The 71,611-nt window shown below is 46.1% G+C and overlaps 3 protein-coding genes across 4 annotated transcripts; 1 reads left to right on the top strand and 2 right to left on the bottom strand.

Annotated features, from left to right (window-relative positions):
• Positions 1–11,558: 11,558 nt before the first annotated feature.
• LOC125527163 (uncharacterized) lies at positions 11,559–14,403 on the bottom strand. 2 transcript variants are annotated; one of them, XM_048706107.2, is made up of 7 exons: positions 14,111–14,403; positions 13,719–13,840; positions 13,407–13,496; positions 13,012–13,064; positions 12,411–12,513; positions 12,081–12,196; positions 11,559–12,002 (listed from the first exon to the last, which is right to left on the bottom strand). In XM_048706107.2, the coding sequence occupies exons 1-7, from the start codon at positions 14,334–14,336 to the stop codon at positions 11,954–11,956; spliced, it is 759 nt and encodes a 252-aa protein (XP_048562064.2). In that variant the 5' UTR covers positions 14,337–14,403; the 3' UTR covers positions 11,559–11,953. The 2 variants fall into 2 exon arrangements, with proteins under 2 accessions (XP_048562064.2, XP_087402520.1); XM_087546394.1 differs by lacking the exon at positions 11,559–12,002 and having other exon boundaries at positions 12,116–12,238.
• Positions 14,404–14,535: 132 nt separating this feature from the next.
• Positions 14,536–18,555, top strand: RH20 (DEA(D/H)-box RNA helicase family protein). Its single transcript, XM_048706105.2, has 10 exons — positions 14,536–14,844; positions 14,939–15,186; positions 16,055–16,234; positions 16,330–16,491; positions 16,658–16,812; positions 17,089–17,181; positions 17,288–17,373; positions 17,460–17,686; positions 17,773–18,006; positions 18,150–18,555. Exons 1-10 carry the CDS (start codon positions 14,789–14,791, stop codon positions 18,197–18,199), a joined length of 1,491 nt encoding a protein of 496 aa, XP_048562062.2. The 5' UTR covers positions 14,536–14,788; the 3' UTR covers positions 18,200–18,555.
• A 2,350-nt stretch (positions 18,556–20,905) lies between these two features.
• On the bottom strand, positions 20,906–27,863 carry LOC125527162 (cytochrome P450 90D2-like). Its single transcript, XM_048691724.2, has 8 exons — positions 27,461–27,863; positions 26,954–27,290; positions 25,658–25,807; positions 25,193–25,441; positions 23,937–24,026; positions 23,649–23,834; positions 23,260–23,381; positions 20,906–21,387 (listed from the first exon to the last, which is right to left on the bottom strand). Exons 1-8 carry the CDS (start codon positions 27,700–27,702, stop codon positions 21,300–21,302), a joined length of 1,464 nt encoding a protein of 487 aa, XP_048547681.1. The 5' UTR covers positions 27,703–27,863; the 3' UTR covers positions 20,906–21,299.
• Positions 27,864–71,611: the final 43,748 nt, after the last annotated feature.

Here is a 71,611-nt window from a genome sequence, read left to right on the forward strand (position 1 = left end):
TCATGCGCTTTACACCGATATGACCTAAACGGCAGTGCCACAAATAAGTTGCACTATCATTATCAACCCTGCATCTTTTGGCTTCAACATTATGAATATGTGTGTTACTACTATCAAGATTCAATAAGAATAGACCACTCTTCAAGGGTGCATGACCATTAAAGATATTACTCATATAAATAGAACAACCATTATTCTCTGATTTAAATGAATAACCGTCTCGCATCAAACAAGATCCAGATATAATGTTCATGCTCAACGCTGGCACCAAATAACAATTATTTAGGTCTAATATTAATCCTGAAGGTAGATGTAGAGGTAGCGTGCCGACCGCAATCACATCGACTTTGGAACCGTTTCCCACGCGCATCGTCACCTCGTCCTTAGCCAATCTTCGCTTAATCCGTAGTCCCTGTTTCGAGTTGCAAATATTAGCAACAGAACCAGTATCAAATACCCAGGTGCTACTGCGAGCATTAGTAAGGTACACATCAATAACATGTATATCACATATACCTTTGTTCACCTTGCCATCCTTCTTATCCGCCAAATACTTGGGGCAGTTCCGCTTCCAGTGACCAGTCTGCTTGCAGTAGAAGCACTCAGTTTCAGGCTTAGGTCCAAACTTGGGTTTCTTCTCTTGAGCAGAAACTTGCTTGCTGTTCTTCTTGAAGTTCCCCTTCTTCTTCCCTTTGCCCTTTTTTCTTGAAACTAGTGGTCTTGTTGACCATCAACACTTGATGCTCCTTCTTGATTTCTACCTCCGCAGCTTTCAGCATTGCGAAGAGCTCGGGAATAGTCTTATTCATCCCTTGCATATTATAGTTCATCACGAAGCTCTTGTAGCTTGGTGGCAGTGATTGGAGAATTCTGTCAATGACGCAATCATCTGGAAGATTAACTCCCATCTGAATCAAGTGATTATTATACCCAGACATTTTGAGTATATGCTCACTGACAGAACTGTTCTCCTCCATCTTGCAACTATAGAACTTATTGGAGACTTCATATCTCTCAATCCGGGCATTTGCTTGAAATATTAACTTCAACTCCTGGAACATCTCATATGCTCCATGACGTTCAAAACGTCGTTGAAGTCCCGGTTCTAAGCCGTAAAGCATGGCACATTGAACTATCGAGTAGTCATCAGCTTTGCTCTGCCAGACGTTCACAACATCTGGTGTTGCTCCAGCAGCAGGCCTGGCACCCAGCGGTGCTTCCAGGACGTAATTCTTCTGTGCAGCAATGAGGATAATCCTCAAGTTACGGACCCAGTCTGTGTAATTGCTACCATCATCTTTCAACTTTGCTTTCTCAAGGAACGCATTAAAATTCAACGGAACAACAGCACGGGCCATTTATCTACAAACATACATAAACAAGCAAGATACTATCAGGTACTAAGTTCATGATAAATTTAGGTTTAATTAATCATATTACTTAAAGAACTCCCACTTAGATAGACATCCCTCTAATCCTCTAAGTGTTTACGTGATCCAAATCAACTAAACCATGTCCGATCATCACGTGAGATGGAGTAGTTTCATTGGTGAACATCACTATGTTGATCATATCTACTATATGATTCACGCTCGACCTTTCGGTCTCCGTGTTCCGAGGCCATATCTGTATATGCTTGGCTCGTCAAGTATAACCTGAGTATTCCGCGTGTGCAACTGTTTTGCACCCGTTGTATTTGAATGTAGAGCCTATCACACCCGATCATCACGTGGTGTCTCAGCACGAAGAACTTTCGCAACGGTGCATACTCAGGGAGAACACTTCTTGATAATTTAGTGAGAGATCATCTTATAATGCTACCGTCAATCAAAGCAAGATAAGATGCATAAAAGATAAACATCACATGCAATCAAAATAAGTGATATGATATGGCCATCATCATCTTGTGCTTGTGATCTCCATCTCCGAAGCACCGTCATGATCACCATCGTCACCGGCGCGACACCTTGATCTCCATTGTAGCATCGTTGTCGTCTCGCCAATCTTATGCTTCCATGACCATCGCTACCGCTTAGAGATAAAGTAAAGCATTACAGTGCGATTGCATTGCATACAATAAAGCGACAACCATATGGCTCCTGCCAGTTGCCGATAACTCAGTTACAAAACATGATCATATCATACAATAAAATTCAACATCATGTTGACCATATCACATCACAACATGCCCTGCAAAAACAAGTTAGACGTCCTCTACTTTGTTGTTGCAAGTTTTACGTGGCTGCTACGGGCTTAAGCAAGAACCAATCTTACCTACGCATCAAAACCACGACGATAGTTTGTCAAGTTGGTGCTGTTTTAACCTTCGCAAGGACCGGGCGTAGCCACACTTGGTTCAACTAAAGTTGGAGAAACTGTCACCCGCAAGCCACCTATGTGCAAAGCACGTCGGGAGAACCGGTCTCGCGTAAGCGTACGCGTAATGTCGGTCCGGGCCGCTTCGTCCAACAATACCGCCGAACCAAAGTATGACATGCTGGTAAGCAGTATGACTTATATCGCCCACAACTCACTTGTGTTCTACTCGTGCATATAACATCAACATATAAAACCTAGGCTCGGATGCCACTGTTGGGGAACGTAGTAATTTCAAAAAAATTCCTACGCACACGCAAGATCATGGTGATGTATAGCAACGAGGGGAGAGTGTGATCTACGTACCTTGTAGATCGACAACGGAAGCGTTTGGTTGATGTAGTCGTACGTCTCCACGGCCCGACCGATCAAGCACCGAAACTACGGCACCTCCAAGTTCTAGCACATGTTCAGCTTGATGACGATCCCCGGACTCCGATCCATCAAAGTGTCGGGGAAGAGTTCCGTCAGCACGACGGTGTGGTGACGATCTTGATGTACTACCGTCGCAGGGCTTCGCCTAAGCACCGCTACAATATTATCGAGGACTATGGTGGCTGGGGGCGCCGCACACGGCTAAGAATAAGATCACGTGGATCAACTTGTGTGTTTCTGGGGTGCCCCTGCCTCCGTATATAAAGGACTAAAGGGGGGGTGCGGCCGGCCTAGGAGAGGCGCGCCAGGAGAGTCCTACTCCCTCTGGGAGTAGGATTCCCCCCCCCCCCAAATCCTAGTTGGAATAGGATTCGCGGAGGGGGGAAGAGAGAGAGGGTGGCCAGCCCCCTCTCCTTGTCCTATTCGGACCAAGGGAGGGGAGGGGCGTGCGGCCCATCTTGGGCTGCCTCTTCTCTTTTCCACTAAGGCCCACTATGGCCCATATAGCTCCCGGGGGGTTCCGGTAACCTCCCGGTACTCCGGTAAAATCCCGATTTCACCCAGAACCCTTCCGATATCCAAACATAGGCTTCCAATATATCAATCTTTATGTCTCGACCATTTCGAGACTCCTTGTCATGTCCGTGATCACATCCGGGACTCCGAACAACCTTCGGTACATCAAAATGCATAAACTCATAATATAACTGTCATCGTAACCTTAAGCGTGCGGACCCTACGGGTTCGAGAACAATGTAGACATGAACGAGACACGTCTCCGGTCAATAACCAATAGTGGGACCTGGATGCCCATATTGGCTCCTACATATTCTACGAATATCTTTATCGGTCAGACCGCATAACAACATACATTGTTCCCTTTGTCATCGGTATGTTACTTGCCCGAGATTCGATCGTCGGTATCCTATACCTAGTTCAATCTCGTTACCGGCAAGTCTCTTTACTCGTTCTGTAATACATCATCCCGCAACTAACTCATTAGTCGCAATGCTTGCAAGGCTTATGTTATGTGTATTACCGAGAGGGCCCAAAGATACCTCTCCGACAATCAGAGTGACAAATCCTAATCTCGAAATACGCCAACCCAACGTGTACCTTTGGAGACACCTGTAGAGCTCCTTTATAATCACCCAGTTACATTGTGACGTTTGGTAGCACACAAAGTGTTCCTCTGGCAAACGGGAGTTGCATAATCTCATAGTCATAGGAACATGTATAAGTCATGAAGAAAGCAATAGCAACATACTAAACGATCGGGTGCTAAGCTAATGGAATGGGTCATGTCAATCAGATCATTCAACTAATGATGTGATCTCGTTAATCAAATAACAACTCTTTGTCCATGGTTAGGAAACATAACCATCTTTGATTAACGAGCTAGTCAAGTAGAGGCATACTAGTGACACTCTGTTTGTCTATGTATTCACACATGTATTATGTTTCCGGTTAATAAAATTCTAGCATGAATAATAAACTTTTATCATGATATAAGGAAATAAATAATAACTTTATTATTGACTCTAGGGCATATTTCCTTCAACTCCTCCAACAAACGCTAAAACACCTACCCCATTGTGGGCGCCAACTGTCGTGGTTCCAAGTCTGACAGTAGTGTAGGGGGGTAAGTATGGAGAGGCAAGATCTTAGCTATGGAGAGGTTGTAAGAACGCAAGGTTTATGAGTTCAGGCCCTTCTCGGAGGAAGTAATAGCCCTACGTTTCGGAGCCCGGAGGCGGTCGACTGGATTATGAGAGTATGAATTACAGGGATGCGAACCCTTTACACTGAGGAGGGGGGTGGCTTATATAGAGTCCGCCAGACCCCTCCGGCCCTCAGTTATGCAGGGTTTTAAGTACATTAAGGTCGGGCGTTACTAGTAATGCCCCTAATAAAGTGCTATGATGACCATAAAAGCTACTTAATGACCGACCGTTAGCGTGCGGAGTGACTTTAGGTCTCCTGGCCGTCGGGTGGTTGGATCTTGGTCGAGTGGTTGCTTCTTGGTCGAGTGTCTTCGAGTCCGTCGAGTGAAACACCGCCAAGTCGATTGAAATGTGATTTCTTCTGGAGGTGTCCTTGGGTAGGTCAGTTTGGACAGGTCCACGACCCTACCCTAGGTACATAGCTTCATCAAGGGGCACCATCACGGCACGCCCAAAACACGGCTTAAACCGTACCAGGGGCTGCCGATTTTTTAATTTTCTCTTACTTTCAGGACTCCATCCTTCGGAAGGCCCGTTCGGCAGCTCAATTGCCGCACAAACGATGCAAGAACCAGGGAAGCAGACAAGCCACGCCGCAGTACGGAACTCCCAGGTGGTCTCTATCACGAGCAGTATACCTATTCCGCATATTATTCCGCAGCTTGCCCCTGGAACGGACATGTTAACTAGTCCAACCTTCCACTTATCGCATTATTTGTATCGTTCTGCTTTGATCGCAGCCTATTTTTAATAAACAACGCATAGCTTTTGTCTATTTTTGCATTATCCTTTTATAAATATATGTTCCTTAACGACATGTTGCACCCGTACAATTTGGTACGGCCAAAATACGCCAGGGGCTTCAGTACCCCTCAATATGGTGTGAGAAGTCCGAACACTTCCACAAGTGCGGCACCCCGAACTTATAGCATTATATGCATCGGCTCCGAATCATGTCTTGGGTCAATAGTTGGGTTTGCCCGGCTCCTATGTTTTGGTGCCTTACGTTCCGCTATATCGGCTAAGGTAGCACTAGGAGAACCACTGCGATTGTGCCCCAGTTGAGCTGGGCCGAGCACCTCAGTGGAGAAAGCTAAAACTGACTGTCATGATGAAGCGAGAGTTGGTCGCTGTTCGAGAGGTTTTTTCGAGTCCCTAAAGACTTATGCCGCTTAGGGCGAGGAGTCGGCTCTGTCCGGCCAAGGCGTGGATAGCGCCCCGAACTCGGTCTTCCGAATACTAGGGGCTTCGCCGAAATTTAAAATTATAGAATTCTATGGCTAAGTGAGAGTGTTCACGCGTTATAGTCCGATTGCCTTGTTCGTTGGGCTGAGCGCCTCCCTCGAAGGACCCAAACACGGGAAAAAGAGCGCTCAGGTTTATCCCTGAACACCCCAGCACTAGCGGCAAGGGGGCAGAAGCCGACGACTTGCCATCTCTCAGAATTGATAAACAGCCGCACAGAAGGTAATATTTTAAATTCCAACAGCATTGCTCAGCGCATATGAACAAGTTTTCAGCGCACAGGACAAAAACGAGCGAGTTTTACTCAAAAATTACATCCCTAGAACATTCATCTGCCACAAGGCGGGCACCCTTCAGAACATCCTTATAATAATTTTCGGGCTTGCGATGCTCTTTCCCCGGCGGTGGCCCGTCCTTCACAAGCTTCTCAGCATCCAGCTTGCCCCAGTGCACCTTAGCACGGGCAAGGGCCCTACGGGCACCTTCAATGCAGACGGAGCGTTTGATGACTTCAAGCCTTGGACAGGCCTCCACCAACCGCCACACCAGCCCAAAATAGCTCCCAGGCAGGGCCCCTCCAGGCCATAGCCGAACAATGAGGCCCTTCATGGCCTGTTCGTCCGTCTTGTGGAGTTCGACCAGTTGCTTCAGCTGGTCGCTCAGGGGCACGGGGTGTCCGGCCTCAGCGTACTGAGACCAGAACACCTTCTCCGTCGAGCTGCCCTCCTCGGCTCGATAGAATGCGGCAGCATCAGACACACTCCGGGGAAGATCTGCGAACGCTCCTGGAGAGCTCCGGATTCGGGTAAGTAACAAGTAACTCACGTTTATGTATTTGCTTTGCATAAAGAATGCCTTACCCGCCGCTATCTTCTTCACCTCATCCAACTCCTGGAGGGTCTTCTGGGATTCGGCCTTGGCAGATTTGGCACTTTCAATAGCCACCGCAAGCTCGGACGCTTGCATCTCAGAGTCAAGCTCCAAACTCTCATGTTTTTCCATGAGAGCCTGGAGCTCTTGCCGCACCTTGCCAACCTCGGCCTCATACTTCTCCCGCACGGTGCGCTCCGAGGCCGCACTCTTCTCGGCCTCGACCAGCGCTTGCTTAAGGGTCGCCACCTCAGACGTGGCCCCTACAATAGCCACGATAATCCTGTCATTTTTTGCAATTGCACCCTTTTTATATATATTTAAAAACAAGGTATTTCTTACCTTCATTATCCTCGAGCTGCTTCTTGGCATGCTCGAGCTCTTGCTCGGACCGCTCGAGGTTCTGCTTTAGCGTGTCCACTTCCGTAGTCAGTGCGGCGAACGCAAGCAGGAAAGCCTGCATATGCATATTGACTCATTCGTTAGACTCCTGCGAATTCTATTTGATCCTCTATTCGGCTTTTCTTCCCGAACGCCAAACAGAGCATCAGGGGCTATTGTCTATGCGGTACTACTATTTACACATTCTTTACTTACCTCAAAGCCTGTCAAAAGGCTAGTACAAGCTTCAGTCAGTCCGCTCTTGGTGGACTGAACCTTCTGGACCACCGCACTCATAATAGCACGGTGCTCCTCGTCGATGGAGGCGCCTTGGAGCGCCTCCAACATATTGTCCGGCACCTCCGGTTGGACGGGGGCCACCGGCACGGCGGACTTACTCCTCTTGGAAAGAGGTCCCCCGCCGGACTCTGGAACCTCTGAAGGTTCCGGAGCGGTGTCCGGCCTAGAGCCAGACTTGGAGCCCTGGGGGGTTTCATCCCCTTTGCTCCTGGAGTCCGGGAGGTCGCCTTGCGGCGCCTCCAGGACCACCTCCTCCCGGCTTGGAGCCTGTTGGGACAACACTTCGGTGTCGTCCCTAGGACGGGGGGAGGAAGCCGTCGGAAGCGAGTTCACATCCGACGAGTCCAGTGAGCCGCTCGACGACGCGTCGAGCCGGTCTTTGGGTGGGCTGCATAAACATATTCGACATGAGGGAAAAGTTGTGCAATAAACGAATACTACGAATTACTCTAGTATCCGGATACTTACGATTTGGCCAGGGGCTTGGCCCTAGGCGCCCACTCCTCTCCGCCGCCGTCGGCGTCGGTGGAGCAGTTCGGAGGAAGGGTTTTCCCCTTCTTGGACCCTTCGGCCTCCCTAGTCGGGGCGGCCTTCCTCTTCTTCCCTTCCCCGCTGGAGGGGGAGGGGTCTCTTCTTCCTCCTCCTCGTCTTCGCGGGAGGAGTGCGTCTTGGATTCGTCGGATGATGAATTCGACACCTCCGGGCGTCGGGCACTCTTTCGAGTCCCCGTGGCCTTCTCCTTGACCTTCTTCTCCGGCACCACATAGGGTGCCGGAACCAGCAGCTTTGCCAAGCGAGCATCCGCTGGGCCTTCGGGCAAAGGAGCCGGACAGTTGATCTGTCCGGATGTCACCTGCCAATCCTGTCAAAGGTAAAGGGAGTTTAGATCCCGCATGGAGTCAAACTATGAAAAATGGATACCTTGTAAAAGGAAAGAACAGCTTACCGCGAGAGCATGGCACTGCGCGCTGAATCCGCGATCCTCGGTAGCGGATGCGGGAGCCTCGGCGCCCTTGAAAAGCACCTTCCAGGCATCTTCGTACGTCGTGGCGAAGAGCCTGCTCAGGGTTTGGTGCCGCGCCGGGTCGAACTCCCACAGGTTGAAAGCCCGTTGTTGACACGGGAGGATCAGGCGGATGAGCATAACCTGGACGACGTTGACAAGCTTGAGCTTCTTGTCCGCCAGGGTTTGGATGCATGTTTGGAGTCCGGTCAGCTCTCCTTTTTTACCCCACGACAGGCCCATCTCTTTCCAGGACGTGAGCCGCGTTGGGGGTCCGGACCGGAACTCAGGGGGTGCGACCCATTCGGCGTCGCGCGGCTCGATGATGTAAAACCACCCCGATTGCCACCCCTTCAGGGTCTCCACAAAGGAGCCCTCGAGCCAGAGGACGTTGGCCATCTTGCCCACCATGGCGCCTCCGCACTCCACCTGGCTGCCGCGCACCACCTTCGGCTTGACGTTGAAAGTCTTGAGCCAGAGCCCGAAATGGGGGCGGATGCGGAGGAAGGCCTCGCACACGACGATAAATGCCGAGATGTTGAGGACGAAGTTCGGGGCCAGATCGTGGAAATCCAGGCCGTAGTAGAACATGAGCCCCCGGACAAATGGGTGGAGGGGGAAGCCCAGTCCGCGGAGGAAATGGGGGAGGAACACCACCCTCTCATGGGGCCTAGGGGTGGGGATGAGCTGCCCCTTTTCGGGGAGCCGGTACGCGATGTCGTTAGACAGGTATCCGGCCTTCCTCAGCTTTTTGATATGTCCCTCCGTGACGGAGGAGACCATCCACTTGCCTCCCGCTCCGAACATGGCTGGAGAAGGTTGAGGTTGGGAGTGCGGACTTGGGCGCTGGAGCTCGAGTGCGCAAGAATGGATAGGCGAAGGAGGAAGAAGGCGTAGGTGAAAAGGTGGATCCTTATCCCCTTATATGGGCGGACGCAACTACATGTCCCCACCAGCCTGGTAAAACTCGCTTATCTCTAAGCGCCATAATCAATGGCGCGGTTGGGTTACCCACGCCCGTATTGATGAGAATCCCAGAATAAGGGGACACGATCTCTGCTTTAACAAGACGTGCCAAGGAACCGCCTCACATAACGCGTTGAGATGGGACAGTAAAACGGTTCGAATAAAAACTTGGCCGTGGTGTGATGTCACACTACGGAATACGTCAGCAGATTAGATTTGTGTAAATATTATTCTCTCTATGGCAATATGTGGAAACCTATTTTTCAGAGTCGGACACTATCTTTGTGTTCAAAATCTTCTATGAAGTACTTGGAGGAGGAACCCGCCTTGCAATGCCGAAGACAATCTGCGCTCCGGACTCGTCGTCATTGAAGCCTAGTTCAGGAGCTACTGAGGGAGTCCTGGATTAGGGGGTGTTCGGATGGCCGGACTATACCTTCAGCCGGACTCCTGGACTATGAAGATACAAGATTGAAGACTTCGTCCCGTGTCCGGGAGGGACTTTCCTTGGCGTGGAAGGCAAGCTTGGCGATACGGATATGCAGATCTCCTACCATTGTAACCGACTCTATGTAACCCTAACCCTACCCGGTGTCTATATAAACCGGAGGGTTTTAGTCCGTAGGACAACATACACATCAACAATCATACCATAGGCTAGCTTCTAGGGTTTAGCCTCCTCGATCTCGTGGTAGATCAACTCTTGTACTACCCATATCATCAATCTTAATCAAGCAGGACGTAGGGTTTTACCTCCATCGAGAGGGCCCGAACCTGGGTAAAACTTCGTGTCCCTTGTCTCCTGTTACCATCCGGTCTAGACGCACAGTTCGGGACCCCCTACCCGAGATCCGCCGGTTTTGACACCGACACTCCCCTTTATTAGAGCATCTCCAACAGCCGCGCTAAACAAGCGCCGCGCCATAAATTTCGTTATTTTAGCGCGCGCGCAACCGGTAGAGTGGCTCCAGCGGGCACGCAATAACCGCGCGCGCGCGGCATACGGAGTTGGGCGCGATGTCCGAATCGCCAACTCGTGCTGTGTATTTGAGGCGCCTGCTTCCGCGCGCGCAACCGATAGAGTGGCTCCAGCGGGCATGCAATAACCGCGCGCGCGGCATACGGAGTTGGGCGCGCGGTCCGAATCGCCAACTCGTGTTGTGTATTTGAGGCGCCCGCTTCCACGCGTGACACACACGAGCGCTCGCGCCGCACTCTTTCCTCCCCGCCACCTTCGCCCCGCACGCGCCGGTGTCGGCGAACTTGACCCGATGGACGCACGCGCCGGCACCGCGCTCACCCCATCCTACAGCCGCGACCCCTCCACCGCCGCCGCAAACCCTAGCGCGGGGAGCGTTGGACTCGCCTCCGCTGGAGCTCCTCCGAGCATCGGCCTCGCGCGCGGCTGCTTCATGCCGTCGCGGTTGACCTCGACGGCGGGTGGCGTCGCGCCGGCGCCGCCCCGTGCCGCCCCCCCCCCCTCGAAGCTCCCCAATGCGGCGCGACCGAAGAAGGGCAAGACATCCGCGAAGAAGAACAAGGCGGCGGACGGCTCCGGCAACTCGAAGGCGAGGATGAAGAAGCTTGCAGGGTGTGTGACGGGCGCGGCGGCTACCGAAGTGCCGGCGAGCTCACTCGTTGAGTCGACGGCCGACGATGCAATATATGGCAATGCCCCGGCGAGTCACGCGTGCTGCATTTTTTGCGCGCTGCTGAAGCGGCACATGCGCTGCATTTTAGCGTGACTGTTGGAGCCAGCGCTGCCGGCCGCACAAAACCAGGCGAAGGGCGCACGGGAAAGTGTTTTTTAGCATGCGGCGTGTTGGGCGGCTGAGATGCTCTTAAGAAGAATGGGAAATATACCCATCAGGTGCTTGTGGTGTAGTGGCTCGGGACAACCGGGGTGATTTCATTGCTGCAGCAAGTTGGTTTGTTCCAAACATCAATGGAGTTGACTTAGCTGAGCTAACTGCCATTAGAAACGGGATATGCTTGGCAACTCACATTGGATGCAACAATATAGAAATTGAATCAGATTGTTTCTTCGCAATGGACTCTATGGACCAAGTTGATGATTATTTAGGCCCGAAGGTAGCTATCATCACAGAGTGTAAACAGCTTATGATGGACTTTGCTTCCATATCCTTCAAACATTGCTATAGAGAGGCCAATTAGGTGGCAGATGAATTAGCAAAAAACTCTTCTACTACTAGATCCTCTAGTTCTTGGGATGATTAGATCCCTGATTTTATTTCTCATCTGCTTGTAAATGACATGTCTATTATTTGAGAAATAAAGTCTATTTGCGGTCAAAAAAAGAATGGGAAATATACCCTAGAATAAACTGAGATTATATCAGCATTCAACATCAATTCATTCCATAGATCTCACATCTTACACGGAATCCACACAAAGCTTGGGTCTCAATTGTGCTCATGACCTTAATGTGCCACAATCTTCAGATCAGAATCATCATGACCTCGATGTGCCACAATCTTCTGATCATAACCATCAGCCTCTTGCACGGCCTCCAGTATGCACGATCATATATGTTCCTCAACTAACTCGATCTTGCCTACACGCAAACAACATTCACTCATTTTTCTTTTAAGTCTTAACTTTTGGAACACGTGTGCTGCAAGTGACGCGTGCTTGTATCAGTCGCTGCGTCATCAAAGAAACTCCGGTTCAGTTCATTACATACTGAAACTGCTCATCGCTTTGCAGGTTGCTGAGATTGTACAGAAGTTGATGTTGTTTTCCTGGCAGAAACATTCATTAGTAAGCACAGACGCAGATTAAAAACCGGAACCAGAGGAGCACAAATAAAGGATGTTTACTGGAAGCTTGAGCGCAGCTCATCTGCAATATTCTGTGACGAAGCACCACTTGTGAATCCTAACTGGAACATCATTTGCTCCAAGCGCTTGAAATTCGTGAGGTAAAGATATCCGATCTAATAGCAGTAACATCACCAACAATGTGAGAATTTAGTCCTCTAAGAAACAATGTGAGGATTAGTCTTTACAATTGAGGACACCACACTGCAACTTATAGTTAGTAAAGAAACATTGCAACTTATAACAGAAGAGAGAGATCCACAATTCTTTAGTTGTGAGGGAAAAAAGTCAGGATATTTGGTGAACATGACTGTTAGTTGTAGAACAAACCAGTGTTTCAAGTGAAGATGCTCGATTGTACACTGCAATTCCTGCCCGTTTTCTTGTACGAGTTTTGCTGCTAACGATGTTCCTTCCCCAACGAAGTATGTCCCTACAGAACATGATTATCTAAGTAACTCACAGGTCACAGGTACTAGACAGATGAGAAAGCATCAAACAATACTACATTTGTTCATATTCTATATAATGCAGAGAAAAGAAACGTGGTGCAGTACAAAGGCAACTCTAGGAAGATGAATTCATACGTCCTAAATACTGATGCACTAACACCGCATGGAAGTTCAAGCATGTTTATAGAGGCTAGTGCATAGTGTTTCCTACTCCCTCCGTTCCGAATTACTTGTCTTGGATTTGTCTAGATACGGAGGTATCTAGCACTAAAATGAGTCTAGATACATCCGTATCTAGACAAATCCAAGACAAGTAATTCGGAACGGAGGGAGTAGTAGGCAGTAAAATGCTAGAAACATAGCTTTACTTTTTTTCTTCGAGAATATGCAAGAAAGCTGCATGTATCATATTATGAAACAAGTAGGTACAAGACACATATCGAAGACGGAAGAAGAAAGGTAGATTAACATAGATTTACCTTTCTTCTTCAGTTAGAAAATCCTCTCCCAGGAGTTTGTTCAGCAGCAGATCCTGAAGGAAGGAAACAAATGACAATTGATGTGAAAATATGCCTGACATTGTGATGCTTCAAAGCACTCTCTTATATGCAGCAAACAGAAGGGAGAAAAGGCAAACAAAACGAGTGCTCTTCAGAAATTGAACTACAGCCATTAAAATAGCAGTAATTGAAACAACATTAGGAGACAAAACCTATTGATATGTGCGGAAAATGTTAATATGAAGGCTATGATACAATAGATAAACATAGATGATAAAGATAAATTCTACATCACAATCAACGAACATACCATACTGAAGCATTTAGTCTATGTAAGCTGTTTGATCAGAGGATAAAGAAGAGCCATATCAGACCTGTGATTCACATTTCACAACATCCATCACACGCTTATTGTATTCATTGATGCTCAGTGGAGGAAAGAAGAAGTGTCTCCGAGCATAGAGCTGTATCACAAAGAGCAAGAGTCAGATCTCTCTCACAACAAACAAGCTTGGAGTTGAAAACTAGTACACATTGTCTCAGCACCGTCAGGAACATCATATAGTAAACCCAGAGCAAATGAAGGTCAAAAGGGACAGCTATGTTGAGCTACATGTAATATAGTAACTACATAACAGTAACTGTAAAATGCATGAAGACCAAAGAACAAAATGACCAATTCTCACTTCATATATGCAGTCCCCCAAGTATGCCAGCGATGCCGCGTTGTAGAGTGAACGGGGCTTCTTCACCTCTGGCGCGGGCGGCAACCACCACTTCTCAAACCCCATGTATGTGCTCTTCTTTGCTAATACGAAGCAACCAACAATCAATTGACAGAATTACAAACTTCTCTGGCTAAATAGTGTAGTAGTAACTACACGGCCCTAAAACTAGAGCAGGCACAGCGATATGGAACTAGTTTTCGTCAAGTTCTCGATGACCAGTTCTGTATGTAATTGCCTGATACCAACTGCCTCCAGTTGTTCACTGACAGCATATGCTGCCAGAGCTTCAGGGGATTAGAACGTGGAGCAAATGGCCGGGATGGCAGAGCTGAGGGAGGACAGACAGATACCTTGGCCCTCGCTGCTGCGCGCGAAGAGTTCGGCGTGCGTGGGAGGGGGCGCGCGCGCCGGGGTGGTCGCCGTCGCCGGCGACTGCCCCAGGGCGGGCTTGGGCTTGGCCTTTGAAGGCTTCGGCACGGCGACGGTGGCGGCGCCCGGGTTCATGTCCCAGGCGGCGCGCACGCGGAACTGGCGGTGGCGCGTCGGCGCCGCCATGGTCGCCGCGACGGTGGCCATCGTCGCCGCAGGCAAAAACTCTCGCGCCGTCGAGGATGCAAATGGATAAACAGTCTCCCGCCGTGGATATTTCCCCTCTTCCTCCGTTCGCGGCCCGAAGGGCCCCACCTGGCAGTGCAGCCATTTCCTGTTTACGCTTTCGTTAGACATGGAAAGACGTTTCATAACTCGGGTTGTGCATTTCTGAGAGATACGCCTACGAGGGCAGAAGCTCGAGCACTCTACCCGAATGCCGCACGCACGCGGAGCTCGCCTGTTGAACTTCGCCGCCTCCGCTTCACTTCCAATTCGAATCGCCTCCGCCGCGCCGCCGCCGCCATCAGCTTTGCTTGCTTCTTCTAGAATTCCTCGGCCTGCCGAATCGAGCCCTCCACCGCCTCGGCGCACCCTCACCGGAGCCGAGCCCCCCACCGCCGGCCGCTAAACCCTAGCTGCCGCCGGCGACCGCCGCCATGAGCCGCTTCGACGGCCGTGCGGCGGACCCCAGCTCCTACCGCGACCGCCGCAGGTAACCCGCTCCGCTCCAAACCCTAAGCCTAACAGCAGCCCTAGTAATCCTGATTCTAGGTCCGGTTGGTTACCAATTCTGCCCGTGTTGGCAGTGAGGGGGCGTTCGGTGGCGGGACGAGGGCGTTCGCGCCGTCGGGAAAGCCGGATGCTGCCGCCGCGGCGGCCGCGGCGGAGCTGGACGGGCTGCCGCGGTTCGAGAAGAACTTCTACGTGGAGGTTCCCGCGGTGGCCGGCATGACGGCGCAGGAGGTCGAGGCCTACCGCCGCCGCCGGGAGATCACCGTCGAGGGCAACGACGTGCCCAAGCCGGTGCGCGACTTCCGCGACGTCGGCTTCCCAGGTTAGGCCATGGCGTTCTTCGTAGCTCCTTCTCTCCCCGTGCGCTACTGTTGTGTTTCAGGCTTTCAGGCGCACAAATTTGATAGAATCAGCAGGGAGTAGGATAAGTTCTCGTTAGCATCTGTGTTGAATTGCTTAAAATCGAATAACAGGAACGTCTTCATTTGGCCATGTGCCTCCTTGTATCACATGATGCTCTGTTTCTATCATACCACACTCAAAAAGCATAATATTGATGCACCTATATGTAATTCTAGCAAATACCCTCATGTCACTGGGCTGAGTTGGTCCTGTTAGCTGATTGGGAAAAGGCCTGCCCTGTGAAGCAGTGATTCTCATTGAATCACAAATTTTAGCTAGTTAGCTCTCCCATTTTTCCTACATATGTGAGTAATCAACAATAGGATATTAGGGCATAATAGCACTGGTTATCCTGCTCTTGCGTGTGCCAGTCACTGCACTTATTGCCAGAAGTTTAGATTTTTATTTTCATGCTTTGAAGATACTTGATGCATAGTATGTGTTCTATGAACTGAAAACAAAGTGGTAAAAGTATATTTATTACTGTACTTTTTTACCAACTAGGAGTTTCCTAGTCCTCACATTGCATCACATTATAATCAGAAAGCTCATGCATCTGGAGAAATTGTAGCACCATATTATGATACCCTTTGGCGTCTGCCTTTGTTTTCCTCCACCTTTGTTCTTAAATTTATATTCTTTATGTATAAAACTGTGCTGTTTGTTTAAGAAAAATGTTGCTATTCGTAGATACATGATTATTATTTTGTTTATGCTTCCTTAGCTTTATCATCTCACAGCCTCTGTTTCCACTTGCTTGCCTAAGGTCCTTCATTTCTTTTTTGCAGACTACGTGTTGCAAGAAATCACAAAAGCTGGCTTTACAGAACCTACCCCTATCCAGTCACAAGGTTGGCCAATGGCACTGAAGGGGCGTGATCTTATTGGCATTGCTGAAACAGGATCTGGAAAAACACTTGCTTACCTTTTACCTGCCATTGTTCATGTTAATGCTCAGCCTATTCTAGGTGCGAATATGGTGCTTATATTTCTTGATTTACTTTCCTGGAATCATTCTGGATAATAATAATCTGAAAGGCTGATACATTCTTTGTTATTCAAGCTCCTGGTGATGGTCCGATTGTTCTTGTGTTAGCCCCTACACGTGAACTTGCTGTCCAGATACAGCAGGAGACAACAAAATTTGGTGCATCATCAAAGATAAAAAGCACATGCATATATGGTGGTGTCCCAAAAGGTCCTCAAGTTCGTGATCTTCAAAAAGGTTCTCCCCCCTCCCCCCTCACTCACTCATGTGTGCATGACTGCATGTGCCTGTTTGAAAGGATTTTCTGTTTGTCTATACTCAACTGATTTAGTTACTTGCTATTTGTGTTGGTTTTTATTGGTTCTTTACATGGCTGGTGATAGTCCGATTGTTCTTGTGTTAGGTGTTGAAATTATTATAGCCACGCCAGGAAGACTAATTGATATGATCGAATCACATCACACAAATTTGCGGAGGGTCACATACCTTGTTTTAGACGAGGCAGATCGAATGCTAGACATGGGTTTTGAACCTCAGATTAAGAAAATTGTGTCTCAGGTAAGCCTCTTCCTTTTCCTACCACACGATTTATTGCATTTAAGGGTAAAAATCCTGAATGTACGTGCAAATCAATGTTCTGATCTTCTCCATTTGATGTGTGCCTTTTTGACTTGCACATTGTCATTTTCGCTATAAATTGAGTTATTATGATGAGGTTGTCAAATCATTTATCCACCATATAGTTATTATCCATTACCCATCAATATTAGTATTGGCTTCACTGAAACTTGGCAAGTCTAAAAAATGATGTCAAAAGATTATATCCTGCTTCAGATTCGTCCAGATCGACAAACTCTTTACTGGAGTGCTACCTGGCCAAAGGAAGTTGAGCTGCTAGCAAGGACTTTCCTTTTTGATCCATACAAGGTGAACATTGTACCCACAGTTCGTTGTGCTAGCGGATTTCTTACATACTACTAGTATTCGACTTTATGTGTTGCATTTCAGCAAATTTTAATTTGGCGTGATGCAGGTTATAATTGGTTCTGAAGAACTGAAAGCTAATCATGCTATTTCTCAGCATGTAGAGATATTATCTGAGAGTCAGAAGTATAACAAGTAGGATTCTGTTTCATTTTCAATTACATAATATGTACTCAAAATGCTAATTCAGCGCCTTAATACTGAACCATTGTGACATAAAGGTTGGTCAATCTACTGGAGGATATAATGGATGGCAGCCGAATTTTAATATTCATGGACACCAAGAAAGGATGCGATCAGATCACCAGACAGCTTCGAATGGATGGTTGGCCTGCTCTGTCTATCCATGGTGACAAGAGCCAAGCTGAAAGAGATTGGGTTCTTTCTGAATTCAAGTCGGGGAAAAGCCCTATTATGACAGCTACTGACGTTGCTGCTCGAGGCTTAGGTATACAGAAATTCCCTCGGAAACAATAAGTTATAAATTATGTAACACAGGGAGATTAACATGTGTTCTGTATATCTTGAAAACAGATGTTAAGGATGTCAAGTATGTCATTAACTATGACTTTCCGGGGTCTCTGGAGGATTATGTCCATCGCATTGGTCGAACTGGCAGAGCTGGAGCAACAGGGACAGCCTACAGCTTTTTCACGGCTGCTAACGCCAGATTTGCCAAGGATCTTATTAGCATTTTAGTTGAAGCTGGGCAAAAGGTCAGCCCTGAATTAGCTAATATGGGCCGTGGTGCACCACCTCCTTCTTTGGGTAAGTTTTCTGTTGGATTGCTTTTTTTTTCAAGATATACAGATCCGCTGATTCTTTGTTCTGCACCCATTATTTTGTTTACCCCAAGAGATTGTTGAAAGCCATTTTGTTGAGTTGGGTCTGATTATTATTGCATTTCGCAGGTCATCGTGATAGATACAGGGGGCATGGAGGTGGTCGTTCATGGAGCTGACATTAAAATATCAGTTGTTGCAAAGAGCGGTATTTGAGCTTTCTTTGTGGATGATCATGTATTTCTGGCTCACTAGATCTTTTGGCTAGTGTCCGGTAAAAGTGGATTTATTTACTTTGGATACCATGTTGTGTTGACTGAAACCTGTTCACCCATTCTGTCTAATAGCTAGAAATGTGTCACAATCATGCAGTTTCAGTAGAAAATAGTTCAGTTGTCAGTTTTGCTGAGTGACAGCAAAACTCATATTTTGGTCCCATCAATGTCAATACATGGCGTAATTTATTTCCATAATACCGCACTCACCTACGTTGGGTCCGTAATACTGAATATCAATGCATCATTAGTTTTGTGCAGTTCCTCTTCTGTTTCTTTTCCTCTTGTGGTACTAGCATCACTAATGAGAAATAGCTGTTATGGTTGTCAGCTGGAACCTAGAATGGGGTTTCTTCCGATCGGTACAGTGGGATTTTTTCCCCCTCTCACCATGTCACGATAAATGTAGATCGTATGGTCACAGCTTTCCTTCATAAGGTTGTGGTCATAAGCATTGTTCGAACTAGATGGGAATGATAGGTGTACTGATTTGCTGTTTGCCCGACATAGGATACTTTTGACACCATAACTGAGTTAAAAGTTCTGCACACGATGTAAGAAACATCTATGTCAGAATGTTGTCCCATAGTGTTCTTTTGCTTAGATTTTGCATGGAGTGCCATGACAAGTCAATGCCCCTACATGAAAATTGCAGTGTGAAGTTAATGACCCTGCTGGGCAGTGCTTCCCTCTAGTGGTTGCCGCTGATATATCCACATCTTTGTGAGTACCATCCTCAGCTTCCCACCAGCTTTTGCTGTACTGGTCCAAGATCTTATGGTAAATATAAGATCTGCCAGAACAAATTGATTTGTGGTCCTTGCTGCTGTTGCATGTCTAATATACTACATCTGTCATTTGGAGTTATATATCATGATGCCTGAAAACCGGATTTTGTTTCTACGAAGAGACTCTCTTTGTTGCAGTCGGGTCCACTGTTACTTTGCAGTTTGTACCAGTGCCTTGATGAGTGTATCTTATCGCCATTTCTACATTGAAAATCTGTTGTTCCTGCTATACATGTTCTTAGTACATCTGCACAGTCTGTCTATTAGTCCTCGGGCCTCAAAGTTTGTTGGGTGCTATCTGCATTACAAGTTCTCTTCGGTGACTTGTATTTCATTATCAGTATTTACATTAAGTCGCCACTGTTTGAAAACAGAACATGACAAGTTCCGGTCATGATTGAAGTTGGAGTTTCAGTATGAAGTTTCTGGTCAAATACTGAATGTGGAGTCCATGGTACCAGCTAGAACCATGGAAACCTTACTGGCCTTATTATCTAAAATAATCGCCGCGAGCTCCCACAATGTTTTTTTAGTTCAGTTTGTGTTATCCCAGTTGATTGATTCCTGATTAGTAATAGCATGTGGATTCCCACTTATTTCAGCTCATGGTCTTAGATCAGTGTCTCTGAACCTTTGTAGTCTGCCATTTCACTTTGCGTTAGCATTATGGCGTCCATGTGGCATGTCTTGTGTGTGACTGCATATCTATGTCGCGGAATGGTCGTCGCGGACGAGTATGCAACTTGCGGGGCATGTGTTTGTTCATTCAGCAGGCCTCTGCTTGTTCTTGTTGTGGTCCGTGCTACAGCTTTTGTGTTGCTAAATAACGCTTCAAGTTACCTCAGGTCGGCAAGTTTATCTAAGTACAGTATATACTCCTAGATCATCATCATTGTGCCCGACAGAGACAGCTTGTGCCCATGCACATGCTCTGCCTCTCGTGCTCCCCAAAGCCCGTCTCATTAGTCGCTGCCGGGCACACCGGTCAGGAAGCTGCAGCAGAGGCCAGCCGAGCTAGAAGATAGTGGTGTTAGATCGGCGTAGCTGCTGGTGATCCGACCACGCTCGGGACACCTTGGCCTAGAGGGAGGACCCCTCTTAGGACGCTGGGTGGAGCTTCTTCGCGATCGCGAGAAATGGCTCGCGTTGCAAACAAACCCTCGGTTACTCTCTAGCATGCTTCATAGAAACCTACTCCTAGCTTACATAATGGAAACACGAGAGGACAAGTACTGAAAGGAAGAAACCTCTGATCTTGGGATGCTACTGTCTACTATTCCCTCTATAAAGAAATATAAGAGCATTTAGATCACTGCTTTATACTGATCTAAACGCTCTTGTATTTCTTTACCGAAAGAGTACTATAATACTTCTACAGCAGTGTTTATGCTTGGCATCCCCCAAAAGGATGCAGCTCCTTTGCCCTTTCTTGCAGCGGATGTGACAGCGTCTCTTTGCAGCTGCAGCTGAAAATTTGCAGGATCGCAACAAAGCTGAGCTCACACTATCTATCCATCCATCCATCCATCCATCGTCCCCATGTTGGACTTCTCTCTCTAGGCCGTATGTACTCCCCTCTCCCCCTCTTCGCCGCCCCAAAGCAAAGCAGGCGCAGCCCCAGCTTTGCAGCAGCCGAAGTCCCATCAGCCCGGTTCATTGCGTTGCCATCGCATTCACTCACACCACCTAGCATTTCAGTTGATGAAGCAGACCAGACGGTCTACTCTCTCCTCGTTCGGAATTACTTGTCACAAAAACATCCATTTTTATTCATTTTTAAGACAAGTAATTTGGAATGGATGGAGTAGTACGTACAGAGATCTATTCCGAACTTTGCTTTAAGTTGCTATATATATATATTGCTTATACTACTATAACAGCGTCATCGATCGGAGATTCAGGAGTCCTCCTCGGCTATATATTGCTTCACCCTGTTACAGCGACCAGGTTGCATCCACCCCACGGCTACTTCTCGGCTAATTAACCCTCCCCTACAACACTCATACATACTTTGCCCGTACGGCCATACCTATGTGCTCAGATCAGATGTTGCCTGCCTGCCTGCCTAGCTAGCTTCCTGAAGGACCCTTCAACCTTGCGATGGAAGATACCACACCATGCGTGTGGAGTTGTGGTAGCATTCAACCCATATGTATACGTGCACGTTTAACTTGACTGCTGAGCTGAGTTGCTTGAAGGATCCGGCTGACAGGCGGCTAGTCCTTGGCGGTGACCCTGATGGGCATGCCTCCCTTGAGGCGCACGGTGGGGAAGTTGACGATGTGGTCCTCCTCGGCCACCCACCTGCATCCATCCATTCCAATCCAACGTCATTGTCATTGTCATTGTCAGGCAACAAACGATACATCATACGGACATATATGTGGTGGATCTCATCTCGCCGTCAGCCACACGATCTCGATGCGCATCCATGCATCTCAACATTTTATTGATAATAACTAGCGTGCGGTGCAGTGCCCACTCGCATATACTAGTACCATGCAATAGGTTATAGGGGTGTAAAAAATATGTGCAAATCTTGATGGGCACTACGTACTGGGCAAGGTGAAAAACGTAATGAAAGGGCTATTGTTGTGGTCGTGGTGCTACAGATGCAAAGAAACAAAAACAGCCATGCTGCCATGCAGCGGCGCCATGCCCTGGCGCGCCGGTCAAAGCGCGAGGCGCATGCGCGCGCATATTTTATTGGGTTTCATGCAGGCATGCAGCCGAGCTCAATCACGACCCGGACCGGAGCAGACACGAAGCATGCCATCCGTCTGATCCACCCGGTCGAGCCCATTTTTTTGACCATCACATTACATGCATGTCGCCCAACTTTTCCACTACGTACTACAGTATACGTACGTAGGAGTGCTCCACAGGCCGATAGACATAGACCGATGGCGTGCCCGTACACCAGGTGCGCTTGGACCGACTTTGGATCATACCGCCGCCCCACTGGAGCACCACCACTATCGGCCTACTACCTACTACGCCGACCGGCCGAAGCGTGCGTGCGGGCACTGTGCGGCGGCGGCCGCCGACGAGTGGCACGTGTGGATGCCGGCGCCGCAGCGGCAGGCACAAGGGTGGGTGCCCCCCCTCGCACGTGCTGGTGGGGGTCGTGCCGACGCCGCACGCACGCGTACACAGCTACCAGCACGCACCGGCCATGAACGAATGATGCTGCTCATACGACGACGACGACGACGACGACTATATGCTCGTGTACACACGTGCGGCCGGCGTGCCGTTCTGCTCGGTCTCACGCCTAGCCTAGCCTAGCCTAGCCCTATAGCATTTTTTCTTTGAGGGGGCCTAGCCCTAAAGCATAGCGTGATAGCGAGTACGTACTGCACTACGCGTGGTAGGAGTCGGCGGCGAGTACTTGTTGGTGGCCGGCCGCGTCGCACGTGTGGCCCCACGCGCCAACGGAACGGACCCCCCCTCGACGCAAAGCCCAACCCATATAGGCAGGGTCCGTCGGTGTAGGGTAGTGTAGGGGTCCGTTCTCTCGGCCTGGTCCTCCCTAGCTAGGGATTCATCTGCCTGTACCGGCATAGATTGAAGATCCGAACCTCCCTCCCTTCCCAAATTATTGGCGACCCCGGTGGTCGATCCATCCCACGTCAATGCACGTAGTACTACATACAGTATTTTCGACGAAGAATGCGCGGCGTAATTTCAATCTTTGAAAGGGGGGAATGTAGTGTTTTTGATAAATGGACGCATTACACCCGGCCCCTGCATAACTGAGATGCACACACAGCCAGACATAGTGTTACCCGACATTCGGTTTCGAGCAAAAGAATGGCTTGGCCAAGTCGCCAGGGTGGTGAGGTTGTAGATTCATGACACTAGTTGTGCAGGTAAAATATCTCTTCGTACCACTACTTCTATTACTAGGGCATTGTATACATGTGTCCTACATATATTCACACATGTGCATTAGAGTGGCAAAGAAAGCAAAGCTACGTGCTAGGCTCAAGTGATGTGATGGGGAGATGAGAGACATGCAAGTCTGTCTGAGTGAGTCTGGAGATCATTCGTGCAACGAACGATGAAGGACCGGAGAGTCGCTGGCAGGCAGGCCAGGTGGTGTGATGTTTGCATGCACGGGTGAGAACGAGAACGGGAGCGATGAGAGTGATCCATGCATGCATAGTTACATACCTGAAGCTGGTGACCAAGTGGTGGAGAAAGATGGAAGCTTCCAGCCTGGCCAGATCCAGGCCCGGGCACAGCCTCAACCCACCACCAAAAGGGGTGAAGCTGCTAGTGCTCATGTCCTTCTCCTGTTGATCCACACACATTGTATTTTTTCAGACCGATAAACACATTCTTAGGTTTCCCAAAAAAATCAAATGGCAATCATATAAAGCTCCACAAGTATAGTAATACCCCACCATTTTTCATCATTTTCTGATATATAGACATGAGAAAAAACCCACATGCCAGGAGTCCCACAAGACCCACTCATCGAACCCCTCTATCATGTTGGTGCTGCCTAAAGGAGTAGCAATTGGATCAACATCTCTACCGAATGTGGGGCTCGTCCTCACCTTCCACCTCCATGGATTGAACTTGCAGGGGTCCTCGTAGAGCATGTCGTCGAGGTGGACCGACCGGAAGTACATGAACACGCGCCATCCTTTGGGGATGAGATGCCCCTTCACCTCGACGTCGCGGACCGCCTTGCGCATGATCCCGCTGATGATGTTCCCAACTCGCAGCGTCTCCGTTATCACCTACACATGCACCCCCAAAATGTTATGTAAATCCAGTTGTTGGTAGGATAGAAACCAAGATATTACGTAAATCAAGGTGCTGATCTTGATAGTATTTCTTACATGCTGCGTGAATGACAAGGACATGTAGTCAGTCCATTGCAAGGTTTCACCCAGGTCGGTTTTCCTCATCTTGAGCTCCATGTTCTCCTCCTGGAATCGCCAAAATGTGTCACCAATCATTGTCGCATAAAATGGTTACCGAAATCAAAAGTTCAGTTCCTTTTTCTACCGCAGGAAAATCGAGATAGCTGCCGCTACCTAGCTAGGCATGTTCCCTAACAGTACCTGGCCCGCCGAGGCTTGAATGAGTTCATTGCTCACATGGCATCAAAGACAGAAACAGAGTCGACACACGAGTAATTTCTACGCACTGTAGCGCTGTAAATGGAAACTAGTGAATGGCATGATGCTGCTGCTGCTTCTGCTGCTTGCGCAATAGGATGTACTACATCCTAGCTAGGGAATGTTCACAGCCCTTCTATTTCACCAACTGATGAAACTGTATCTCAGAAACATACATGTACTACTTCAGAAACAACAATAGTGATTGGTTTGATTTACCAATAATGTTGTTCTGTGCAACATAGTTTTTCATAGGGTGGAAGTTACTTAACAGTGGCACATGAGTAGATATTTTGGTTGCACTAGCTGGACAAATTAGCACTTGCCATCATGCCATCAGGTGTCAAAAGCTATGTGACAAGGATTAGGTGGCATGACAGTGTCCAAACTCTAAAGCAAAGCGACGGCATAGAGTAAGTAACAATGTGACTGATGAATCGACCGAGTTAGATGCCACATCTCATGATGCTAAGCACTTGAGTTGAAGGTGGTGGCCAATTTCGATGGGATGTGTGTGTAGCTGACATTATCCATTAACAATGTGAGTGTGTGTGCATGTCTTGTTGCATGCTAGCCCACACACACTCACTCACATTGTTAATGGATAGTGCACTTTTTTAGGCACATAGGTAGTGTAAACAACAATAGTTAATCCTCACGTCACTTAGATGCCAACAAGAAAGGCATGGACCAAGGTTGGCACGATCCTTTATGTCATGATAACGATCTAAAAAATTCTTCTGTGGTATGCAGGCTCTCATAATTATAAACAGGTTTTGGTCGAGACACAGATGAGTTGAACATGTCTGGCTTGAATTGGCAGGTTGCAATGTTCATACACATTCAGATGTTATAACTGTTGCTTTTAATTTGTGCAGATTAATCAGTCGGGCTCTGGCTCCGGCTGACCAGAATGCTGATAGAAACTAAGTAGGAGTATGGGAAGTGAGATGGAGTTTTAGTAGGGTAGGTACCTCGAGCTGTTGCAGGGCGAGGGGGCACTCGCTGAGGAACTTGACGGCGAGCGTGATGAGCACCGGCACGGAGTCCTCGGCGGGGATCATGAAGTCGATCATGTTGTCGGATATGAGCTCGTCGGTGAGCTCCTCGCTGCCGGCGCCCATGAGCACGTCGATGGCGTCCCTCGGCGGCCCGTCGAGGGCCCTCCTCCTCCTCTTCTCCTGTATGATCCTCTGAATCACCCTGGCCATCCTCTTCTTGGCCTGCACGCACGGGCGCACCAGAGAGAGAGAGAGAGAGAGAGGTGAGCAGAAGGAACAACGATGGTGGCCTTGTGACATTGATGCCTTTGGTTTCGCTGCCATATTGGCAGATGAGATGCATGGGGCGGGGGAGACAGTTGCAGCGTGTGGGTGTTGCATGCATGGATGAGGATGGATGGTGATGGAGTGAAATAAAAGAGCGTAGGACGTACGTACCTGGAGGGATCTGTAGAGCCTAGTCCCTGGCAGCTTAATGGGAAGGGACATGAGTCCGACAATAAATTCCTGGAATTGCTGCTTGAGCTGCTGCATCTCTGGGCCTGCCTCCAGCCCGATCAGACCCCGCACCAGGATCTGGAACACAATCTGCAACACGCACACACCACATTCATCATTCATTCATTCATTCATTCATGTCCCTCCGGTAGTACTCCTAAATCGTTTTCATGTAAAATTTCAAGGTGCCTCCTCGTCATGATTTTGCTTGAAATCATCTAAAAAAAGATTTTGCTTGAAATGCAGTGAATTCGGCGCAAAATTTCGACATGGAGCTCAAATTCACCACATGCAAGTTGCAAGTTTCTTTTCCCCCTCGCAGGGTGACTAGGGAAAGTCTTACTCCCCTTGATCTCCGCCGGTGAGTCTGTGGATTCGCCTCCCTTACGTCTGCCGTTCCGGTGGCTGGTGGCGGGTGGGTAGGGTAAATCCTGGTGCCTCGACTCCAGCTAATAGATAAGTTAGGGTTTTAAGATGTTTTTACTCCCTATCTATAGTGATCTAAACGATCTTATATTCTTTTACAGAAAAAGTACCATGAACCTCTATAACAGGTGTGTTTTTTTATTTAAAAAAATCACCCCACGGTATAACAAGTACTCCTTCACACCAGTACGTATCCCTAGTACATCTCTTGCGAGGAGAGATGATTTCTTTTACTGTTTTCTTTTGCCCGCTGGTAATAGTGATAATCAAATCCTGCGTGTGGGCCCCACACGAGGGTAGGGAGGGGGGGGGGGGCGGAATTGAATGGGGAGGAGAAACACAGGGCAGGGCAGGCACCAGCAGCGGACTCCCCACAATCTCATTAAGATACCGCACCCGCACAGTCACAGTCTCCCAACCCCCCCTCCCCTCCCCTCCTCTCTCTCTCTATCTCTAGCACACGCACACGCACGGCACAGGCATGGCGAGGAGAGGAAAGAGAGAGACCCCACCCCCTTTCGGGCCGGGCTTCCCCTTCCATGTGGTGACACGGCGCCCGCACGTGTGCACGCCGGTGCGCGCGCCATACGACCGCTACTTGTAGTAATCCAATCCAATCCATCCCGATTCTTTCTTTCCTTCCTCTCTGACGCACGTACGCACACGTCGTCCTACCTAGAGCCTAGACTCGCTCGCCCTCGCCGTCGTGCTACAAATCGAGCTATCAATCGACCGATCGGGAGGCGGTGGTACGATGAGATGAGAAAATGGATGGATGGAGGGACATGGTGTGTAGGCAGGGGGACGTACCGTCTTGGCGTGGTCCTGGATGCGGAGGCGGGCGCCGGGGCCCTGGTGGCGCCAGGAGGCGAGCGCCGGGGCGAGGAGGCGCTGCATGTCGGCGGTGACCTGCGCCTTGAGCTGCGGCGACTTGAAGAAGGCGCCGACGAGGCCGTGGACGCGCCGCTGCAGGCCGCCGTTGATGACGAGGATGGAGGACTTGCCCATGAGCTCCGTCAGCGACCGCGGGTACCACGGCACGAACGACCGCGCGTCGCTCTGCAGCACGAACCGGTTCACCTCCGCGTCCGCCGTCACCACCGTCGCCGACCCGAACAGGTGCGACCGGAACACCGCGCTGCCGTACCTGCATGCACGCGCCCACGGTCCGCGTCAGTACAGTACCACGCACGTGCATGCGCGCGCGCTGCCATGCCATGCCATGCCATGGCATCGATGGGTGGACGGATGGTGCCACGCGCACGCGTGCCGCCACTGTGCTGCGCCAGGGAAAAGAGACGGCTTAATTTCACTCACCGGAGGCGGCGCTTGTCGACGAACGCCTCGGGGCGCGGGGAGTAGGAGCAGGAGACGAAGTCCAGCGTCTCGCCGACGACCGGCCACCCGAAGCTGCCGGGAGGGAGCTGCGCCCCCGTCTTCATCGCCCGCCTCCTCGGCCTCGCCACGGCCGGGAGCAGCCTGAAGCACAGCAGCCACGCGGCGGCCAGCAGGGCCCCGGCGGCCGCGCACGTCGACGGCGCCGGCCAGGAAACGGACATCGCCGGAGGCAATTGCTGTCACACCGTGTCTGTGTGCGCGCGTGTCTGCGACTATCCTTGCACCGCCCGGCCGGCCGCTTACTTCTGATGGTGCGGTGCGGTGCGGTGGAGTGGAGGTGGAGATACGCGACTACGAGAGGACGAGGGGTTCCGAGGGGAGGAGCACCTATATGTAGGCGGCGAGTGGGGAGGAATGGAAAGAATTGGCAGCAGCCGAGCGCAAAAGGTACGGGCGGGGGCGAGGGGAGAGATTTTACTAAATCAAATCTTACATTTAAGATTTTCTGAATATGTTTTCTCTTTTTGCGTAGCCCCCAACATCTATCAAATCATTGTGTATCGTGGCACAGTCCTGGTACTACTACGGACGGAGGACTGGCTAGATATATCTTCCTTCGCTATTTTTGTGTGTTTCCTTCTCTGTGTCCGGGGTCCGGAAGATTGTGAGCCCAGAGCGGAACCAACCGATGCTGGTGATGACTGATGCCTGATGCGGGGCCCAACAAGGATATCTCTACTATTAAATCACTACTATCCCCTCCGTTCCTAAACATTTGTCTTTCTAGACATTTTAAAAAGTGACTATATACGAAGCAAAATGAGTGAATCTACATTAAAAATATGTCTACATACATCCATATGTTGTAACCATTTGAAATGTTTAGAAAGACAAATATTTAGAAAACGAAGGGAGTATTAATTAGTATTATTAATTAATTAGTTACTAATTTTAAAAGATATATACAATTAATTAATAATTAATAACCACTAACCTAAAAAAGATCTCTACTATTAAATCACTACTATTATTTCCCCGCAAAATGTTTTCTTTGCATCTTTTATTTCGCATTTACTCGAGATCTACTTATCCAATCTATCACAATTTTATCCCGTCAACTTGCCAATTTCCTACGTCGTTACCCGGAAGAGGGATTGACAACCCCTCATAAGCGTCGGGTTGCAAGTATTTGTTCTTTGTGTGCAGGTACCGTTTACATAGTGTTGCTTGGTTCTCCTACTAGATTGATACCTTGGTTTCATAACTGAGGGAAATACCTATCACAGTTGTGCTGCATCATCCCTTCCTCTTTGAGGAAATACCGACATAGTTCAAGCGACATGAGTACATACCCTCAGCCCCGAGGGTGAACTACTCCCTCCTCATCATGGAGACCGCCGGGATGATGAAGATGGCCTCCGGTGATGATTTTCCCCTTCGGCAAGGTGCTGGAACGGGGTCCCGATTGGTTTTTTGTGGCTTCGAAGGCTTGCGACGGCGAAACTTCTCATCTAGGGTTCTTTTCGGGAGTTTTGGTATTTATAGAATTTTTTTGGTGTCGGTATCATGTCAAGGGGGTGCCCGAGGGGCCCAGAAGCCGGGGGGCACGCCCCTAGGCTTGTGGCCTCCTTAGTCACTTCCTGGCCTAGCTTCGCTGCTTCAGGGGTCTCTTTTGGTCCATAAAAAATCACCATAAATTTTCAGTCCATTCCGATAACTTTTATTTCTGCATAAAAAACGACACACAATACTTCTACTGAAAACACGTCAGTCCGGTTTAGTTCTAATCAAATCATACCAAAACCATCTAAAATTGTTGTAAACATGGCATGAATACTTCATAAATTATAGATACGTTGGAGACATATCAATGGAGTCTTCTCTTAACTCTTTTATGCATGATTATTGTAGCTTTGTATTTCTCTTCGATCTATTGATTTGGTTTGGCCAACTAGATTGATTTTTCTTGCAATGGGAGAGGTGCTTTATGATGGGTTCAATCTTGCAGTGATCTATATCCCGATGACAGAAAGGGACAAGACACATATTTGTATTGTTGCCATTAAGGATAAAAGGATGGGGTTTATTTATGCGTGAGTTTACTTTGTCTACATGATGTCATCTTGCTTAAGGCGTTACTCCATTCTTTATGAACTTAATATTATAGATGCATGGTGGATAGCGATCGATGTGTGGATTAATAGTAGTAGATGCAAGCAAGAGTCCGTCTACTTGTTTCGGACGTAATGCCTATATACATGATTAGTGCCTTGGATATCGTCATGATTATTCGCTTTTCTAACAATTGCCCAATAGTAGTTTGTTTACCCATCGTATGCTATTTCCAAGAGAGAAGCCTCTAGTGAAAACTATGGCCTCCGGTATACTTTTATCATATATTAAAATACAAAAATACCTTGCTGCAATTTTTCTTTACTTTATTTCATTTTGCGTTTTATTTATCTATCTACCATTATAAGATTTCATCTTTGCAAATAACCACTGAGATTGACAACCCTTTGTTCGTGTTGGGTGCAAGTATTTGTTATTTTGTGTGCAGGTACTGCTAATGAGGTGTTGCTTGGTTCTCCTACTTGATTGGTAATCTTGGTTCTTAACTAAGGGAAATACTTATCTCTACGGTACTGCATCATCCTCTCCTCTTCGGGGAAATCCCAACGCAGCTGACAAGTAGCAGGAAGAATTTCTGGCGCCGTTGCCGGGGAGATATCATCAACATCTATCAAGTACCTACACATAAACTTTCATCTCCTTGCGTTTACATTATTTGTCATTTGCCTCTCATTTTCATCTCCCCCACTTCTAAAACATTTTTACAAAAATACAAAAATATTTTCTGTTTGCCTTTGTCGTGTTTGCCTTTTTGTTTGCTTGTTATCTTGTTTGCCTTGTTGCGATGTCTCAAGAAAATACAAAATTGTGTGATTTTTTAAATACTAATAATAATGATTTTGTTAGTACCCCAATTGCTCCTTCCGCCGCTAGTGCAGAGTCTTGTGATATAAATATCGCTTTGCTAAATCTTGTTATGAAAGAACAATTTTCTGCTAGTCCTAATGAGGATGTCGCATCGCATCTTAACACTTCCATTGAATTGTGTGTTATGTCAAAGAAAAAAAAGATGTGGATAATGATATTGTCAAATTAAAATTATTCCCGTTCTCATTGTGAGATCGCGCTAAAACTTGGTTTTCATTCTTGCCATGAAATAATATTGATTCTTAGGATAGGTGTAAAGATGCTTTTATTGCCAAGTATTTTCCTCCCATGAAAATTATCTCGCTCAGAAATCAAATTATGAATTTTAAACAACTTGAGCTGAACATGTGGCCCAATCTTGGGAGAGGACGAAATTAATTTTAAGAAATTGCCATACTCATGATTTAAGTTTTTGGATGATCATACAATTTTTTTATGCGGGATTGAACTCTGTTTCTAGAAAACTTTGAGATTCTGCCGTGGGTGATACTTTTATGGAAATTACATTGGGAGAAGCTATCTAATTTCTTGATAATATTATGGAAAATTATTCACAATGGCATACTGAAAGAACTCCTACTAGTAAAAAAGTGAATTCTTTTGAAGAAATTAGTACTTTGAGTGATAAAGTAGATGCGCTTATGAAAATGGTTGCTAGTAAAAGCGCTCATATTGATCCCAGTGATGTGCCATTGTCTACTTTGATTGAGCAAAATAATGATCCCGTAGATGTGAATTTTGTCTCGAGAAACAATTTCAATAGTAATGCTTATAGAGGTAATTTTAATCCTAGGCCGTTTCCTAGAAATTTCTCTAATAATTATGGAAAATCCTATGGTAATCCTTATAATAATAGTAGGATGCCCTCTGATCTTGAAAGTAATATCAAATAATTTATTAATTCTCAAAAAGTTTTCAACACTACGATAGAAGAAAAATTGAGTAAACTTGATGATATGTCCAAGAGCATGGACATAATCGTTCATGATGTGGAAGATCTTAAAACTAAACTTTTGACACCCAAGCTTGATATTAATGAATAAATTAAAGCTCTTTACGTCTCCATGGATGAATGTAAAGAAAGAACCGCTAGGTTGGGGGCCAAGCGAGAATTCTTAGAAAAAGCGATTCCGCCCGGTTTTTATCGTAGTAATGCTGAAGATATTAAAATGATTGGTGTTACACCCATTGAATCTTTGTTTAGTAATATTAAACTTGATAAAAGGGGACTAAATAAGACTCAACTTTACCTAGAGGGGGTCCCCATTATTCGGAGGGTGAAAATCTTAACGAAAAAATTGATAAAAGTGGGTTTGGAAAGGTAAAAACTTTAAATAGCGATGTGCCCACTCTTTTGGATTTCAAGGATTTTAAGTATGATAGTTGTTCTTTAATTGAGTGTATTTCCTTGTTGTAATCCATGTTAAATTCACCCAATACTTATGAAAAAAATAAGGTTTTCACTAAACACATCGTAGAAGCGATGATGAAAGCTTTAGAAGAAAAGCTAGCATTGGAGGTTTCAATACCTAGGAAATTATATGATGACTGGGAACCCACCATTAAAGTTAAAGTTAAAAATTATGAGTGCAATGATTTATGTGATTTGGGTGCTAGCGTTTCCACAATACCAAAATCTCTATGTGATGTGATAGGTTTTACCAATATGGATGAATGTTCTCTTAATTTGCACTTAGCGGGTTCCACTATTAAGAAACCTTTGGTAGAATAAATGACATTCTTATTCTTACTAATAGGAATTATGTACCCATTGATATCATTGTGCTTGATATTGATTGCAATCTGTCTTGTCCCATAATACTTGGTAGGCCTTTCCTACGAACCACAGGTGTTGTTATTGATATGAAAGAAGGGAATATAAAATTCCAATTTCCGTTAAAAAAGGTATGGAACATTTCCCTAGAAAGGAAATTAGTCCACCATATGAATCTATTATGATGGTCACCTATGGAATTAATTTGAAGGATGACAACACTTGAACCTATGCATTACACCTAGCTAGGGGCGTAAAACAATAGCGCTAGTTGGTAGGCAACCCTATAGTTATCTCAATTTTCTTGTTTTTTCTGTTTTTTTGTGTCCGCACAATTATGCTATTGTTATGGTTGTGTTTTTGTGTTTTAATTAGTGTTTGTGCCAAGTAAAACCTTTGGGATAATTTGGATGATAGTTGCTTTGATTCTGTGCAAAAACAGAAACTTTTGCATCCAGTAGAAGAATTGTTAAAATTCGCTGGAGTGTGATAAAGTTTTGAATTTTTTACACCTAATTGATATAAAAATTGCCCATGTTTTCCTAATGTTTCACAATTTTTTGGAGTTACAGAAGTATGGCCATTGTTTGAATTACTACAAACTGTTCTATTTTTGAAAGCTTATGTTTTCGTTGCGTTGTTCGCTTGTTTTATGAATCTATGGATTATATCAGGGTATAAGCCATGGTGAAGTTAGAATACAGTAGGTATAATGCAATAATAAAATATGAATGGGTTTACAACAATACCTAAAATACTGATTCCCTTTATTATACTAACGGAGCTCACGAAGGTCTTATTGAGTTTTGTGTGTTGAAGTTTTCAAGTTTTGAGTGAGATCACGATGGATGATGGAATAAGGAGTGGCAAGAGCCTAAGCTTGGGGATGCCCGAGGCACCCCAAGGTAATATTCAAGGACTCCCAAGCAAGTAAGCTTGGGGATGCCCTGGAAGGCACCCCCTCTTTCTTCTACCGACCATCGGTAATATTATTTGGAGCTATATTTTTATTCATCATATGATATGAGTTTTGCTTGGAGCGTCGTGTATTATATAAGTCTTTGTTTTCTTTTTAGTTTGTCACAATCATCCTTGTTGGACACACCCATTTGAGAGGGACACACAGTTTTCGTGATTTATTAGAATACTCTATGTGCTTCACTTATATCTTTTGAGCTAGGCAGTTGCTCTAGTGCTTCACTTATATATTTAGAGCATGACCGTGATTATATTTTGAAGAAATAGATGAAATCTCATACTTCACTTATATTATTTTGAGAGTTGACAATAGTAATGGTAATATGCACAAGTTATGAATTTTGGTCCTAATGTGATGAATATTCAAAATGGATATAATAAAAACTTTCATGTAGATCACCGGATACGATAAGTTTGATTCCTTGCAATAGTTTTGTGATATGGAGATGACAATATGTGAGTTATGCTAGTGAGTAATTGTGATTTAGTAAGAATATTGGTGTCAAGGTTTGTGATTCCCTATGCATGCACGTAAAGTCAATAGTTATGTAGCAAAGTTATATCCTACTTATGGTGCATTATTCAGTGTTAATTATTCTCAATGGATGTTTATGGCTGTTTTTGTTTTCTAGTTGGTTGCTTCTCAATCTATTTGCTAGCCTCCATTTGTACTAAGCAGGAATGCTACTTGTGCATCCAATTCCTTAAACCCAAAGTTGTGCCAAATGAGTCCACTATACCTACCTATATGTGGTATTTACATGCCGTTCCAAGTAAATTTGCATGTGCCAACTCTAATAATTTAAAAAACTATCCGTTTTGTGTGCCCATACCGCTCATGAAACAATATGGGGTTGTCAATATCTTTCATGCTAGATGGATTATTGTCAAGATGAGTGTTTATTCACTTGTCATTGCACAAGAAAGTGTTAGGTAATAGGGATGCCAAGTCATGAAATGAATTAAAATGAAAATAAAATAAAATAATAAACCCCCCCTTGGAAAGTTGAAAGTTTGGACGGCACCCGTGGATACAACTAACCATGGATTGTGAAAGAATGGTGGAGGGGGAGTAAACTTTATTTTCTGTTTGGGAATCACCTATAATGTGTCTAGGATGAGAGATATTGGAAACTTTCGATCGTGGCGTTGACAGGAAAAGAATGCCTCTCAAAAATAATTTTATCTCTGCTTTAAACTTTGAGCTCTGGCACCTTTGCAAATCTCTGCTTCCCTCTGGCCTCTACGAAGGGCCTATTTATTTTACTTTTATGCATTTTTATTTTTATTTTGAGTCTCCATCTTCTCTTATAAAGCACCAACTGGAGAGCACTATTGTCATACTTGTGCATTGGGCGTAGTTAATGTTCAGTGTGTTTCATGAATGGATCAATGACTGAGCATAATGGGCTAGGGATAACTTTCTCTAGCATTGATATTTTGAAAGACATGGTTGCATTGGTAGTTTGTTAGTATGCTTGAGTATTTATATCTTCATGTCAAACTATAGATTATTGCTTTGAATCACTCGAATCCAAATATTCATGCCACAAAAGAAAATATTATATGATGAATATGATAGGTAGCATTCCACATCAAAAATTCTGTTTTTATCATTTACCTACTCCAGGACGAGCATGAATTAAGTTTGGGGATGCTTGATACGTCTCCAACCTATCGATAATTTTTTATTGTTCCATGCTATCATAGTATCAATCTTGGATGTTTTATATGCAACTACAAGCAATTATACATCATTTTTTAGGACTAACCTATTAACTTAGTGCCCAGTGCGAGTTACAGTTTTTTTGCCTGTTTTTGGTTTTTCAGAATATCAGTACCAAACGAAGTCTAAATGCCACGAATCTTTTTTGGAGATTTTTCTAGACAAAAGAGACCCTGGAAGCTTCGGAGAGGGCCAAAAGATGAAGGAGGGGCCCATGAGGCACTAGTGCGCACCCAGGGGGTAGGCGCACCCTAGTGGCTTGTGGGGTCCATGTTCACCGTTTTGACCTAATTTCGCCTCTATAAGTTCTGTAAAATCAGAAAACCAACAGAGAGCCAACTGATACGTCTCCAACATATCTATAATTTTTGATTGTTCTATGCTACTATATTATCTATATTGGATGTTTTATATGTTATATGCTATTTTATATGATTTTTGGGACCAACCTATTAACCTAGAGCCCAGTGCTAGTTTCTGTTTTTCCTTGTTTTTGAGTTTCGCGGGAAAGGAATATCAAACGGAGTCCAATTGACCTGAAACTTTACAACGATTGTTTTTGGACCAAAAGAAGCCCACGGAGTACCGGAGATGCACCAAAGGAGTCCCGAGGCCTCCACAAGGGTGGAGGGTGCCCACACCCCCTAGGGCACGCCCTCTGACCTTGTGGGCCCCTTGTGGACTCCCCTGACTTGTTCTCGATGCCAACACCTCTTATATGTCCCCAAACCTCCAGAACAGAACCTAGATCGGGAGTTCCATCGCCGCAAGCCTCTATAGCCTCGAAAAACCAATCGGGACCCCGTTCTGGCACCCTGCCGGAGGGGGAAACCATCACCGGTGGCAATCTTCATCATCCCGACGCTCTGCATGATGAGGAGGGAGTAGTTCACCCTCGGGCTGAGGGTATGTATCATTAGCTATGTGTTTGATCTCTCTCTTTCGTGTTCTTGATTTGGCATGATCTTGATGTACCGCGAGCTTTGCTATTATAGTTTGATCTTATGATGTTTCTCCCCCTCTACCTTCTTGTAATGGATTGAGTTTTCCCTTTGAAGTTATCTTATCAGATTGAGTCTTTAAGGATTTGAGAACACTTGATGTATGTCTTGCATGTGCTTATCTGTGGTGACAATGGGATATTCACGTGATCTACTTGATGTATGTTTTGGTGATCAACTTGTGGGTTCTGTGAATGTGTGAACTTATGCATAGGGGTTGGCACACGTTTTCGTCTTGACTCTCCGGTAGAAACTTCAGGGCACTCTTTGAAGTTCTTTGTGTTGGTTTGAATAGATGAATCTAAGATTGTGTGATGCATATTGATAGGTCTCTATCGTATCTACTTTTCCAAACACTTTTGCCCTTATTTTGGACTCTAACTTGCATGATTTGAATGGAACTAACTCGGACTGACGCGGTTTTCAGCAGAGTTGCCACGGTGTTATTTTTGTGCAGAAATAAAAGTTCTCGGAATGACATGAAAATCAACGGAGAATATTTCTGGAATATATAAAAAATATTGGCGAAAGAATCAAGGCTAGGGGGCCCACACCCTGTCCACGAGGGTGGGGGGCGCGCCTACCCCCTGGGCGCGCCCCTTGCCTCGTGGGCCCCCTGATGCTCCACCGACCTCAACTCCAACTCTATATATTCACGTTCGGGGTGAAAAAATCAGAGAGAAGGATTCATCACGTTTTACGATATGGAGCCGCCTGTCGGATTTTGGGTTCCGGCAAAACCCTTGAGGTTCGAACACTGGGTTGCGCACGGAGATCTCTCCCCCCTCTCTAGCTCGCACACATCATGATCTCACAGCCTAGCTCGACGAACCCAAAGAACAAGAGATACAAGAGTTATACTGGTTCGGTCCACCGATGTGGTGTAATACCCTACTCCACTGTGGTGTGGTGGATTGCCTCTCGGGCTGAGGATGAACAGTTACAAGGGAAGAACAGCCTCCTGAGAAGAGGTGTTCTTGTGCTTGGTGAACTTGCGTGAGGCTATGGATGGAATGGCTCCAATCCAATCTGAGCTGCCTCCTACGGTGGTGGCTAGTCCTATTTATAGAGGCCCCGGTCCTCTTCCCAAATATTGAGCGGGAAGGGATCCCACAACGGCCAAATTTGAAGGAAGACAACTAGTATAAGTTATCTTGACAAAAGTAGTCTTCGCCTGCCAAAGGCTCTGGTGGTGACGCCGTCTTGGGTACCACGGTGACCTCCGTCCTGCCGGCCTGCTGGTCTTGGTCTCGTTGCACCAATATGGAAACCTTTGCCTGATGCCTCAGGACTCCTCGCCCGCGCTTGCCTCTTTAGAACCAAAGAGGAAAGAGGACACTGCGCGCGCTGGCGCCCGCCTGGCTCCAGTCGTCATGGCTTGCGTCACAGAAACCTCGCGTGGTGTCCCTTGCCTTGATCTCTCCGCCTCTCGCGAGCCGACCTGGTGAGGCCACCCCTGAGGAGGTCTTGTGTCGTCTGCCTCATGAGGCTTGGCCCCTTGCGAGGGTCTTGAGTGTTTGCTGGTGAAGATGGGCTGTACAGGGCCGCTGGTGGATCCACGCTGTGGGCCGCACGCAGGCATGTCTGGGGACCCCTGTTCCCAGGACGCCGACAATAGCCCCCGGGCCCAAGGCGCACTCGGACTTGGCTTCGAGGCAAAGCCAAAGGGCAAGTGCAGAGTGCCGCGGGCCCCAACAGCCTGCGGCCCCGTTTGACGCGTGGCGATTGATTGGACGTCGGCGTCTCCGCTTCCTCATGCTACCTCGGCAACTGCCCGACTTGATGAGTCCTTGCTGCATGCAGAAAAATATCATTATTACCTTAGATCATGGAGGCCGGTGGTTGGCCTCCCCTTGGCTGTAAATGGGAAGAGGGGCGGAGCCCCTATCACCCATCTCCTCCTTCGCTTCTCCCGCTCCTTCTTCTTCCTCGCTTGCTGCATCGACCATGGCACCGATACGAAGGTTCTCGACCGCGGAGAAGGGAAAGACTCCCCTTGACGAGCTCGAGCTGCTTCCGCCGAAGAGGAGGCTGTCCTATCATCGCGACATAGTCGTGAGGCCGGAAGTGTCGCGGCCATGGTACGAGCGGCCTCCTATCGGGTACCCGCTGCCTTTGTACGCCCAAGCTAAGGGCTCTGGAGGGAGGGGCGACGAGCGCCGCCGCCCGTGCCAGGGCCGTGGTCGCCACGCCGTGGTGACGCACGCCGTCGCCCCAGGAGTCCACGCCGTGGACTCCTCGCACGAACTCGTGATGTGGGCGGCGATGCCTCCGCGCACTTGGATCCGCTTCCCGCAGTTCTTCGCCGCCGAGGGGCCCCCTCGAGATTTTTTTGCAGCACGCCAACTGTGACGCCCCGGTGACTGGGGCGGAGGTTGAAGCCATCTCCTCAGGGAGGATCTTCATGACTCGTGGTGATAACCCAAATTTATTGATTCGACACAAGGGGAGCCAAAGAATATTCTCAAGTATTAGCAGCCGAGTTGTCAATTCAACCACACTTGGAAACTTAGTATCTGCAGCAAAGTGTTTAGTAGCAAAGTAATATGATAGTGATGGTAACGGTAACGAAAGAGTGATGAAAGCAAAGTAATGTTTTTGGTATTTTGTAGTGATTGTAACAATAGCAACGGGAAAGTAAATAAGCGTAAACCAGTATATGGAAAGCTCGTAGGCATTGGATCAATGATGGATAATTATGCCGGATGCGGTTCATCATGTAACAGTCATAACATAGGGTGACACATAACTAGCTCCAATTCGTCAATGTAATGTAGGCATGTATTCCGAATATAGTCATACGTGCTTATGGAAAAGAACTTGCATGACATCTTTTGTCCTACCCTCCCGTGGCAGCGGGGTCCTAATGGAAACTAAGGGATATTAAGGCCTCCTTTTAATAGAGAACCAGAACAAAGCATTAGCACATAGTGAATACATGAACTCCTCAAACTACAGTCATCACCGGTAAGTAATCCGATTATTCTCACTTCGGGGTTAACGGATCATAACACATAATAGGTGACTATAGACTTGCAAGATAGGATCTAGAACTCTCATATATTGATGAAAACATAATAGGTTCAGATCTGAAATCATGGCACTCGGGCCCTAGTGACAAGCATTAAGCATAGCAAAGTCATAGCAACATCAATCTCAGAACATAGTGGATACTAGGGATCAAACCCTAACAAAACTAACTCTATTACATGGTGAATCTCATCCAACCCATCACCGTCCAGGAAGCCTACGATGGAATTACTCACGCACGGCGGTGAGCATCATGAAATTGGTGATGGAAGATGGTTGATGATGACGATGGCGACGAATCCCCCTCTCCGGAGCCCCGAACGGATTCCAGATCAGCCCTCCCAAGAGGATTTAGGGCTTGGCGGCGGCTCCACATCTTAAAACGCGATGATTTCTTCTCTACTATTTTTCTCTCCCCGAAAGCAGTTATATAGAGTTGGAGTTGGAGTCGGGGGGTTTCCAGGGGGCCCATGAGGTAGGGGGGCGCGCCCTAGGGGGGGCGCCCCCACCCTCGTGAGAAGGGTGTGGGCCCCCTGGTCTTCATCTTTGGCGAGGATTTTTTATTATTTATTGTAAGATATCCCGTGGAGTTTCAGGTCATTCTGAGGACTTTTGTTTTTTGCACATAAAACAACATCATGGCAATTCTGCTGAAAACAGCGTCAGTCCGGGTTAGTTCCATTCAAATCATACAAGTTAGAGTCCAAAACAAGGGCAAAAGTGTTTGGAAAAGTAGATACGTTGGAGACGTATCACGTGGCCGGGGAGAGGTCGCTCGAGTCTACCATGCAGAAGGCGCCCTCGCCATCCACTTTGAGTATGACGGCGTCTCCATGATGTTTCTCAAGGTCTTCGACGAGGAAGGCCGCCTCTTGGAGTGCTGCCCTAAAGGAGGGCGTCAGGACGGCGCAGCGGCCTACGCCGAGCCTGCCGCTGGGCTCGCCAGCAGCTCCTCCAGCGACAGTGGTGACTCCTGGTGGTCCAGCGACTCTCCCGAGCTCGTCGCGACTCCGGAGACAAGTGACGATAGCTACATGCCCCCGAGCTCTCGCCGGGCCTAGAGCAAGGCCGTAGCGCCCGGCCGCCGCCGTCGCTGATCTGGATGGGGTTGGCTCCGGCCCCTGGAGGCCCATTGTTGATGATGGCACCGGCGACGTTCGGCGGGTGTAGATAGGGCCCCTAGAAACTTCCTTCTCTTGTTCCCTGCGAGGAATCAAGACGGACCCTGTGGGGGCGTGTAAAGGGTTTGTAATGTCTTTTGTTGATATTATCCCTATGATGAAAATTTTGCGGACACATGTCCTGCTAAGGCTCGGTCTCCCCTTTCCAACCCCGCGGTAGCTTGGTGCTCTACGCAGACACGTCCCGGTCCCCAGGCAGGCTGCAGCCGTCGCTGGTATGCCAGGTCGCGATGCCGTGGTCAAGGCCAGGAGGTGAGCGGCCCGAGGTCCAGTAAGAGCTCCTGAGGCGCGATGCTCAAGAGGTCCCCTTTAGCACGCAAGAAGCTACCTAAGGATGGGAAAGGGAGGCGACGTTGCTGCAGCAGGGCAGCGAAAGGCGAGGATCTTATGCCGTAGCGCTGGGTCGATCCAGGCGCAAGACTTATCTTGGCATTCCGGAGCTGGTTCCTCCTGTTGCGCCAGACTTATGCATCGACCACTGTTGCGTAGCTAGGTTAGGCCCGTGCGAGCCTCCCCCTCTTCTGCACGCTCTTCTATGTGATATACATCCTCAGGTCTCGGTCCTCGAGCGAGCTTAGCTGCCGCTGGTATGCCAGGTCGCGGTGCCGTGGTCAAGGCCAGGGGGTGAGGGCTGGAGAGCCAGTAAGAGCTCCTGAGTCGTGATGCTCAGGAGCCCCCCTTTTAATGCGCAAGCGAATTGCATGGGAGAAGAGGGAGCCCGTGGTACCGCCCGCTGTAGGCCTCAGGAGGTTCCTGCAAGTTAGCGCGAGGAAGGGCACAAATTGCCATAGTGATTGCTGGTCCGCCACTGGTTGCTTCGCAAGGAGGTGAAGGCATTGAGGGTCTGGTGAGGTGACGTGCGCGGGCGTGCCGCGAGCCAGAGCTCAACCGCTCAGATTTGTCAGCGTTGGTCGGACCTGAGCAGCCTTGGGATGATGCAGCCCGAGGGGCGCCCCCAGCAGGGTGAACTAAAGACGTAAAGCGATACATGCCGCAGGGATAGACCCACGCGACCTGGGAAGATGCAGCCCAGGGGGCGCTACCAAATAAATAAACTTGGAAAATGTCACCTGGTTTGGTTGTTGAAGGAGTGTTGGGGTAGCTGAAGATGCGTGGCAAAGAAGTCGCTCCTCACGAGCCGTTGAGACCCAGAGCCTCGGGAGGATCTGGAGGCTCAGGTGGCCTCCTGAGGGCCTTCTCCGTCTCCGCCAGGACTGCGTGATGCCTGGCCTCCTGACCTGCCAGGATGCTCCGCAGGTTGCGCTGGAAGGCGGCTGGCATGCTCGGCAGGCCGAATGGCATGCGAACATAGCTGTGAGGTGGACCCTCACACCGTCCAGCACACGAAGGCCAGAAGCACTCCTGAGATGCGACCCTGTTGAGCCCTGGGATGTCGAAGCAGACGCGTAGCTCACCACCCTCGCCTGGATGGGGAGTAGTGCCACGTGGGCAGCGGTCGCGGCGCATGGCTCTTGCATCCTGCAGCTCCTGAGTGGCCTTGGTGATGAACTCCTGAGCGTCGGGCGCTCCTCGCCTGGTCTCCTCCTGAGGGAAACGTCCGACGAAGCATACCTCCATGTGGTGCCCGAGCGCCTCCCTCGTGATGCTGGCTAGGTCTAAGGCCCTCCAAAAGAGAGCCCCCGAGCCCTGCCCGAGGAGAGCGCCAGGCGCGCCTCCCTATGCGAGGGAGGGAGGCACCGCAGGCACGGGCGCCGATCCTGGGGTGGTGCCGCTGGAGGTGCCGCTCCCCTGAGGCCCAGTGTGGAGTAGCTGCTTCTTCTTCTTGGGGTTGGCCTCAGGAGGGTACTGTACACCTGTGCTGTCAGGGTTTTTGATTGCTGCAGCTTGGAAGGCGCGCTCGAGGGAGCACACCACATCTCTTTCTTCGCACGGGATTGTGATGATTTTGCCACTTCCCGACATCTTAAGGACGTTGTAGCCATGGTGGGTGACTGCCATGAATTTGGCTAGCGCTGGGTACCCGAGGATGGCATTATACGACAGGCGGATGTGGGCGACGTCGAAGTCAACGAGCTCGGTGTGGTAGTTGTCGCGCTGACCGAAGGTGACAGGGAGACGAACTTACCCTATCGGGGTGGTGGAGCTGTCAGTCACTCCTGAGAAAGGCTTGGTGGGCTGGAGCCGATCGTATGGCACTTGAAGACTGTCGAACTTCTCGATGGACATGACACTGAGCCCTGTGCCACCGTCGATGAGGGTCTTGGTGACTTGGACATTGCTGATGATAGGTGAACAGAGCATCGGGAGGACGCCGGCGCTTGGCGCACATTTGAGCTGGTCCGCCGAGCTAAAGGTGATGGCATACTTGGACCATCTGAGCAGGCGCGTGGCCTCGAGCTTGGGGAGGGCAGCATTCACCTCACAAGAGAACTGCTTGAAGATGCATTGGGAAGCTGGGGCCTGAGCGCCACCCAAGATGTAGGCGATGGCGCGCAGCTTCGGGAAGCTCCCAACCCCTTCGTCCTGTTGGTGGTCGTTGTTCCTCCTTGGTGGCGGTGGCAGCAGAGGGAGACCAGGGTTGCCCTGAGGACGGTCCTCGCAAGGCTGGTCCCTCCAGGCGCCCTCACGAGGCTGGTCCTGCCAGCGGTCCTCATGAGGCTGGTCGCACCACTCCTGGCGGGGCCCGCGGTTATCCCAACGTCCTCCACCTCGTCCACCTCCTCGGTCGTAGCCCCGGTCATTGCGCTAGGGCGTCGACCAAAGCGTCCATCTCGAATGGCCCTCAGCTCTTGACATTCGTTGGTGTTGTGGCTGCGCACGTTGTGGAAGGCGTAGAACGTACGGCTGCCCTTGGAGGACTCGGGAAGGTCTCGGCCGCGCTTTGTGTCCGGCTCTACCGCGAGTACAACCACCCCTTTGTGCTTCACGTCCTTGACCTTGGCCTTCTTCTCCTCTGGATCCGCAGCGGGGAGCTCGAGGAGGGAGAGACGCCCCTCCTCAGCTCTTGCACACTTGGTTGCTATGTTGAACAGCTTCAAAGTCGTGCATAGCTCCTCATGGATGGTGACCTCCTCCTTCATCTTGATGTCGCGGACGCCATCGAAAAACGCTGAGATGATGGCCTCGTCCGTCACCTTGGGGATCTTGAGACGCACGTTGTTGAAGCGCTGGATGTACTTCTGCAGGGTCTCTCTCGGCTGTTGCTTGATGCGGCGCAGGTCACCCGCGGCCAGGGGGTGGTCGCGAGTGCCCTGGAAGTTGGCGACGAAGTGGTCGCGCATCTCATCCCAGGAGGAGATCGAGCCCGGGGACAGGTTCAGGAGCCACGAGCGGGCACCGTCTTTGAGAGCCATGGGGAACCAGTTCACCATGACCTTTTCGTCGCCGTTGGCTGCCTCGATGCTCAGCTCGTAGAGCTGCAAGAACTCCGCAGGGTCGGGGGTGCCATCGTAGCGAGGAGGCAGGTCCGACTTGAGCTTGCCCGGCCAGACGATGCTACGCAGCTCAGGAGTGAAGGCGTGGCAGCCCGCTGTGGCCACCGGGGCCCGTCGTGGAGGCGGAGCTTGATCTTGGTGTCCCTGCACCGCCACGGCAAGTGGCGCATGGCCCTGCCGCGACAAGCGATCATGACGTGGCGGTGCTGGGAGCGGTGGAGCATTTTCTTGCAGACGGGGAACCTCTTGGCAGCTTCTTTCTTCGTGCGCGAGCACACGGCGCGGTGGATCATGCCGCGAAACTGCACATCTTGGAGCGAGGATGCCGTCTTGATGCGGAGGGGCGGAGGAGCTCCATGAGCCGCGCGTCTCGGTGCTAGGGCACCGTCTTGATGCGGAGGGGGCAGAGGCGTTCCATGAGCCGCATGTCTCGACATGAGGGCGCTGTCTTGATGCGGAGGGGGCGGAGGCGCTCCGTGAGCCACATCGCCCGCAGCCGGGGGCGGGCGAGGCAGCGAGAGGGATGGTGCAGGAGCATGGTAGTCAGAATCCCGATTCGACTACTAGAATCCTACGACTTCACGACCCTATAGAAGCATGTCGATCCAAATCCCACTATGAATCCGGATCAGGTAGAATCCATGTTGAGTCGCGATCTAAATCATAGAATCCTGTACAAAACTGTACAATCCCGACTATGCTATGGACTACATGCGACTCTACTAACTTATCTAAGTCGTTTGTTTAGTTGTAGAAAAATAATATGCCATCATCCAAACCCCTTTTCATATATCTCATGGACCCTCATTCCCCTCCCAAGTCCAAACGCTCAGCCGCAGACACCTTTGATCCAGCTCTCAGAAACCCTAGATCGAAATTGAGGATCAGGCTTGTCGACATATGAAATTGGCGTGAAAAGGAGGATGCTTCAAGATTGATCAGAGAAGGAGAGCAAGACCCTTCAAGGTTTAGCATTGTAGGTCAGATAGGCAAGTGATCGACTATTCACGCACTCTAAAAAGAATATTAGTAAATTTCATGCATTGAAGGTTTAAATGTTCTATATATTTCCCTCTCATATATGTTCCAGACATGCAAGCTACATGGTAGGTTAGCCATAAAAAGAAGTGGAATACAACTAGCATTGATGTGTATGTTCTTTGCTCCATATTTAGTGTCAAAACACTATAAAACCCATATAAATTTCTTGTGTGCATACAAAATATCTTATTCGAGTAAATCTAGTAGAATCCTCGATTCCATGACTCGATCTTATGACTCGACTCTGTCTAAGGAAAACCGATCCGACTCCGAATCTGACTACCTTGTCCAGGAGAGCCCCCCGCAGCGATGAAGAGCTCGGCGATACAGTCCAACCAGTCCTCGTAGAGGTCGTTGACCGGGCGGTAACGCAGGAGCTCACGTGCCATGAGCAGCGCGGCCTGCGTGTCCATGGGTGCGCGGCGAGCGTGAGACGATGAGCCGACCGGAGTCAGCGACGGGGTGGCGGTGCGGCCATCTTGCCGCATGGAGGGGTGCACTGAGGAGGCTTGCTGCTCATTTGCCGCTGGGCCGGTAGCGGCGTTGGCGGCGGGTGATGGAGAACGACGGGGAGGCCCACCGATAGGAGCTGCCGGAGCGATACGGGTGGCGAGAGCGGCCCGACGCTCAGCGCGGGCCCGGCGAGCGTCGGCCATGAACTTGGTGGAGTGGCGAAGCACAGATTGACGAGAGGAAAGCTTTGATGCACCCCTACCTGGCGCGCCAAATATCGGATTTCGGGTTCCGGCAAAACCCTTGAGGTTCGAACACTGGGGTGCGCACGAAGTTCTCTCCCCCCTCTCTAGCTCGCACACATCATGATCTCACGGCCTCTCTCGACGAACCCAAAGAACAAGAGACACAAGAGTTATACTGGTTCGGGCCACCGATGTGGTGTAATACCCTACTCCAGTGTGGTGTGGTGGATTGCCTCTCGGGCTAAGGATGAACAGTTACAAGGGAAGAACGGCCTCCTGAGGAGAGGTGTTCTTGTGCTTGGTGAACTTGCGTGAGGCTATGGATGGATGGCTCCAGTCCAATCTGATCTGCCTCCTACGGTGGTGGCTAGTCCTATTTATAGAGGCCCTGGTCCTCTTCCCAAATATTGAGCGAGAAGGGATCCCATGCTACCTCTTGAGCTTGCGTTGGTTTTCCCTGAAGAGGAAGGAATGATGCAGCAACGTAGCGTAAGTATTTCCCTCAGTTTTTGAGAACCAAGGTATCAATCCAGTAGGAGGCCACGCTCAAGTCCCTCGTACCTGCACAAAACGATAGCTACTCGCAACCAACGCGATTAGGGGTTGTCAATCCCTTCACAGTCACTTACGAGACTGAGATCTGATAGATATAATATTTTTGGTATTTTTGGTTTAAAGATGCAAAGTAAAAAGTAAAGGCAAAGTAAAAAAGCAAAACAAGATTAAAGTGATGGAGATTGATATGATGAGAATAGACCCCGGGGCCATAGGTTTCACTAGTGGCTTCTCTCAAGAGCATAAGTATTCTACGGTGGGTGAACAAATTACTGTTGAGCAATTGACAGAATTGAGCATAGTTATGAGAATATCTAGCCATGATCATGTATATAGGCATCACGTCCGTGACAAGTAGACCGAAACGATTCTGCATCTACTACTATTACTCCACTCATCGACCGCTATCTAGCATGCACCTAGAGTATTAAGTTAAAAACAGAGTAACGCCTTAAGCAAGATGACATGATGTAGAGAGATAAATTCATGCAATATGAAATAAACCCCATCTTGTTATCCTCGATGGCAACGATGCAATACGTGCCTTGCTGCCCCTTCTGTCACTGGGAAAGGACACCGCAAGATCGAACCCAAAGCTAAGCACTTCTCCCATGGCAAGAACTACCAATCTAGTTGGCCAAACCAAACGGATAATTCGAAGAGACTTGCAAAGATAACCAATCATACATAAAAGAATTCAGAGAAGATTCAAATATTTTTCATAGATAGACTTGATCATAACCCCACAATTCATCGGTCTCAACAAACTCACCGCAAAAAAGAAGATTACATCGAATAGATCTCCACAAGAGAGGGGGAGAACTTTGTATTGAGATCCAAAAAGAGAGAAGAAGCCATCTGGCTACTAATTATGGACTCGAAGGTCTGAGTTAAACTACCCACACTTCATCAGAGAGGCTATGATGATGTAGAAGCCCTCCGTGATGACGGCCCTCTCCGGCGGAGCTTCGGAATAGGCCCCAAGACGGGATCTCGTGGATACGGAAAGTTGCGGCGGTGGAATTAGGTTTTTGGCTCTGTCTCTGTTCGTTTGGGGGTACGTAGGTATATATAGGGGGAAGAAGTACGTCGGTGGAGCATCGAGGGGCCCACGAGGCAGGGGGCGCACCCTTGGGGGGCCCACCCTCGTGACCGCCTCTCTGATGCATTGGCGTAGGGTCCAAGTCTCCTGGATCACGTTCGGTGAGAAAATCACGTTCCCGAAGGTTTCATTCCGTTTGGACTCCGTTTGATATTCCGTTTCTTCGAAACACTGAAATAGGCAAAAAACAGCAATTCTGGGTTGGGCCTTCGGTTAATAGGTTAGTCCCAAAAATAATATAAAAGTGGAAAATAAAGCCCAATATAGTCCAAAACAGTAGATAATATAGCATGGAGCAATCAAAAATTATAGATACGTTGGAGACGTATCAGGCATCCCCAAGCTTAATTCTGCTCGTCCTCGAGTAGGTAAATGATAAAAAGAGACTTTTTGATGCGGAGTGCTACTTGGTATAATTTCAATGCAAATCTTCTTGATTGTGATATGAATATTCAGATTCAAAAGATTCAAGACAAAAGTTAATATTGACATAAAAATAATAATACTTCAAGCATACTAATAAAGCAATTATGTCTTCTCAAAATAACATGGCCAAAGAAAGTTATCCCTACTAAATCATATAGTCTGGCTATGCTCTATCTTCACCACACAAAGTATTTAAATCATGCACAACCCCGATGACAAGCCAAGCAATTGTTTCATACTCTAACTTTTTCAAAACTTTTTCAATCTTCACGCAATACATGAGCGTGAGCCATGGATATAGCACTATAGGTGGAATAGAATGGTGGTTGTGGAGAAGACAAAAAGGAGAATATAGTCTCACATCAACTAGGCATATCAACGGGCTATGGAGATGCCCATCAATAGATATCAATGTGAGTGAGTAGGGATTGCCATGCAACGGATGCACTAGAGCTATAAGTATATGAAAGCTCAAAAAGAAACTAAGTGGGTGTGCATCCAACTTGCTTGCTCATGAAGACCTAGGGCAATTTGAGGAAGCCCATCATGGGAATATACAAGCCAAGTTCTATAATGTAAAATTCCAACTAGTATATGAAAGTGATAACATGAGAGACTCTCTACTATGAAGATCATGGTGCTACTTTGAAGCACAAGTGTGGTAAAAGGATAGTAGCATTGCCCCTTTTTATTTATTTTCTCTTATTTTTGGGCCTTCTTTTTTTCTTTGGCCTTTCTCTCTTTTTTTGGGACAATGCTCTATTAAATGATGATCATCACACTTTTATTTTTCTTACAACTCAACAATCACAACTCGATACTTAGAACAAAATATGACTCTATATGGATGCCTCCAGCAGTGTACCAGGATATGCAATGAATCAAGAGTGACAAGTATGAAAAAATATGAATGGTGGCTTTGCCACAAATACTATGTCAACTACATGATCATGCTAAGCAATATGACAACGATGAATGTGTCATGATGAACTAGATGGTGGAAAGTTGCATGGCAATATATCTCGGAATGGCTATGGAAATGCCATAATAGGTAGGTATGGTGGCTGTTTTGAGGAAGGTATATGGTAGGTGTATGATACCGGCGAAAGGTGCGCGGTATTAGAGAGGCTAGCAAAGGTGGAAGGGTGAGAGTGCGTATAATCCATGGACTCAACATTAGTCATAAAGAACTCATATACTTATTGCAAAAATCTAGAAGTTATCAAAGCAAAGTATTACGCGCATGCTCCTAGGGGGATAGATTGGTAGGAAAAGACCATCGCTCGTCCCCGACCGCCACTCATAAGGAAGACAATCAATAAATAAATCATGCTCCGACTTCATCACATAACGGTTCACCATACGTGCATGCTACGGGAATCACAAACTTTAACACAAGTATTCTTTAAATTCACAACTACTCAGCTAGCATGACTTTAATATTATCACCTCCATATCTCAAAACAATTATCATGCTTCAATCTTTTCTTAGTATTCAACACACTCAAAAGAAAGTTTCACAAATCTTGAATACCAAGCATATTATTATTAAGAAAATTACCATGCTATTAATAGACTCTCAAAATAATTTAAGTGAAGCATGAGAGATCAATAGTTTCTTTAAAACAAATCCACCACCGTGCTCTAAAAGATCTAAGTGAAGCACATAGAGCAAAATTATAACGCTCAAAAGATATAAGTGAAGCACATAGAGCAATACTACTTAGCTCAAAAAGATATAAGTGAAGCACATAGAGCAAAACTACATAGCTCAAAAGATATAAGTGAAGCACGTAGAGCGAAACTACATAGCTCAAAAAGATATAAGTGAAGCACATAGAGCAAAACTACTTAGCTCAAAAAGATATAAGTGAAGTACATAGAGCAAAATTATAACGCTCAAAAGATATAAGTGAAGCACATAGAGTATTCTATCAAATTCTAATTCATGTATGGCTCTCTCAAAAGGTGTGTACAGCAAGGATGATTGTGGCATACTAAAACAAAAATACACAAATAATACAAGACGCTCCAAGCAGAACACATATCATGTTGGTGAATAAAAATATAGCTCCAAGTAAATTACCGATGGAAGGGACGAAAGAGGGGATGCCTTCCGGGGCATCCCCAAGCTTTGACTTTTTGGTGTACTTGGATTATATTGGGGGTGCCATGGGCATCCCCAAGCTTAGGCTCTTGCCACTCCTTGTTCCATAATCCATCAAAATAATTCACCCAAAACTTGAAAACTTCACAACACAAAACTTAAAGTAGAAAACTCGCGAGCTCCGTTAGCGAAAGAAAACAAAGTACCACTTCAAGGTACTGTAATGAACTCTTTCTTTATTTATACGGGTGTTAAACCTACTGTATTCCAACTTCTCTATGGATTATAAACTATTTTACTAGCCATAGATTCATCAAAATAAGCAAACAACACACGAAAAACAGAATCTGTCAAAAACAGAACAGTCTGTAGTAATCTGTAGCTAGAGCAAGATCTGGAACCCCAAAAATTATAAAATAAATTTCTGGACGTGAGGAATTTATCTATTAATCATCTTCAAAAAGAATTAACTAAATAGCACTCTTTAAATAAAAATGACAGCAGTTCTCGTGAGCGCTAAAGTTTCTGTTTTTTACAGCAAGTTCAACAAGACTTTCCCCAAGTCTTCCCAACGGTTCTACTTGGCACAAACACTAATGAAACACAAAAAAACACAACCAAAACAGAGGCTAGGTAATTTATTTATTACTAAATAGGAGCAAAAAGCAAGGAATAAAAATAAAATTGGGTTGCCTCCCAACAAGCGCTATCGTTTAACGCCCCTAGCTAGGCATAAAAGCGAGGATAGATCTAGGTATTGCCATCTTTAGTAGGCAATTCTTCGATGAGGCATCTATTTCCCTTAGGAATTTCTTTCTTTCTAGTGATTATCAAACTTTTAGGCACAAGATCGAAAAATTCATTTGTAGCAATCGGTTCCTTAATGATAGCAAAAAGATTGGGATGAATACTTATAGATTTAAGATCCGCAGTTTCCTTACTAGATGATTCACCCTTATTTTTAGGAACATACATAAGCTTGGCAATTTTAGTAGGAGGACTTGGAGTATTCTTTACGGAAGAAAAAGCGGTTCCCAAGTTTGTAATGATACCCTCAAGTTTATCAATTCTAGCAGAATCTAAGTTTATCTTCTCATTAACTATGGGTTCCTTTTCCTTAATATTTTTCAGAGTCATTCCTACCTTAGATCCATATTGAGTAATTTGATTGTGGGTCTTTTTATCTATATTTTCAATTAATTCAATAGTAGCAACTTTATTTTCAATAATTTCAAGTCTTTGCATAACATGCTCCAAAGTTAACATGGTTCCATTAACCAAAAGAGGTGGTGAGCCAAATAAATTTAACATAGCATTATAAGAATCGAAAGTATGGCTACCCAAGAAGTTCCCTCCGGTAATGGTATCGAGGATATGTCTATACCAAGGATTAACACCTACATAAAAATTACGGAGAAGAACTAAGGTAGATTGCTTCCTGGTAGATCTATTTTGAGCATTGGAAATTCTATACCAAGCATCTTTTAGATTTTCTCCCTCCCTTTGTTTAAAATTTAGAACTTCACTCTCGGGAGACAACGGAGAAGATATGAGACTAGCCATGACAACAAGCAAACAAACTAGCACACAAGCAAACGAAAAGGCAAGCGGAAAGGAGAGGGAGGATAGCGAGAGAGAGGGCAAATAAAACGGCAAGGGTGTAGTGGGGGAGAGGAAAACGAGAGGCAAATGGAAAATAATGTAATGCGAGAGATAGGGATTGTGATGGGTACTTGGTATGTTGACTTTTTGCGTAGACTCCCCGGCAACGGCGCCAGAAATCCTTCTTGCTACCTCTTGAGCTTGCGTTGGTTTTCCCCGGAGAGGAAGGGATGATGCAACAAAGTAGCGTAAGTATTTCCCTCAGTTTTTGAGAACCAAGGTATCAATCCAGTAGGAGGCCACACTCAAGTCCCTCGTACCTGCACAAAACGATAGCTACTCGCAACCAACGCGATTAGGGGTTGTCAATCCCTTCACAGTCACTTACGAGACTGAGATCTGATAGATATAATATTTTTGGTATTTTTGGTTTAAAGATGCAAAGTAAAAAGTAAAAGCAAAGTAAAAAAGCAAAGCCAGATTAAAGTGATGGAGATTGATATGATGAGAATAGACCCCGGGGCCATAGGTTTCACTAGTGGCTTCTCTCAATAGCATAAGTATTCTACGGTGGATGAACAAATTACTATTGAGCAATTGACAGAATTGAGCATAGTTATGAGAATATCTAGGCATGATCATGTATATAGGCATCATGTCCGTGACAAGTAGACCTGAAATGATTCTGCATCTACTACTATTACTCCACTCATCGACCGCTATCTAGCATGCATCTAGAGTATTAAGTTAAAAACAGAGTAACGCCTTAAGCAAGATGACATGATGTAGAGAGATAAATTCATGCAATATGAAATAAACCCCATCTTGTTATCCTCAATGGCAATGATGCAATACGTGCCTTGCTGCCCCTTCTGTCACTGGGAAAGGACACCGCAAGATCGAACCCAAAGCTAAGCACTTCTCCCATGGCAAGAACTACCAATCTAGTTGGCCAAACTAAACGGATAATTCGAAGAGACTTGCAAAGATAACCAATCATACATAAAAGAATTCAGAGAAGATTCAAATATTATTCATAGATAGACTTGATCATAAACCCACAATTCATCGGTCTCAACAAACACACCGCAAAAAAGAAGATTACATCGAATAGATCTCCACAAGAGAGGGAGAGAACTTTGTATTGAGATCCTAAAAGAGAGAAGAAGCCATCTAGCTACTAACTATGGACCCGAAGGTCTGAGGTAAACTACTCACACTTCATCGGAGAGGCTATGATGATGTAGAAGCCCTCCGTGATGACGGCCCTCTCCGGCGGAGCTCCGGAATAGGCCCCAAGATGGGATCTCGTGGATACAGAAAGTTGCGGCGGTGGAATTAGGTTTTTGGCTCTGTCTCTGTTCGTTTGGGGGTACGTAGGTATATATAGGGGGAAGAAGTACGTCGGTGGAGCATCGAGGGGCCCATGAGGCAGGGGGCGCACCCTAGGGGGGGGGCCCACCCTCGTGACCGCCTCTCGGATGCCTTGGCGTAGGGTCCAAGTCTCCTGGATCACGTTCGGTGAGAAAACACATTCCCGGAGGTTTCATTCCGTTTGGACTCCGTTTGATATTCCGTTTCTTCGAAACACTGAAATAGGCAAAAAACAGCAATTCTGGGCTGGGCCTCCAGTTAATAGGTTAGTCCCAAAAATAATATAAAAGTGGAAAATAAAGCCCAATATTGTCCAAAATAGTAGATAATATAGCATGGAGCAATCAAAAATTATAGATACGTTGGAGACGTATCATCCCACAATGGCCAAATTCGAAGGGAGACAACTAGTACAAGTTATCCTGACAAAAGTAGTCTTCGCTTGCCAAAGGCTCTGGTGGTGACGCCATCTTGGGCTCCACGGCAAACTCCGTCCTGCTGGTCTTGGTCTCGTTGCACCGATATGGAAACCTTTGCCTGATGCCTCGGGACTCCTCGCCTGCGCTTGCCTATTTAGCACCAAAGAGGAAACGAGGACATTGCGCACTGGCGCCCGCCTGGCTCCAATCGTCATGGTTTGCGTCACAAAAACCTTACGAGGTGTGCCTTGCCTTGATCTCTCCACCCCTCGCGAGCCGGCCTGGTGAGGCCGCCCCTGAGGAGGTCTTGCGTCGTCCTCCTCGCAAGGCTTGGCCCCTCGCGAGGGTCTTGAGTGTTTGCTGGTGAACATGGGCTGTACAGGGCCACTGGTGGAGCCACGCTGTGGGCCGCAGGCAGGAAAGTCTAGGGACCCCGTTCCCAGGACGCCGACACCGCCGCCAAGCCCTAATCTCTCTCGGGAGGGCTGATGTGGAGTCCGTTCGGGGCTCCGGAGAGGGGAATCCGTCGCCATCATCATCATCAACCTTCCTCCATCACCAATTTCATGATGCTCACCACCGTGCGTGAGTAATTCCATCGTAGGCTTGCTGGACGGTGATGGGTTGGATGGGATCTATCATGTAATCGAGTTCTTGATCCTATCTTGCAAGTCTATGGTCACCTGTTATGTGTTATGATCCGTTTACCCCGAAGTGACAATAATTAGGATACTTACCGGTGACGACCGTAGTTTGAGGAGTTCATGTATTCACTAAGTGTTTATGCTTTGGTTCGGTACTCTATTAAAAAGAGGCCTTAATATCCCTTAGTTTCCAACAGGACCACGCTTCCACGGGAGGGTAGGACAAAAGATGTCATGCAAGTTCTTTTCCATAAGCACGTATGACTATATTCGGAATACATGCCTACATTACATTGATGAACTGGAGCTAGTTCTGTGTCACCCTATGTTATAACTGTTGCATGAGGAATCACATCCGACATAATTATCCATCACTGATCCATTGCCTACGAGCTTTTCACATATATATCTCTGCTTAGTTACTTTTCCGTTGCCACTGTTACAATTACTACAAAACTGCTACTGTTACTTTTGCTACCGTTACCGCTACTATCATATTACTTTGCTACTACATACTTTGCTGCAGATATTAAGTCTTTCACGTGTGGTTGAATTGACAACTCAACTGTTAATACTTGAGAATATTCTTTGGCTCTCCTTGTGTTGAATCAATAAATTTGGGTTGAATACTCTACCCTTGAAAACTGTTGCGATCCCCTATACTTGTGGGTTACCAAGACTATTTTCTGGCACCGTTGCCGGGGAGCATAGCTGTATTCTTTGAGTCACTTGGGATTTATATCTGCTGATCACTATGAAGAACTTGAAAGATAAAAGAACCAAGATTTTTCCGTCAACTACGAGGGGAGGTAAGGAACTGCCATCTAGCTCTGCACTTGATTCACCTTCTGTTTTGAGTAAACTTGCAACACTTACTCCTGCTATTCATTCTGATATGTCGCATGTTATTTATGATGCCACTTCTGCTTTGCATGATACTTATTATGAAACTACTTCTATGCTTGATAATATTGTGCCATTAGGTGAATTTCTTGATGAACAACTTGCTAGGGTTAGAGAGAATGAAATTATTGAAACTGATAATATTGATGAAAGTGATGATGAAGATTCTCCCCTTAGATATGAATTGCTTGTTGTGCCTGAGGGTTATGTTATGGATGAAGAAACTTCTAGAGATTTTTTAGCTTGCAATGATAGATATGATCTTAAGAAATTATTAGCTAAGATTAAAGAAAAATCTTTGAATGCTAGAATGAAATATGACCCTGTTTTGCTACTTCACCTATCTGTATTTCTGATAAGGATTATGATTTCTCTATAGATCCTGAGGTAATTACTTTGGTTGAATCTGATCCTTTCTATGGCTATGAATCTGAAACTGTTGTGGCACATCTTACTAAATTAAATGATATAGCCACCCTATTCACTAATGATGAGAAAACTCGCTACTATTATATCCTTAAGTTATTTCCATTCTCATTAAAGGGTGATGCTAAAACATGGTTTAATTCTCTTGATCCTGGTTGTGTGCGTAGTCCCCAGGATATGACTTATTACTTCTCTGCTAAATATTTCCCCGCTCATAAGAAACAAACTGCATTAAGGGAAATATATAATTTTGTGCAAATTGAAGAAGAGAGTCTCCCACAAGCTTGGGGGAGGCTTCTCCAATTACTTAATGCTTTTCCTGATCATCCTCTCAAGAAAAATGAAATACGTGATATCTTTTATAATGGACTAACTGATGCTTCCATAGACCACCTGGATAGTTGTGCTGGTTGTGTTTTTAGGGAAAGAACTGTTGATCAAGCTAAATTGTTATTGAATAATATGTTGAGTAATGAAAATGATTGGACACTTCCTGAACCAACTCCTAAGCCAACTCCGAAGAAAAGGGGTATTCTATTTCTCAGTCCTGAAGATATGCAAGAGGAAAAGAAATCCGTGAAAGAAAAAGGTATTAAAGTTGAAGATGTTAAGAATTTACCACCTATTAAAGAGATACATGGTCTTGATAACCCGACACAGGTAGTAAAGGTAAATTCTCTCTATAGATTTGATAAATGTGAAATCCCATCTACTAAAATTGCTAGCTAATGCTTGGATGAGTTTGATGACTTTATGGTTAAACAAGAAAACTTCAATGCTTATGTTGGTAGACAATTGAAATGTAATGCTTATATGATTGAACACTTGAGTGATTATATGTCTAGAGTTAAAGGTGAACTTAAACTCATTAGTAAACATGCTTCTATGATTACCACTCAAGTAGAACAAGTACTTAAAGCTTAGAATGATTTGCTCAATGAATTAAATAATAAGAAAAATGATAATGCTGTTAGAGTTGTGACTAGAGGGGGTAAAATGACTCAGGAACCTTTGTATCCTGAGGGCCACCCTAAGAGAATTGAGCAAGATTCTCAGAGAACTAATGTTGATGCACCTAGAACTTTGCATGCTTTTAGTGAACCTGTTGTTGACACACCTGAGAATCCCAATGATATTTCTATTTCTGATGCTGAAACACAATCTGGTAATGAACATGAACCTAGTGATAATGTTAATGATGATGTTCATGTTGTTGCTCAACCTAGCAATGACAATGATGTAGAGATCGAACCCGCTGTTGATCTTGATAACCCACAATCAAGGAATCAAAGTTATGATAAGAGAGACTTCGTTGCTAGGAAGCACAGTAAAGAAAGAGAACCATGGGTTCAGAAACCCATGCCTTTTCCTCCTAAACCACCCAAGAAAAAGGATGATGAGGGTTTTGAGCGCTTTGCTAAAATGATTAGACCTATCTTTTTGCGTATGCGTTTGACTGATATGCTTAAAATGAATCCTTATGCTAAGTACATGAAAGATATTTTCACAAAAAAAGATACCGGAAGCTGAAATTTCCACCATGCTTGCTAATTATACTTTTAAGGGTGGAATACCAAAGAAACTAGGAGATCCCGGAGTACCAACTATACCATGCTCCATTAAGAGAAACTATGTTAAAACTGTTTTGTGTGATCTCGGAGCCGGTGTTAGTGTTATGCCTCTCTCTTTATATGGTAGACTTGATTTGAATAAGTTGAAACCTACTGAAATATCTTTGCAAATGGATGATAAATCAACTGCTATACCTGTCGGTATTTGTGAGGATGTGCCTGTGGTGGTTGCAAACGTTACTATTTTAACGGACTTTGTGATTCTTGATATTCCCGAGGATGATAGTATGTTTATTATTCTTGGTACCCTTTCTGAATATTGCAAGGGTTGTTATTGATTGCAACAAAGGCAATGTCACTTTTCATGTTAATGGTAATGAGCATACATTAAACTTTCTGAGGAAACAACCTCAAGTCCGTAGTATCAATTCTATTGGAAAAATTTCAACGATTACTATTGGGGGTTTTGAATTTCCCCTTCCTACTGTCAAGAAGAAATATGATATTCTTATTGTTGGGGACATGCATATCCCCGTTGAGGTAACCTAGTGTTATTCGAAAATTCTCTGGTTTCATGCGATTCAGAATGAGTTTGTTAACAAGACTTGGTCAACCTTGTTAGTGGATTCCTTTTGATGAGCATGAGATGGATGAAGTTAGAAAACACAACTCTCTGTACCCTCTTTTTACATTCTGTTATTTAGATTTAATAAAGCAAAAATAGTATTTTCTGTCTGTTTTCTGAATTATCCTTGCAATAAAAAATACCCCAAAAATAAAAGTCCTCCAAATGTCCTGAAATTTTTATATGATTTTTTCTAAAATATTTAAGAATTATTGGCACTGAGAACACACCCGGGGGCCACACCACCTGGCCACGAGGGTCCAGGGCGCGCCCCCTGCCTCGTGGCCCCCACGTGGGCCCCTCCACTTATTCTTGCACCCACACACTTCGTCTTCCTCCAGAAAAAAATCATCCACTAGCTCAAACCCGAGTTCTAGCTCATCTTGTTGCCATTTTCGATCTCCTTGCTCAAAGCTCCATTCACAAAACTGCTTTGGAGGATTGTTCTTCGGTATGTCACTTCTCCAATGGTCCAATTAGTTTTTGTTCTAATGCTTTATTTGTTGCAATTTTTTGCCGCTTAGGTGACATTGTTCTTGAGCTTGCACGACAAATTTATATGGTCCCAAGTAGTTTTAATGCATGATATAGTCTCTAGGCACTTGTAGGAGTAGTTGTTATCAATTTTGTTGAGTTTGGCTCACTTTTATTTTGAGTTACTAAAAATTTCAGAAATTTTTCAGAGGAAGAGATATATTTAGGAAAATGTACCAAGGTAGTTCCTCAAGGAAGCAAGGACCTAGGCTCGCGATACGTGAGCCAGATTATGAACTACCAAGGGAAGCTCAAGTGCGGCCTTGTGAATGGCTGTCAGAAGATTTTATGGTCCAAGTAGGAATTAAGGAGGAATTTGACGTGTATGTGCGTAATACTGAACTTGAGGGCTTCGTGTCAGATAAGTGCCCCCAATATTATAACCTAACTGATTCCTTTGTGAGAAGGTTTAAATTTACATCATCACGCAATTCTCACACTGTCCTGTTTGACCTCTATGATAAATCTTATACCATATATTTAGAAGATTTTAATACTTCTTGTAAACTCCCGCGGTGGGGTAATGTTAGTGAGCCTCGCAAATCTGAATATAAAGAATTTCTTGCTAGTATTACTGTGGGGGAATCTAGGGCACACAATCTACCATAGGGAGCATTCATTTTCCTTCCATACATTATTTTGTTCTCTTCGTGGGTAGATGCATTAACGGTAAAGATGAGGCTTGTCACATGTGCGTTCCAAATCTTAGTGTCCTCAAGAGTGCTGTATTAGGTGATAACCAATATAAATTGGGGGCTATTATTGCACGTAGGTTGCATCTTAATAGTTTAAGTGGAGACTTGTTTGGTGGAATTTATGCAACTCGTGTAGCTAATTTTCTTGAGATACCCATACATGAGAATGATATTGAGTTGCCTCCTGCTTATCTAGATTTTAATGCTATGGTTTGCCATCAGTTTATTGAGAGGAATGAACAACCTCTTCAGTATCGACTAATCTTTGACAGGCGTCGCACTGTCCATGTTGCTCTCCCTACTCCTGCTTTCTTTGACTTTCAGACAAAAGGAATATATGTTATAACCAGGGAGGAGGCGAACGAGTACGAGAGGAGGACGGAGGCAGCTCGCCTCCAAGCTACAACTCTTCAGGCAGTAGCTGCTACATCTCAGTACGAGCCCAGCTTCAACTTCGGATATCCACCAGGACATTCGTGGCCATAGACCAACTTAAGCCAAAAGCCTAAGCTTGGGGGAGTATGTATTTCTCACCGACATTACATTCATGTTCACACACTCATTCCAGTTGTCGGTGCTCATACTTTTTCATTGTATCATCCATGCTAGTTTATTTTCTTTTAAGCCTTATTCTTGTGTGTTTGAAAACCCTTAATAAAAACCAAAAAAATTAGTTGTAGCTTTTAGCTACTTTACTTTCCATGCTTGTAGTAGTAGTAACTAAAAGAAAACCCAAAAATATTTCTCATTCTTCGTTTACTTGTTGGGAGATTTCTCGTGTAAATAGTTTTATTTCTTTTCTTTTCTTTGGGGGTCGAGAGGAGAAGACCATGATGAAAATGTTGAGTGGATCTCATTTGAATTATTGTTGACCTAACAAAGAGCCCATATTACCTTGTCTTCTCCCTTGAATTGAATGCTTGCAGAATCCAGCTTAGTCCAATGCACGCACACTATTGTTATTATCGACACCGTTCGGTTGTGCAAGTGAAAGGCAATAATGACAATATATGATGAACTGATTGAGATGAGAGAAGCTGGTATGAACTCGACCTCTCTTGTTTTTGTAAATATGATTAGTTCATCGTTCCTAATTCAGCCTATTATAAATGAAACATGTTTGCAATGACAATTAGAGATTATAGTTTCTCATGCCATGCTTAATTTGCTAGGAGTTTATAATGGTTTACCTTGCGTGCCAACATGCTATTAAAATGGTTCTAATGTGGTATGATAGGGTGGTATCCTCCTTTGAACGATTCGAGTGGCTTGACTTCGCACATGTTCATGCATGTAGTTGAAACAAAATCAACATAGCCTCCATGATATTTATGTTCATGGTGAATTATATCCTACTCATGCTTGCATTCAGTGTTGATTAATTTTAATTCATGATCATGACTGTTGTCGCTCTCTAGCTAGTCGCTTCCCAGTCTCTTTCTAGCCTTCACTTGTACTAAGCGGGAATACTTCTTCTGCATCCAACTCCATAAACCCCAAAGTTATTCCATATGAGTCCACCATACCTTCCTATATGCGGTATCTACCTGCCGTTCCAAGTAAATTTGTATGTGCCAAACTCTAAACCTTTAAATGAAATTATGTTTTGTATGCTCGAATAGCTCATCTATCAACTAGGGCTGTCTATATCTTCCATTCTAGGCGGGTTATTCTCAAGAGGAGTGGACTCCGCTCCTCATTCATGAGAAAATGGCTGGTAACCGGGATGCCCAGTTGATACGTCTCCAACGTATCTATAATTTTTGATTGCTCCATGCTATATTATCTACTATTTTGGACTATATTGGGCTTTATTTTCCACTTTTATATTATTTTTGGGACTAACCTATTAACTGGAGGCCCAACCCAGAATTGCTGTTTTTTGCCTATTTCAGTGTTTCGGAGAAACAAAATATCAAACGGAGTCCAAACGGAATAAAATCTTCGGGAACGTGATTTTCTCACCGAACGTGATCTAGGAGACTTGGACCCTGCTCCAAGGAACAAAAGACGCGGTCACGAGGGTGGGAGCGCGCCCCCTGCCTCGTGGGCCCCTCGGTGCTCCTTCGGTGTACTTCTTCCTCCTATATATACACACGTACCCCCAAATGATCCGAACAGGAGCCAAAAACCTAATTCCACCGCCGCAACTTTCTGTATCCACGAGATCCCATCTTGGGGCCTGTTCCGGAGCTCCACCGGAAGAGGGCCGTCATCACGGAGGGCTTCTACATCATCATAGCCTCTCTGATGAAGTGTGAGTAGTTTACCTCAGACCTTCGGGTCCATAGTTAGTAGCTAGATGGCTTCTTCTCTCTCTTTGAATCTCAATACAAAGTTCTCCCCCTCTCTTGTGGAGATCTATTCGATGTAATCTTCTTTTTGCGGTGTTTTTGTTGAGATCGATGAATTGTGGGTTTAAGATCAAGTCTATCTATGAATAATATTTGAATCTTCTCTGAATTCTTTTATGTATGATTGGTTATCTTTGCAAGTCTCTTCGAATTATCCGTTTGGTTTGGCCAACTAGATTGGTAGTTATTGCCATGGGAGAAGTGCTTAGCTTTGGGTTCGATCTTGCGGTGTCCTTTCCCAGTGACAGAAGGGGCAGCAAGGCACGTATTGTATCATTGCCATCGAGAATAACAAGATGGGGTTTATTTCATATTGCATGAATTTATCTCTCTACATCATGTCATCTTGCTTAAGGCGTTACTCTGTTTTTAACTTAATACTCTATATGCATGCTGGATAGTGGTCGATGAGTGGAGTAATAGTAGTAGATGCAGAATCCTTTCGATCTACTTGTCACGGACGTGATGCCTATATACATGATCATGCCTAGATATTCTCATAACTATGCTCAATTCTGTCAATTGCTCAACAGTAATTAGTTCACCCACCGTAGAATACTTATGCTCTTGAGAGAAGCCACTAGTGAAACCTATGGCCCGGGGGTCTATTCTCATCATATCAATCTCCATCACTTTAATCTTGCTTTGCTTTTTTACTTTGCTTTTACTTTTTACTTTGCATCTTTATACCAAAAATACCAAAAATATTATATCTATCAGATCTCACTCTCGTAAGTGACCATGAAGGGATTGACAACCCCTAATCGCACTGGTTGCGAGTAGCTATTGCTTTGTGCAGGTACGAGGGACTTGAGCGAGGCCTCCTACTGAATTGATACCTTGGTTCTCAAAAACTGAGGGAAATACTTACGCTACTCTGCTGCATCATCCCTTCCTCTTCAGGGAAAACCAACGCAAGCTCAAGACGTAGCAAGAAGGATTTCTGGCGCCGTTGCCGGGGTGTCTACGCAAAAAGTCAACATACCAAGTACCCATCACAATCCCTATCTCTCGCATTACATTATTTGCCATTTGCCTCTCGTTTTCCTCTCCCCCCCCCCAATTCACCCTTGCCGTTTTATTCGCCCTCTCTCTCTCTCTCTATCCTCCTTCTCTATTTGCCTCTTGTTTGCTCGCGTGCTAGTTTGTTTGCTTGTCGTTATGTCTGAAATTGGGGAAGTTATCGCCAATATGGGCGATAACAATATCATGGAAAATTCTGATGCCCCTGCTGAAGAACCCCCTACGTACCATACAAAAAGATTTCGAATCGGTAGTGGTAATATTATTGGAAAAGGAGTTATTCAAGATTTCTTTAGTTGTGTCGGTGCTTTACCCTCTATGGGCGGTTCTATTCTCCATAGAACTAGTAGTCTTGCGGACGCTATTGCCATGCTTATCGTTGAACTTGAAAGGCAATTTATGCATATGCACCCATCTATACAAAGAGTTTTTCTAGAATTTTCTAATATCGAGCATTCCTATGTTAAGCGTGCCGCTACTATCTTTTTGGCTCGTGAATTTAGATTTATAATAAAAGAAGCCAAAGAAATCTTTGCGCACTATAGGGTGGACGCTGGTCGTCCTTCCATAGAATCTATCCTCTTCGATCAACAAGAAATTATGCGCTTTCAATCTCCTGACTATGTTGCTTTTAATGAAAACCTCAGAAAAAAGGTGCCAACCAATATTTTAATTGATAGAATCTCTAAACTTAATGATGATTTGGCTATTCGAAATAATGATCTAGGATACTCTCTTGAGTCTAGGCTCACAAAGTTCTGTCAAAAGAATGCCTATAAAGATGAATCGGTTGTACATTACAAAGGGCCAAAAGAGGAACCTATACCTCCTAAAATTGATCTTGGGGACTTCTGTCCTATTAAATTTAGCCCTTTTGATTACTTTTGCTTTACTCAAAGAAAGCTTGCTTCTGAACATAGAGAATATGAAATGAGCTTCACCGATCTATCTTATTACTATGGCAATACCTAGCTCTATCCTCGCTTTTATGCCTAGCTAGGGGCGTTAAACGATAGCGCTTGTTGGGAGGCAACCCAATTATATTTTTATTCCTTGATTTTTGCTCCTGCTTAGTAATAAATAAATTATCTAGCCTCTGTTTTGGTTGTGTTTTTGGTGTTTAATTAGTGTTTGTGCCAAGTAGAACCGTTGGGAAGACTTGGGGAAAGTCTTGTTGAACTTGCTGTAAAAAATAGAAACTTTAGCACTCACGAGAACTGCTGTCATTTTTATTTGAAGAGCGATATTTAGTTAATTATTTTTGCAGATGATTAATAGATAAATTCCTCACGTCCAGAAATTTATTTTAGAATTTTTGGGGTATCAGATCTTGCGCTAGCTACAGATTACTACAGACTGTTCTGTTTTTGACAGATTCTGTTTTTCGTGTGTTGTTTGCTTATTTTGATGAATCTATGGCTAGTAAAATAGTTTATAATCCATAGAGAAGTTGTAATACAGTAGGTTTAACACCAATATAAATAAAGAATGAGTTCATTACAGTACCTTGAAGTGGTCTTTTGTTTTCTTTCGCTAACGGAGCTCACGAGTTTTCTATTTTGAGTTTTGTGTTGTGAACTTTTCAAGTTTTGGGTGAATTCTTTTGATGGATCATGGAACAAGGAGTGGCAAGAGACTAAGCTTGGGGATGCCCATGGCACCCCCAAGATAATCCAAGGACACCAAAAAGTCAAAGCTTGGGGATGCCCCGAAAGGCATCCCCTCTTTCGTCCACTTCCATCGGTAATTTACTTGGAGCTATATTTTTATTCACCAACATGATATGTGTTTTGCTTGGAGTGTCTTGTATTATTTGTGTCTTTGTGTCTTAGTATACCACAATCATCCTTGCTGTACACACCTTTTGAGAGAGCCATACATGAACTAAAATCTGATAGAATACTCTATGTGCTTCACTTATATCTTTTGAGCTAAGTAATTTTGCTCTATGTGCTTCACTTATATCTTTTGAGCTAAGTAGTTTTGCTCTATGTGCTTCACTTATATCTTTTGAGTGTTATAGTTTTGCTCTATGTGCTTCACTTATATCTTTTGAGCGTTATAATTTTGCTCTATGTGCTTCACTTAAATCTTTTAGAGCACGGTGGTGGATTTGTTTTAAAGAAACTATTGATCTCTCATGCTTCACTTAAATTATTTTGAGAGTCTCTTAATAGCATGGTAATGTGCTTAATAATAATATGCTTGGTATTCATGATTTGTGAAACTTTCTTTTGAGTGTGTTGAATACTAAGAAAACATTGAAGCATGATAATTGTTTTAAGATATGGAGGTGATAATATTAAAGTCATGCTAGTTGAGTAGTTGTGAATTTAAAGAATACTTGTGTTAAAGTTTGTGATTCTCGTAGCATGCACGTATGGTGAACCATTATGTGATGAAGTCGGAGCATGATTTATTTATTGAGTGTCTTCCTTATGAGTGGCGGTCGGGGACGAGCGATGGTCTTTTCCTACCAATCTATCCCCCTAGGAGCATGCGCGTAATACTTTGCTTTGATAACTTCTAGATTTTTGCAATAAGTATATGAGTTCTTTATGACTAATGTTGAGTCCATGGATTATACGCACTCTCACCCTTCCACCTTTGCTAGCCTCTCTAATACCGCGCACCTTTCGCTGGTATCATACACCTACCATATACCTTCCTCAAAACAGCCACCATACCTACCTATTATGGCATTTCCATAGCCATTCCGAGATATATTGCCATGCAACTTTCCACCATCTAGTTCATCATGACACATTCATCATTGTCATATTGCTTAGCATGATCATGTAGTTGACATAGTATTTGTGGCAAAGCCACCGTCCATAATATCTTCATACTTGTCACTCTTGATTCATTGCATATCCCAGTACACCGCCGGAGTGAAAGTGCTAGTGATCGACTAGAGGGGGGGGGGGTGAATAGGCGATTTTTATGAAAGTCTTCAAAACATGTATGTTTCGAAGACAATCGATAGAAATAAACCTATTACCATGCAGCGGAAGGTAGACTACACTAGGCAAACCATAGTCAAGTATTCAATGAAGTAAAAGCACAATGACTAATAGCAGCTAGGCAGTAAGGATCAGGTAGCAAGATATTTTGAAGCCAATCAGAACAATTAATCACTCAATGAAGCCAAATGGTGATGCAATCGTACAATGACTTCACAAGAACCAACAGTAAGTAAAGGGAAGGGAAGGATGAAACCAGTGACTCGTTGAAGACAATGATTTGTTGGACCAGTTTCAGTTGCTGTGACAACTGTACGTCTAGTTAGGGAGGCTGAGATTCAACTCAGAAGACCTCGTCTTCACCTTATTCCCCTTGAGCTAAGGACACCCAGTCCTCGCCCAATCACTCTGGTAAGTCTTCAAGGTAGACTTCCAAACCTTCACAAACTTCGTTCACCGGCGATCCACAATGACTCTTGGATGCTCAGAACGCGACGCCTAACCGGCTGGAGGATTCACAGTCCTCAAGTGTAATAAGTCTTCAGATCACACAGACAGGAAGACTTAAGTGATGCCTAACACTCTTTGGCTCTGGGTGGTTAGGGCTTTATCCTGTCAAGGAATTTTCTCTCAAAGGCTTCGAGGTGGGTTGCTCTCAAACGACAAAAGCCGTGCTTTAACTCTGAGCAGCCAACCGTTTATGGTTGTAGGGGGTGGGCTATTTATAGCCACTAGGCAACCCGACCTGATTTGTCCGAAATGACCCTGGGTCACTAAGGAACTGACACGTGTTCCAACGGTCAGATTTCAAACACACACGGCAACTTTACTTGGGCTACAAGCAAAGCTTACTTATCCAACTATGGACAAGATTTGCTCTCATAGTCTTCACTCGAAGACATAGGATTTTGGTTAAGCATCACTTCAGTCATTCTGACTGGTTCTCTTGGACCCCACTTAACAGTATGGTGGTTCCTATGACTCAACAAACAAAAACACAGAACGACGAAACTGCTAAGTCTTCGCGCTCCATAGTCTTCACGCGATGTCTTCTCTTGTCATAGTCTTCAATGTGAATGTCTTCACATACCACCTTTGACTTCAATGTCTTCATATATTTTGGGGGTCATCTCTAGTAGGAAAACCGAATCAATGAGGGACTTCTACCTGTGTTATCCTGCAATTCTCACAAACACATTAGTCTCTCAACTAGGTTTGTCATCAATACTCCAAAACCAACTAGGGGTGGCACTAGATGCACTTACAATCTCCCCCTTTTTGGTGATTGATGACAAACTAGTTGAAGTTTTCAACGGGGAATATAATATGTGAAATTGTAAAGGATAGGGAATTGTCTTCATAAGTTGCAAGGGCTCCCCCTGAAGATGTGCATATAAGTAATTTGCTTTTGGAATGCAAATGCACATGGCAGGTTGTACTTGTGGAGATCCTCTTCAACTTATGATGACAATTCATCATGCATGAAAAGTATGTGAAGATAATGACATGCATAATGAAAAATGGACGTCTGCAAAATGATCTAAGTGCGGAATTTATCGTCGCACATGCGGAATTTATCATCGCATCACAGAATAGCAAATAAGTAGCGGACGACCATCGAGTTTAAGTGTTACAACTCAAAGAACCAAATGTATCAAAACGAGAGTTGTAAACACTAGGCAAAACATAAAGCAACCGCCCATATGGACCCGCTTGAAGACTATCAAACTCATATGCTTCTCCCCCTTTTGTCAGTAAGGACCAAAAAGGTTTGAAGACATAGAGCATCTACTCGTTCCCATGAGGAGTAGGTGAAGCAGCAAGGTCGTCGGTGTTGTTCGGCGGTGCAGACGAACTCGGGGCAGTGTCGATGCATGCAGAAGTAGGGGGCGGTGAGGTGGCATCGTCTTCGTCCTCGATCACTCTGGCATTCACAGTTGCCGCGGAGGAAGAGAACTCAGAGTCTTCAAGAGACGGAGTTCATCGCAGCACAGTCCTTCTTGGAGGTGTGGAGTCAAACTTGAAATGTTCAGAGAAGCCATCCTCTTGAAGATCATCTTCAGAACACATAAGTGTCATCCCTTTCCATGTACGCCGACAGGTTTCATGGGCAACAAAGGCATTCTTGGTGGCAAGATTGCGAATGCGGTTGACATCCACAAAGAGGCTTTGCATTTGGCGCTTCAGCCAGTCATGATGCCTATCCTGTTTCTGATGAAGGGCAACCAGAAGCTCTCGGTCATTGAGAACACGAGATCGCTTCTTGGGCCGTTGGGCAATAGTGCTTTCAGTGGCTTCAGTGAGGGCACGATGAGTTGCACGTGTAGTACCAGCCAGAGGATAAACACGAGTGACTGCTTCAACTCCTTCAATGTTTTGAGAGAAGCTTTGATGCTCAGCATTCTGAAGACTGAGAGGCTCCTTGGCAGGCTCTGGATAGATGACTTCAACGAACATATCAACGTCAGGCAGAAAGATCCGATGATTGCGAGCAGAGGGATGATATGAGACAACTGAGTGTAGTTTGATCAGCCGCATTATCCATGGAGCATAAAACTTCAAGCCAAAAAGATCAGATCTTGATGCAGCAAGTTGGCGGATGAAGAAGTCTTGTGCATTGAAGCATTTGCCATGAAGAATATAAAAGACCAAAGTCTTCATTGCACCTTCCAGCTTTGCATGTGGAGAATGTCCATAGATGGGCCAGAGAGTTCGCCTTATAATGTGATAGATAGTGCGTGGCAGATACTCAAGGTCTTCAACAAAGAACTCCTTAGGATATGCAGCATCTGGAGGCAAAGGCTTCATCATGCTAAGCATCTGACTCATGTTTGGTTCAGGTTTCTGAAAGATGCTCTCCATAGCTGCACTGTGAAGCTGACAACCAGGTTCATAAATATCTCCAAGAGTGGGCAGACCAGTGAGCTCAATGATGTCAAAGGCATTGGCTTCATGATGAACATTACCGGTCATCCACTCAAGGACCCAAGTCTTCGGATCTCTGTTGTAGCCACGAATGTGAAGAGTGGCATAGAATTGGAGCAGCAATTCTTCGTTCCAGTGCTCTTTGTCGGTGACGAAAGGCAACAATCCAGACTCTTTGAAGCAATCCAGAGCTTCTTCCAAGCAAGGCAGACCAGTGATAGCTTCAATGTCAAGACGCTTATGAGGGAAATGCGACCTTGATTGTACATAATGCATGAGTAATAACTTCGCCGCGGATAGCTCCAGAACCGATTAGAAGATATTCTTTCCCTTGAGTAGGGGTTCTTGGCGCTGTTGAAGAAGGTGTTGTCTGCTTTGAAGCCATTGACATTAAAAGATCCGGGTGCTGATGCAGGACCTGGAAACCTGGACAACCTTGGCATTGGCTTCTGTAGCCGAGGCCTGTGCTCAACGTGATAGTCAAACTGAGGACCAGCAGCAGGTGCAGGAACAGGAGCAGTAGCATCATTGGCTTCACTGACTTCTGGCATATTGGTTGGTGCAGGCTCCACATTTGCATCAGCCATGACAACGTCATTGCCTTCATTTGTGTTGGTGGTGGCAGTCTCAAGATTCTCAACCTCCACTTGATGAGCTGGAGGGTCGGGCACAGACACGTTCCCCTCGAGAACAACTTCTTCAGTAATGGGGGGAGTAGAGACACGTTCTTCTTCTTGTGTGTCGTCGGCTGATGCAGCTGGAATGTCTTCAGCAGCTTTAGCCTCAGACTCAGAGACATTCACAGTAGGAGTGGCATCTGGAAACACTTGACGTGCAACAGATTGGTGGGGCACTTCTCCTTCTGGAGCGCTCGAAAGAGGGACTTGAGACCTTGGTCCTTTGCGAAGCCTGCGTAACGCTGGCGACGCCTCTGGAGACGGAGTTGGCTGGGCCTCAAAGTCATCTTCTTCTTCTTGCCGGGGTGGTGTGACTTGTTGTTGTGGGTGATCAGCCCATGATGCATCCTAAGCAATTGGCGTCAGAGGACGACCAATGCTGATGAGTTCGCTGTGCGTAAGCACATGCGATGATACCAAGTTGTGGTCGATCTGAGGAAGAACTACATCATCTTCAACATTGTCATGGTGACCAATGTCTTCAGCAGCGATGGGATCAGCTGCTGGAATGTCTTCAGCTTCATGAGCCTGTGTGGAAGCAGGCTCATGGACAGTCAGTTGGCGCTCTTGATTTCAGCTGCAGGGCGAACCATGGAGATAGGTTCAACAACTAAGGGCTCTGTGGGAGCAGCCCGATCTGTAACACCCCGGATGTAACTTTCCCAAGTTGTACTCCAACCCTTGCCGTTTCCGGCGTTAAGTTATTTTATTTTCTTGGGTTCGGGTTTTTGTCTCCGTGTGTTGTTGTCGTTGTCATGCATCTCATATCATGTCATCATGTGCATTGCATTTGCATACGTGTTCGTCTCATGCATTCGAGTATTTTCCCCGTTGTCCGTTTTGCATTCCGGCGCTTCGTTCTCCTCCGGTGGTCATTTCTACCTTTCTTTCGTGTGTGGGGATTAAACATTTCCGGATTGGACCGAGACTTGCCAAGCGGCCTTGGTTTACTACCGGTAGACCGCCTGTCAAGTTTCGTACCATTTGGACTTCGTTTGATACTCCGACGGTTAACCGAGGGACCGAAAAGGCCTCGTGTGTGTTGCAGCCCAACACCCCTCCAATTTGGCCCAAAACCCACCTAAGCCTTCTCCATCATCTAGATCGTTCGATCATGATCGCGTGGCCAAAAACCGCACCTCATTTGGACTCTCCTAGCTCCCTCTATGCCTATATATAGCCCCTCCTCCGAAATTTCGCGGATCCCCTCTCCAAAAAAAACCCTAGATCCGTCTTCTGCCGCGCCGGACACGTCCGACCCCCCCGGACAAATCGCCGCCGCCAACCGGGGCGTGCCACGTGGCGCGGGCGCCCCACATCGCCGCCGAACTCCGCGCGGGCCCGCTCGGCCCGTGGCCGGCCCCCGCGGCCCGGGCTCCGCCGCCGCCGCCCGGGGCTTCGTCTCCCTCGCCCCGCTGCCTGGCTCCCCGCCGCCTTCACGCCGGCGCCGCGCTGGCGCCGCGCCGCCGCACTATCGCCGCCTCCGCCTCGGCCACGCCGCCTCTCCTCCCGGGTCGCCGCGCCGCCCCGACGCCCCCGCGGCGCCGCTCGCCGCCCCGGCCGCCGTGTCGTCGCCGCCCTACGGCCCTCCCTCGTCGACCCCGGCCGCCATCGCCTCGCCGGAATCGCTACAGTACTCGCCGGAGTCGCCTCGGGCCGCGTGCCACCGAAACCCTAGATTCGGAGGTTGATTTTTCTACTAAGTCCCGAAATCCCAGATCCATGTGCTCCTGTTCATAGCCTCGTAACTTTTTATCCGTAGCTCCGATTCGTGCATATAGCATATCAAAATGTTCATCGCAGAGAGTACATCATTTAATTCCATTGCATCATTTTCATTTGAGTTCATCTTGATGCCCGAAGTACTGTTAGAAGAGGGCTACTTGAGTTAATTGTCAGATCTGCTACTCCATTTAGCATTTTGTCATTTTTGCCATGATTATTGTGTGTATGATATGCCCTGATGCTCTACATATGTTTTGTTAAGGGTTTTGTCATCTTTCCAGAGGTGCAACCCATGTATTTTTGTGATGTGTGTGGTGACTAGCACGAGCTTGCAAAGTGGTGCACTTGCTAATTCTGATTTCAGGGACTTAGCAATTCCACTAAGTCCTTCATCTGTTTATTTCATATGGCCATATGTTCATGTTGTTTCCTAGTGATCCGTGCCTCTTTTGAGGACGATCAGTAAGGATGTTTTGTTAACCTTGTAGTGCTCTATCCATCCATGTCTTTTTTTGTAATTATGGAGCAACCTAGCTTGAGTCAATCGAGCTCTACTTTTGCTACTTTGTGAATCTGGGCAGATTGTCAACTTGTTTGTAATTTTGCCGAGGATGTTGTAGTTGATCTGTGCATGCTATGCTATTGTTCTTGCCACGTCTAGCTTGCATTTTGTGCCTTCTTGGTGGGTGTATGCTTTGCTTATCATGACTTGCACTGTGGTGAGTGCATCGAGCTCGTAAACATGCCTACTTGATATCTATTTTAAGCATGCTCCAGTTTTCACAAAGTCTGAAAACTGATTATGTTTTTGCTATGTTCACATGCTTGCAATTGTATTTTTTGATCCCTTTTGGCTCAAGGTCACTAAGGGACTTTTGTTAAGATCTTTGAGTAGCTCCATGCCATGCTCTACTTTGCCATGATCAGGTCCTGTAGCATGTAGTTTTGCTGCTCCGAAGAGTGCTATCTGATCTGAAATTCCAGACAAGTGTTAATTTCACTAAGTCTGAGATCTGTTTGCCATATGTATTTTTGCATGCTTATTTGAACCTGTTAACGGATGAATTGGCCGTGGCTCAGTGCTAGACTTTTGTTAAGCATCTTGATTCATCCCTGCCATGTATTTTGTTGTCATGTTTGGGTGCTGTAGCATGTTCATCTCGTTGCATTTAGATGGCTACTTGCTGTAAATCGCAGACCAGTGTCATTTTTGAATCGCTTGCCATTTTCAAACCGTAACTCCGATTCTGGCATTCTTTATATCGTTTTTAAGCGATTTCATCTCATCTTTCTAGTGGCACACTTGGATTCCCAAGTTGAGGACAGGTTTCTTGCATTTCCTGTCACATCTTGCATATGCATCCCGCATCGCATCCCGCATAGCATATCTTCTTTGCATCATATTGTTTGATCCTTGCAGGTGGTTGATTGTGTCCTTGTTGCTTGTTTTTTTGTTTGGGTAGAGCCGGGAGACGAGTTCGCTAACGAGGAGCCCGTTGAGTTTTCTTTCGAGGATCCAGTCAACTCTGACAACTGTGCAGGCAAGATGATCATACCCTCGAAATCACTACTATCTTTGCTATGCTAGTTTGCTCGCTCTTTTGCTATGCCAATGCTACGATGCCTACCACTTGCTTTCAAGCCTCCCAAATTGCC

Source organism: Triticum urartu, chromosome 3A (assembly GCF_056163025.1).
Source record: "Triticum urartu cultivar PI428250 chromosome 3A, HENAU_Tu73, whole genome shotgun sequence".
Taxonomy (NCBI): domain Eukaryota; kingdom Viridiplantae; phylum Streptophyta; class Magnoliopsida; order Poales; family Poaceae; genus Triticum; species Triticum urartu.

Bases quoted from the DNA above. Each gene is read 5' to 3' on its own strand.
- LOC125527163 (XM_048706107.2), bottom strand. From the start codon at position 14,336: ATGGCCACCGTCGCGGCGACCATGGCGGCGCCGACGCGCCACCGCCAG. The intron at 13,841-14,110 runs GTATCTGTCTGT...GCTTCGTATTAG, and splicing joins GCGCAGCAGCGAGGGCCAAG to CAAAGAAGAGCACATACATG. The intron at 13,497-13,718 runs GTGAGAATTGGT...TTTGTGATACAG, and splicing joins TGGGGGACTGCATATATGAA to CTCTATGCTCGGAGACACTT.
- RH20 (XM_048706105.2), top strand. From the start codon at position 14,789: ATGAGCCGCTTCGACGGCCGTGCGGCGGACCCCAGCTCCTACCGCGAC. The intron at 16,235-16,329 runs GTGCGAATATGG...TTGTTATTCAAG, and splicing joins TAATGCTCAGCCTATTCTAG to CTCCTGGTGATGGTCCGATT. The intron at 16,492-16,657 runs GTTCTCCCCCCT...TTCTTGTGTTAG, and splicing joins AGTTCGTGATCTTCAAAAAG to GTGTTGAAATTATTATAGCC.
- LOC125527162 (XM_048691724.2), bottom strand. From the start codon at position 27,702: ATGTCCGTTTCCTGGCCGGCGCCGTCGACGTGCGCGGCCGCCGGGGCC. The intron at 23,835-23,936 runs GTAAGAAATACT...GTGCATGTGTAG, and splicing joins CCTTGTCATTCACGCAGCAT to GTGATAACGGAGACGCTGCG. The intron at 21,388-23,259 runs GTATGTAACTAT...GGATGGATGCAG, and splicing joins CACTTGGTCACCAGCTTCAG to GTGGGTGGCCGAGGAGGACC.